This window comes from Nyctereutes procyonoides, unplaced genomic scaffold (assembly GCF_905146905.1).
Source record: "Nyctereutes procyonoides isolate TBG_1078 unplaced genomic scaffold, NYPRO_anot_genome, whole genome shotgun sequence".
Lineage (NCBI taxonomy): Eukaryota > Metazoa > Chordata > Mammalia > Carnivora > Canidae > Nyctereutes > Nyctereutes procyonoides.
The window spans coordinates 29,874,699-29,943,149 of record NW_026575046.1 but is presented as its reverse complement, the minus strand read 5'-3'; the positions used below and the strand labels follow the sequence as shown (position 1 = coordinate 29,943,149).

At 41.0% G+C, this 68,451-nt stretch overlaps 2 protein-coding genes across 3 annotated transcripts; both read left to right on the top strand.

Moving 5' to 3' along the window:
• Positions 1-12,857: 12,857 nt before the first annotated feature.
• LOC129509383 (G2/mitotic-specific cyclin-B1-like) lies at positions 12,858-30,144 on the top strand. The gene is given in 5 exon segments (XM_055324845.1): positions 12,858-13,126; positions 13,128-13,919; positions 14,019-14,117; positions 29,573-29,682; positions 29,840-30,144. Coding segments are annotated over 5 exon segments (1,575 nt in total).
• A 17,767-nt stretch (positions 30,145-47,911) lies between these two features.
• LOC129509623 (zinc finger protein 300-like) lies at positions 47,912-64,648 on the top strand. 2 transcript variants are annotated; one of them, XM_055325401.1, is made up of 4 exons: positions 47,912-48,005; positions 49,285-49,411; positions 49,784-49,879; positions 62,158-64,648. In XM_055325401.1, exons 1-4 carry the CDS (start codon positions 47,916-47,918, stop codon positions 63,699-63,701), a joined length of 1,857 nt encoding a protein of 618 aa, XP_055181376.1. In that variant the 5' UTR covers positions 47,912-47,915; the 3' UTR covers positions 63,702-64,648. The 2 variants fall into 2 exon arrangements, with proteins under 2 accessions (XP_055181376.1, XP_055181377.1); XM_055325402.1 differs by lacking the exons at positions 47,912-48,005; positions 49,285-49,411; positions 49,784-49,879 and adding an exon at positions 61,470-61,680.
• Positions 64,649-68,451: the final 3,803 nt, after the last annotated feature.

The following is a 68,451-nucleotide window of genomic DNA, read 5'->3' as shown; positions in this document are numbered from 1 at the left end:
TCCTAGGAGGGCTTGCTCCGTGCAGCTTTAGCAAGGAGAAGCAGAGTGGGGGGCGCCTGAGTGGCTCAGTCCGTTGAGCACCCCACTCTTGGTTTCGGCTCAGGTCATGATCTTCGGTAGTGGGATCAAGCCCCACATCAGGCTCAGAGCTCAGGGAGGAGTATGCTTTGGATTCTCTCTCTCTCTCTCAAATAAATAAATAAAATTCTAAATAATAATAATAAGAGTAAAGATTTGGTGCCCATGGATTTTGAATGCAGCCCTTTCCTGGGAAGAACAGTGAGAGACCTTAGCTGATCTAGGAGCAGAAAATACATCTCCAAAAAAAAAAAAGAAGAAAGAAAGAAAGAAAGAAAGAAAGAAAGAAAGAAAGAAAGAAAGAAAGAAAGAAGAAGAAAGAAAGAAAGAAAGAAAGAAGAAAGAAAGAAAGAAAGAAAGAAAGAAAGAAAGAAAGAGGAAAGGAAAGAAGGAAAGGAAAGGAAAGGAAAAAGAAAAGAAAAGAAAAGAAAAGAGAAAAGAAAAGAAAAGAAAAGAAAAGAAAAGAAAAGAAAAGAAAAGAAAAGAAAAGACATCTCCTCACTACGTAGTCTGGAATGTGTTACTTTCCCCCTCTGGGCCTTGTTTTCTCTGACTGTGTGATGATGGGATTCGTTGATAAACTGAAGCCCTTCTGGTTCTGGCTAGATGACTTGCTTCTAAAATAAGTGACCTAGAACAGAAGTTCCTTGAGAGTAGGGACCATAATCACTACCTAGCACAGGGCCTAGAGCACAAGTGCATAATATTTGTTAAATTAATCAATCAAAGAATCCATTTCTCTACTTGGAGATACTATGGATGAGGTAGGCAGCTGTAGGTCTGGGCTGTCTTGGTATGATCCTATTCATAGATAGGGGAATGTGTTGGGATCAGTGCTTCCCAAATCTGCCCAACTACCAGAGTCACCTCAGAAGCTTTTAATAGATTCCCAGACCCCATTCCAGAATCACTGTATTAGAATCTCGGGGAGCAAAGGTTGCAGCTCAGCCTTCAGGTATGTTCCAGAGGTGATTCTGAGGCAGACGATTCTGTCTTCTGGCAGAGAAGTGCCTTGAGATAGCTAGCTACCATACCATGCCTTTACTCTGATTGACCATATTGTCCCCATGGGAATTTGGAAGTTCCAAATTGGGTCCCAAGTCCCACATTCTCCATAAAGCCTTTCTTACTTCAAACCACAGCCTGTTGAAGGGAAGGGGATCTTGAAACCCAGAAAGTCTTCGAATGGGTTAAAGCGCAGAAGCATTAGAACAGCAGCTGACACAGAGTATGTGCTTAATAATAATTAATAAATGTTATCCAACCACCTCATTTCACTGAGGCCTTGAGACGAAGAACAATCTGCCTGAGTTCCAATAGTAAATCAGTTGCAGAGTGGGGACCAGAATCAAGATCTCTAGACTCCAGTCTCAGCCAGCCTGCATTTTGTTCTGTTGTCTTTTGAGGGTCATATTTACCCAAAGATACAAATATCAGTACACGTATCAGTTTGTCAGCAATCCATTGTTCGTTATCATCAGTAGGCAGCTAGTGACTCTCGAAATATGTGCCTAGCATCATGTAAACACCATGAGAGACATCAGAGAATTTTCTGAAAGTTACAATCTCTGTCCTCTGGGTGTATCCAGATGAGGCCAGGGGGGCACCTTGGGTTTTGCAAGTGTACAGCTGGCACTTGAGAGTGAGTGCCTCCCTAAATTTTGTACCCTGTGTGCCTGACTTGCCTCATCCTAGTCCCAGGCCTGGTGTTCAGTTTCTTTGGGGGAAATAATAAGGAATCAGAGGGCCTGAGGCTTACTGTGGGGCCACACACAAGTTACTTTACTTCTCTGGGCCTCAACTGGTCAACTGTTAGAAAAGAGTCTTTGGCAGTCTCTCAGTGATGGTCTCTGTGGCTCTTCAGGTCCAAGGGTCTAAGGAAAGTATGTGCTGCCAGAAGCTCAGAAGTAGTGGCTTCACAGAAAGTGGGCTGGGGTCCAGGGGCACATGTTGGGTGCTGAGGGCCACCCACTCGCCTCTTCCGAAGGAGGGCTGAGCCTTCACACTAAGAGCATGAAGACAAACGTAGAAATAGCATGCCTCAGTCTTTTCACTGCCCACCTTTTGAGCTCATTTAGTTGATTCGTTCCCTGAACCCTATGTTTTGAAAGATGTTATTCTCTGCCAGGCTGTTTCCTCTTGGCCTCAGGTTGAAGTCCAAATTCCTTAGTGCTTTAGACAATGTCCTCAAATTCCAGCCACACTCCTCTTATTCTATCTCAGCTGTACTGGGCCTTATTTCGGTTCTTCCAACATGCCATTCTCTCTTACCTCCAGGTTTTGTCTCCACTGTCCCCTCTGCCTGGAACACTCTACATTCTCTCCTTGACTGGTTCTCTCCTACTAAGTTTCACATCTCCACTTCTGTTTAGGTCCCCTTGCTTTAGTATTGTTCCTAGAATGTTTGATACTTTCTGTATCAACCCTTTGTTGTCCTTTATCATCATTTCTTGTTTACTTGCTACACGAAGTTGCAAGGTCCACAGAGGCTTCGTTTCAAAAACTTTGCACAGGGCTTAATACATAGTAGAGGCTCATACTAAGTAAATGTCAAATAAAACACTACTTAGCATATAGAATAAGTGGAGCTTCAGGTCAGCAGGTGCTAAGAGTGTAAGCCCACAGGTCATATTTGAGCTGGTAGTAAGATTTGAGACATGTGAGTGAAGCTAAGTGAGCTCATCACAGGAGAGTAAATGATTTGCACTGAATTTCAGGAAAGGAAGGGTGGAGACAGATGCTGTAGAGGAATCAGAAGCCAGTTTTGCTTTCAGCCTGAGAATGTACACTACAGAGTCCCAGACAAGGAGGCACCCAGTGCCTCTTCACCATCTTTTTTGGAGATAGACAGGGAGCTTACTACTTACCTGTTTGGTGGTTAGGTAGGGATGACTACAGGTGACTTAAAGAAGGTTTTTTAAAAGTGCTATGCTTTGTGTCTTTGGGTTGATAAACAAGAAGAGCTGAAAAAAAGCCAGAACAATGGAAACCAGCCCTATCACTGCTGAGTAAACGCTGGATTTGATGGGGTCAGCCAGCCCAACTGATGGTCCAGATGGGGGCAGCAGAAGGGAGGCCCAACCCCCATCACCTTGGTGCCAATTTCAAACAGTGGCCCTGTTTTGCAATCAAGAAGGGATTGCAGAACCCAGGTGTGACCTGTTGCTGCTGGTTTCCCGAATAATTGGCTGATCCAATCTCAGAGTCAGCCAGGAGACAGGGAGTCCGTAAAGAAGAGAGGAAGTTAGAGCCTCTACTTTTGAAACCGGGGTGTTTCAAACTCTGGGCCTTAGTTTCCTCATCTATGGAATGAGGAGTTGGATTAATTGATCTCAAGGGCAAAACTGTTGGATAGTAAGAGTAATAGCCAGCGTTCACTCAACATCCTATATGTACCAGGTATTGCTTTAAATTTATTAACTTTCTGAAAAATCCATGCAACCTCATGAAGTAGCTAACATCGCTATCTCCAATTGCAGTTGAAGAAACTAATACATAAAGAGGTTAAGTAACTTTGTTTAAAGTCATGCAGTTGGTAGATGATAGAATTCTGGTCCAGATATTCTGTCTCCAGATCTCTAAGCCTATGTTGTTCAACATGGCAGCTACCAGCCAGGTGTGGTTACTGAGCACTTGGAATGTGGCTAGCCCAAATTGAGATGTGCCACCAGTGTAAAATGCACACTGGTTTTTGAAGACTTCAAAAGAAAAAAGAGAATGTAAAATATCCCAATAAATGCTTATGTCCTTACATGTTGGAATTTTAATATCTTATATAGTCGGTTAAAGAAAATAGATTCTTTAAAAAAAAAGATTTTAGTTATTTATTTTAAACCAGAAAGAGAGAGAGAAAGGAAGGGAGAGAGAGTCGGTGAGCGGGGAAAGGAACAGAGGGAGAGGGACAGTGGACTCCATGCTGAGCGCAGAGCCTGACATGAGGATTGATCCTATGACCCTGAGATGAAGACCCAAGCCAAAATCAAGAGTCAGATGCTCAACCAACTGAGCCACCCACATGCCCCCAAAATATATTATTGAAATTAATTTCATTTGTTTCTTTTTACATTTTAAAATGTGACTGCTAGAAAATTTAAAATTACATATGCAACTGATGTTATATTTCTACTAGACAGCACTAGTTTAAGCTATATAATCATAAGAGATTGGTAAAGGATTATGGTTGTGAAATCTCAGCTCATCTTCTGTTTAAGGTCCCCAAGACCACCTCCAGGTTCAGTGATTCCACAAAACAAGGAGGATCCACAAAACACAGCATATAGTCATACTCATGCTATGACTTATTACAGTGAAAGCTCACAAAGCCAAGACAGCAAATGGAATAGGTGCATGGGACAAAGTCTGGAGGAAACCAGGAACGAGTTTCCAAGAGTCCTCTCCCAGTTGAATCACACAGGATGTGCTTAGTTCCTCTAGCAATGAACTGTGACAACTCATGTAAAATGTTGTCTGCCAGCGAGGCTCATCAGAGACCCAGTGCCCAGGGCTTTTACCAGGGGATAGCCATGTAGGCATCCTCTGTTTAGCATGTACCAAAACTCCAGACTCCCAGAAGGAAAGCAGGTGTTCAGCATGAACCACATTGTTTTTATCAACAGTTTGGGCATAGTGACCCACTCTTATCAGTTCTGGGAACGGTGGGAATTCTCCTGAAACTAAAGTTTCCAAATGCCAACCAAGGGCCAACTATGCAAGCAGATCTTTTGAAGCATAGCAATCCTACTATGTTTACTCTTTTCTGCAGATATCCCAATTAAACTTCCACCAGGACCTGACCTGGGACAATACCAGGTTTGTTGAGCTTACCTGACATGAAGTTAATGACTCTTACTTGCTCCAAAGTCAGCTTAGTGGGAGGACTTATAAAAAGGGGACGAGCCCCTAGAGACTATCTCATTCAACCCTCCCATCTGAGAGCTAAGGCTCTGAGAGGCTGAGTGATTTCAGGTCTCACAGCAAATATAGACACTATAAGAATCAAATCTAGGCTAAATGCAGTTCCAAACTTTCAGTGAGAAAGGTCCCTTCCATTCTTTTTGATGCCCTTATGTATTACTAGAACCCCAAACTCTTTTTCCCATTTCTTAGTAAGGGAGCCCTACCTATGTCTGTGCTAGCCTCACTCCACCGACCTCCCTTCTTTCTAGGTTATTGTTGGGCTGGGAGATGGTAGTGCTGGAGAAGCAGTAACACCCTTCATAAACAATCACTTAACAGTGAACAACCCACATCCTACTTCCTGTGGGTTAACTAACAACGCACAAAACCAATGAGGATTAAAAGAAACTAGTAAACTCTAGAGCAGAACAACAAGATGGGGTCGGTAGCTTATCAGTGCCCCTCCCTTTCTCTCTTTTCCCAACAGGACCACAGCTTACAAATGGTCAGGTCAGGTCCTTGTCATTCCTACCCTTTCCCCAACTCAGAAGGTTCATGTCAAAGGGGCTTGTGAAGTCTACTTGAGAAGGTTTTGGAGTGATATGATAGTCTGGAGTCCTGATCCTATTTTAGTACGTGCCATAGACCAGTCCCTTCTCTCTGAACTTTGCAGTCCCTCCAATTCAGACATGAGGAAATTAGAATTCTAGGGTTTTGCCCATCCTGGTCAGTCTATAAGGGTGTAGCTTCTCATGAACTGAACCTGGGGGAGGAGTCCATGAGGACAAATGGGGTGGTGCCCCAGAGAATCTGAGTTGGGTTATAGGGTTAGGGTGGACTGTGGATAAATCATACTGTTTCCTCCTTCATGGCTTTTATCACTCTCCAATGGCTATTTTGATTTGAAATGAGCTAGGACACTGATTTCAGAGTCTGCATATCACCATGCCCATCCACATGCCCTGAAAGATGAGGAGGTTGGTTGGGCATTCATCTCTGGAGCCCTAAACTTCTATCCAGACGCACTCTACCACCACCTGCCTGCATAACTTCAGTCAAAACAGAAGGGGCATGATCCTCCTCTGGGAATTGATAAGTGGGGTCAATGCTTTCTGCTCTGCCTGCTCAGTAAGCCTTTTGGGGGAGTGCCAATAGTGTTGGAGCAGAAAGACACTAGAACATGAACTTCAACAAGAACAGAAATTTTTTCCCCTTCCAATTCATTCTTTGTCTCCAGAGTCATGCCTTGTCGATGCCTTTTCCTCATATCACTTAGCTCTTAAACTAAACCAAGTATTCCATAGGCATATTAGTAAACAACAGGTCTTTATTAAGCATTTACCAGGTGCTAGGCACTGTCCCAACTGCTGAGGATTTGGGGATTCACTGTGAATGAGGAGTGATTCCGGCCCTCAAGAGGCTCAGAGTCTGGTAGAGAGGTGACTATAAACGTAGGCTGTGCTGGGTGATGGCTACTCTCCCGGGGAAAAGTCATAGCACAGAGAGGGAAACCTAACTAGCTCAGTGGCCACAGGGCCAGCTTCCAGGTGGAAGTAACTAGTAATCTGAGGAGTAGGAGGTCTCCTTCATGGTGCAACACAGGGGAGAGTGTTTGGGGCCCAAGGAACCACTGGATCAAAGGCTGACTGGCCTCTTCCAGCTTTGATACTCTGTGCTCTTCATGGCTAAAGCAGAGAGCGCAAAGTGAAAAGGGATGAGAGGGAAGACTGGAGGGGTAAACAAGGGCAGATGGAGATGCGCTTTGGCAATGACCTTGGACTTTATCCCAAGGACAGAAGACAGAAGCAGCCTCCTTCCCCAGATCACTCTGTTTCGTTATTCTTTTATTACCTTTTCACAACTTTAAGTGACCTCATTCATTTATTTATCTACCTATCTAAAATCTATCCCATTCTCCCAACTAGAATATAAACCACATGGGTGGGGACCAGGTTTAAGGAGAAGAGATGAGGTGGATGGGGAAAGGGAAAGGCAAACATTTTAAATACCCATTGTCTGTGCTAAACACAGTGCAAGGCACCTTCTCAGATATTCTTGGAGGAGGGCCCCATTATTACCCCCATTTTACAAGGGAGGAAACTGAGACTCAGAGGGATGAATTACCTGCCCAAAGTTATTAAATGTGTCTAATGTGGAAATGGGTCCTCTCTCCATTATGGAAGAGGGGTGATGGAAGGGGATAGGAGAGGAGAAAAGAAAGAGGAGGAGAGCCATGGTGGGGAGAAAGGAGAAGGAAGTCAAGTGTGGGGGCCCTGGCACTCTGCCAGGCAAGGGCAATGGGCCCAGAGTTGTCCTTGCATCCCAGAAGGCTGACAGGGGATGTTTATGAGAAATCTCAATGTTCAGAAGGAGCATGACCTCCTAGCCTGCCTGTTCCTGCCCCGTGACTGCTCCTGGCTATAAACAGCCTGTTTATTAACCCCAGGAAACTGGCTCCTCTGCCACTTAGCTTTATCTCCTGGGATGGGCGGGCTTGGAAAGCGGGGGGGGGGGGGGGGGGGGGGTTGGGGGGGTGTGCCTGGCCCAGAGCGTCCAGACTGGGAGGAACGGCTGCTAGAAACTCAATGATCCTTGAAGAGTGAGGTCAAAGGAAGCCACAGAGAACACACGTTCTGTCTACATCCTCCCTCTTGCAGATTTGTCCAAGGCTGCATGGTGGGCTAATGGGCCCCAAAAACCTTTGACCCAATGGTTGCTACTTTAAGGGAATTAAAGTTTGATTCATCTCATTATTTTTCCTAATGACCACCATCATTAGAGCACTGTGGTGAAATCAAATGAAATAATGGTATAAAGGCACTTGGCAAACTGAAACCCCCTGAGCACTTGATAATTTGTTCCCAGTCCAGTCCCTCATGCCTTCCCAATTATCAACCCCCTTCTTAATCCCTTAGGACAAACTCACACAAGCACACAGACACACACACACACACACACACACACACACACACTGTCACCAACCACATGCTTAATCACACATACCAAGTCTCAGCTGTGAAATGAGGGTTATAATAGTACTCACCTATGAGGTTGTTGGAAGGATTAAATGAGTTACTTCTGTGAGGTTCGGCACCGTGCCTGGCACCTCCATGTGCTCATGTGTTAGCTACAGCTATGCTGGGTGTCTCTTGAGAAATTCCATTAAAAACTTCCCACAGCAAGCGACCTGGAATGGGAATATTTTTGAATGGGGAACAAGAGGCGCGACAGGTATTTACTGGGGTAGGAATGAAAGGAAGTGGGTTTTACAGACAGTCTGAAAGACTGGAATGAGAACCAGAACCCTGTGGGATTTCTGGGAAAGGAGGATATGTCCAAACACAAGAGCTGAATGAAATGTCTTAGGACAGTCACAACTCAGAAAGAACAAAACAAACACCATCTCATTCCAAGGCAAGTGGTGGACATGGTGAACTTTCAAGGACACAGGAGCTGTGGCTATAATTGAAAGGTGTTGAAAACTAGCTGGACTCACAGGGCTCATCCTGCTGGTTGTCGCTGCTGAGTTGGTGAGTGCAGAGGATCCTTGCTCCCTTCACCTGGAACTTCCAGAAACTTCTCCCAGTGTTCCCATTAATATTGCCCTACCTTGAGTCTTGAAATATGTCCCTGTCTCTCCCATTCTCTCTTATTCTCATTGGAACTATGTTGTTTTTCAATAGTTTGGGAATTTTTATTCACTAAGCAATACATGATTACATTCTTCTTGTAAAATTAGAACTTGATAACTAAGGCAAAAATCCATTCCACCCCTTCTGTGTTCCATTTTTGTCACAACTCTTCTCCTCTCACATAATTAGCAGTCTGTTTATCCTTCCAGAATTTTCTCTGTGCACACACATGCATCACTTAAAATATATATGTGACAGTATTTTGTTGTTGTTTGGCTTTTTTTCTCCTTTTTTCCCGTATAAATATTATGACACATTATTATTATTATTATTATTATTATTATTATTATTATTTTTATTTACTTATGATAGTCACACAGAGGGAAAGAGAGAGGCAGAGACACAGGCAGAGGGAGAAGCAGGCTCCATGCACCGGGAGCCCGACGTGGGATTCGATCGGGTCTCCAGGATCGCGCCCTGAGCCAAAGGCAGGCGGCAAACCGCTGCGCCACCCAGGGATCCCATGACACATTATTATTGTGCTACAGTTTGCTTTCCTCATACACTGTATGTGTTAGAAATCTGTCCATGTTAGCATTTTAAATCTACTTAATTATTAACCACTACACAATGTGGATGTTTTATGGTTTATTTGCTCACTTCTCCTCTCACCCATCCTTTCACTGCTACAGACAATGCTTCCTGAACATCCTTCACACATCTTGTGCACATGTGATTTTATATAGCTATGACAGAAATCTGGCAGTGGAATTATAGGTTTTTGGGGTATGAATGTCCTCTGCTGAATCTTAATCATAAATTCTCCATAGCCAGTTCCCTGGGGTCATTTCTTGTGACTCTCAGGTACCATATCGAAAGCACCAGCTTCCTACTGCCAACTCCCTAGTGAGTATCTCCACTCAGGCCCTTTGCTCGGTCTCACAGAAGAAAAGTGACATGTTTTGTCCCCAGGCCAGTCCCTCATGCCTTTCTCCCTCCCCACAGCCTCTCCTCTAGAATATATGCTCACATTCTCCCTGTTGCTCGAACATGGAAACCTTAATCATAGCTTTCCCTTCTCTCTCCCCAACATCTAATGAGATGTCACATCCTATGGATTTTTATCTCAGAAATGTCATTCAGTTCTCATTCCTTCTTTGGTTGTCTTTGGCTGGGATTTTTTTAAACAATCCCCTAACTAGTCTCCTTGTCTCCTTATGCAATGCAGTAACTTAATCTTCATAAAGCACAGGTCATGTCATTCTCTTGGATTGGTTCCTTCCTGAATACAAAATCTAGTAGGACCTCCCTGGCTTGCTATTCCCAGACTTCTAGTTTTGAACTCTTCAGATTCTTCCTTTTTCACCCTCTAGGCACACCGATCCCCTTGCATTTGCAAATGTACTTGTGTTTCTTGACTCCAGGACTTTTTTTCCATGTTTCTCTCCTAGAAGTCTCTTTCCAAGTTCTGCCTGTTGAAGGTCTACCATCCCTATTTGATCCTGTCAAACCGACGTGAAGGATGTGGATTCCAGTGTTCTTCTACAGGTGGCCAGTTTCTTAACTCTCTGACCATTGATTTTCTTTACTGTAAAAAGGATGACACCTTCTAGGTCTATGGGGGAACTTTTTCTTTTTTTTTTTTTTTAAGATTTTATTTATTTGAGAGAGAGGAAGCATGAATGAGTGCATACAAATAGGCAGGAGGGGCAGAGGGAGAGGAAGAAGCAGGCTCCCCATTGAGCAGAGAGCCAGACACAGGGCTTGATCCCCGATCCCCAATCCCCAATCCCTGGATCCCCAGGATCATGATCTAAGCTGAAGGCAGACATTCAATGACTGAGCCACCCAGGTGCCCCATATGGGGAATTTCTAATAAATGCATATAAAGCAATTAGCACAGTGCCTCTTACAAAGTAAATGCTAAATACATCTTAACTCTCACTGTTATCAAGTCTCTTTTATAAAGTGATGCTTAGTCTTGCTGCAAAGTGACTTTCTGCCTTCCTGGGCTTTCTCTATTCTGATGGTCATTTAGTCATTCTGTTATTTATGTACAAGTCTGTCCTCATACCTGATAATGACCCCTGAGGGGCAGGGATCCTCCTATTTATTTCTGCATAGTGTGCCAGCACAGTGCCTAGAACTGAATAGAACGTGGGGAGAAAATTTTACTGTTGTCAGCTTTGGAAGTACTGGGAAATGAAGCAAGCCAACTGTGTTGAAGACAGCTTTGAATCCCACCTTAGCACTCACTGGTTGGTGAGAATCTGTATATGTCACTTATTATCCTCACATCGTTTCCTTACCTAGAAAATGCAGAAAATATTAATATCTACCTCACAAGCTTGGGATGAGCTTATGTTCGCCAAAGAACTTTCTAGGTTTTTTGTTGTTTTTGTTTTTATTTTTGTTTTGTTTTGTTTTGCTTTGCTTTGCTTTGCTTTTAAACATTAGCATGTCTTCTCACAGTGGTCTGCTTCCCTCTTGTGGATAAAATTCAAACTGCATCTTAAACTCCTAACCTAGAAGCCAGGCGCTTATCCCAGCATTTAGATTACTGAAAAACTGAAAGCAAACCAGGCCTCCAAATAGGAGTTTGGCTAAATATATTGTAGCACATCCACGCGGAGAAATATAATCAAGCCATTTTAATATAATGAAATAGATGTTGATGGTGTACTGCTAAGTAAAACTCTAATTATAAACGTATAAACTATGCCCCATTTTTGTAAATACCTATACATATATGAAAGGATAACCCATTAAATGTTAATAGTGTTTACCCTGGCAGTGGAATTATCAGCTGCTTTTCACTTTCTTCTTTACAGTTGTATGTCCGATTTCTCACAATGAGCATGAATTACTGCTCTTAGAACACAGCTCCTTTAATTGTTGGGGAACCTGTCAGTAAAACCAGATACCCACGAGTTACCTGTTGTGACAAGCCAATCTGGGTCGGGGAGTACTCTGAGTCATGTTTTTAAAAAATATTTCATGCTCTGGTACAACGCATGCACAAACACAGTAAGCTAAGGCTGGAGTCAGCCCAAGATATGAGGACCTCAGAGAGTGGCAGTGTCAACAGGCATTTATCTGCTCCTTGGGCCTGCTCCAGGAGCTCAGGGCACAGCAAGAACCGCCTTGGGCAGAGGGGTGGAAATGTCCCTGGAGGAGGTGGCAAATGAGTGAGGTATGCATTTGTTCAGTGTTTACTCAGCATTTCTCAAAGATTCAAACCCTGAGGGCCATTTGACAGACATCCAGGACATATGAGGTCTATACAGTTTAAATTTTTTAAAAATCACTATATAAGACAAACTTTAAATGATAAAAAAGCAATACTCTCATATCAGAAGGAAGGCTGATGATAATGGTTTCAACCTTTAACCAAGGCCTGTATATCTGACTCCATGAGGGAAGGTCAGTTCTGCTTCCAGTTGTTTTTTTTTTTTTCTTTTTCTGTTTGCCATATTAGAAAGTCTGAACTTAAAACTGTACATCAGAAGTCACTCAGAAAACAGTATGGTGGTGCTTCCAAAAATTAAACATAGAATTACCATATGATCAAACAATTCCACTTCTAGGCTAAACAAACTGGAACCAGGGACTCAAACTTGTGCTCTTAATCACTGAGTTATACAACTTCCCTAAGTGTCCAGATAGTTTTTAAAACTTAAATGACAGAAACGGACATTTTAGTTAGTACCAGGGGGCAAGTGAAAATCTAAACGACAGCTACATTTGGTGGCTCTGGCGAGAATAACCGTTTATGGAGCCATGAGTATATGGGGCAGGCTAAAAAAAAGGCTTGGTACCTTTGGTGCAAACATCATTATTTACAAGATTTCCATGGCTTGCAGATATTATCTTGATTCTTCAATGTTTGGACAGAAGAAGGGCAGGAGGAAACTGCAAAATAAACTCTGGAGTATAGGCCAAGTCTGCTGCTTACACAAGTCTGTGACTTAGAATTCTGAGATCGCACTCTGTTTAATGGAAATTAGGTTCCTTGTGCTCCTTCTCAAGTGTTTAGGAAGGGCTCCAGGACTACAGCACCTCCTTGTGCATGGGGAACGGGTGTGCTTTCCTGGGGGGATCCCCAAGCCACTTGGGCACCGGTGTGGAGGAGTTAGAGGGCTGGACTAGGTCAGTACAAAAACCTCTGTTTAGGTGCTGCGGAGGACCTGCTGTTGACCCGCAGGCCTCGGTCGCTCCCACGCTCTCCTCTACCCCAGTGAAGACGTGGCCATGGCGCTCCAGGTCACCAGGAACACAAAAGTTAATGTTGAAAATAAGGCGAAGATAGGTATGGCAGGGGCAAAGCCGGTGCCTCTGGCCTTTGCTGCAGCCTCCAAGCCCCGCCTGAGGCCAAGAACTGCTCTGGGAGACATTGGTAACAAAGTCAGTGAACAACCACAGGCTAAACTGCCTCTGAAAAAGGAAGCAAAAACTTCGGTTCCTGGAAAAGTCATTGCTAAAAAAATACCAAAGCCTTTGGAGAAGGCACCCAAGCCTGTCCCCTATACCTGTGCCAGAACAAGAGCCAGAACTTGAGCCAGTTAAAGAAGAAAAACTTTCACCAGAGCCTATTTTGGTTGATACTCCCTCTCCAAGCTGGATGGAAACATCTAGATGTGCCCCTGCAGAAGAATATCTGTGTCAAGCTTTCTCTGATGTAATTCTTGAGGTGAATGATGTAGATGCAGAAGATGGAGCTCATCCAAACCTTTGTAGTGAATATGTGAAAGATATTTATGCTTATCTGAGACAACTTGAAGAACAAGCAGTCAAACCAAAATACCTACTGGGTTGTGAAGTCACTAGAAACATGAGAGCTATCCTAATTGACTGGCTAGTACAGGTTCAAATGAAATTCAGGTTACTGCAGGAGACCATGTATGTGACTGTTTCCATTATTGACCAGTTCACACAGAATAACTGTGTGCCCAAGAAGATGCTGCAGCTGGTTGGTGTCACTGCCATGTTTATTGCAAGCAAATATGAGGAAACGTACCCTCCATAAATTGGTGACTTTGCCTTTGTGACTGACAACACTTATACTAAACACCAAATCAGACAGATGGAAATGAAGATTCTAAGATCTTTAAATTTTGGTCTGGGCCGCCCTCCACCCCTGCATTTCCTTCGGAGAGCATCTAAGATTGGAGAGGTAGATGTTGAGCAACATATTTTGGCCAAATACCTGATGGAACTATCTATGTTAGACTACGATATGGTGCACTTTCCTCCTTCTCAGATTGCAGCTGGAGCTTTTTGCTTAGCGCTGAAAATTCTCGATAATGGTGAATGGACACCAACTCTACAGCATTATCTGTCATACACTGAAGAATCCCTTCTAAATGTTCTAAAGAATATAGTCATGGTGAATCATGGGCTTACAAAGCACATGACAATCAAGAACAAGTATGCCACCTCTAAGCATGCTAAGATCAGCACTCTGGCACAGCTAAATTCTGCAGTAGTTCAAGATTTAGCCAAGGCTAAGATGTAACTTGTAAACATGCATTGGAATATTGATTCAATACTCCAATTCAAGATTTAGCCAAGGCAAAGGTGTAACTTGTAAACATGCATTGGAGTATTGTAATATCTGCAAATAATATCTGCAAATATTGGCACCATGTGCCATCTATATATATTACCTTTACTTACTTTTAATAAAACTTGTGGTCCTTTTTAAACAAAACAAACAAGCAAAACCTCTGTTTAGGGACACCTGGGTAGCTTAGCAGTTGAGCATCTGGCTTCGGCTCAGGGTGTGATCCTAGGATCTGGGATCAAGTCTCACATCAGGCTCCTTGCAGGGAGTCCACTTCTCCTTCTGCCTATGTCTCTGCCTCTCTCTGTGTGCGTCTCTCATGAATAAATAAATCTTTAAAACAACAACAACAACAACAACAACAACAAACCCCCCTCTGTTTAGACCTGGCTATTGTGCAATTTTCTTCCCTAGCTGACAATCTCCAGATGGGGGCAAAATCTGGGGAAATTCAGTATTTGTTTGGGATCTTCCATTTGGGTTCAGAAAGTGAGTAAAACCCTGTGGAGAAAGTGCATATGGTTTCCCTTCAGCTGTATAGCAGAAAAGTTCTTGGGATAGATAACAAATTGACGACTGGGCCCTCAGAACACTTGTCTGAGGGTACACTGAAGATACCTAGTGGGTATCATTCCAGGCTGTTCCCCCTTCATGCCTCTAAAGCCTGAATTTTCGAACCTGTTAGATGATAATAAAAATGACACAACTTGGGCAGCCTGGGTGGCTCAGCAGTTTAGCGCCGCCTTCAGCCCAGGATGTGATCCTGGAGACACGGGATTGAGTCCCACGTCAGGCTCCCTGCATGGAGTCTGCTTCTCCCTCTGCCTGGGTCTGTCTGTCTGTCTGTCTCTCTCTGTCTCTCATGAATAAATAAATAAAATCTTTTAAAAAAATGACACAACTTGAGATTTCCTTTCAGGGATAAGACATCAAGCCTATCACAGTCCACCTGCCCTCCTTCCATTACATTCTCATGTCACTGCTCTCCTGATTCTCCTATACTCCCTTCACTCTCAACACCAGGAGACCACGTTCCTAGTCCTTTACTGAGAATGTCTTGTGCCCACCTGGTAGAACAGGTGTTTCTCCTATTCTTCAATCTTGTTCCTCTTTTGAACATCAGTCTTAATAGGAGTCAATGGCTCACCAATCTGTTTAGAAGGTACTTGGAGAGTGAGGTGAGGTTACTGTGGAATGGGCCATCAGCTTCTTCTTCTTATATCTAGACACATGTGTTCTATAAAGGCTAAATGTACAGTGAAGATCCCAGATTTCAAGGCCTGGCTCATTCTTGGGTCTGAGAATATCCTTCTTTCTCTCTCCTTTACTTCAGAGGAAGGCTGTGGTTGGGAATGCTGGATCCCCCTATGAGACTTCAGAACACAAAACAGACATTTACGTTGAAAATTGATGAAACAAGGGAAGGAAAACAGAAGAAAGGGAAAGGCATGAGCAGGGTAGTAGAGGACTGGGGAAGCTTTGGAAATATTTTGACAAAGTAAATGAGTTATCTTTGTAAAGTGAATTATGGAATTAAATCAGTAATTTAAAAGCTCTAGAAAACAAAAAGTACTAGGCCCAGATGGCTTTACTGGTGAATAATAGTAAGCATTTAGGGAGTAAATAATACCAATTATTCATGACATATGTATATGCCAGCTTTTATTTATCATTCATCAGTTTGTAGACAGTTAGGCTCTTTCCATTTTTTGGCTACTATGAATAATGCTGCTATGAACATTTGTGCACCAGTCTTTATGTGGGTATATGTCTCCACTTCTCTTAGGGTAAATACCTAGGAGTACAATTAATCTTTTGAGGAGCTGTCAGACTGTTTTCCAAAGCAGCTGCTTTTTTTACATCACTATTAGCAAAGAAGTATATGAGGGTTCCAGTTTCTATATATCCTTTCCAACATTTTCTCTTGTCCATTTTTTCAATTACAGACCTACTAGAGGGTGAGATGGTATCTCATTGTGGCTTTGCTTTGTATTTTCCTCATGGCTAATGGTGTTCAGCCTCTTTTCATGGCTTTATTGGTCAACTGTGTATCTTCTCGGGAAAAGCATTTATTCAGATCCTTTATCTATGGGTTTGTTTGTTTTTTTTTAAGATAGAGAGCATGTATGCAAGTTGAGTGGGGTGGAGGAGCAGAGGGAGACAGAGAGTCTTAAGCAGGCTCCATGCCCAGCATAGAGCCTGATGAAAGGCTCGATCTCATGACCCTGAGATCATGACCTGAGCTGAAACAAGAGTCAGAGGCTTAACTAACTGAACCATCCAGGAGCCCTCCTATATCTACTTTTAAGTTGGATTATTTTTCTTTTCAATGGGAACTCTGTATATTCTAGATACAAGTCCCTTATAATCTATATAATTTTCCAAAATTTTGTCCGATATCTACTTGCTTTCTTTTTTTTCTACTTGCTTTCTTGATAGTGTCCTTTGAAGCACAAAATTTTTATTTATTTTTATTTATTTTTTTTTCACAAAATTTTTAAATTTTTATAATACCCAATTCATCTTTTGTTAAACTTTGTTTATTATGCTTTTGGCGTCATATTTAAGTATCCATTGTCTTATGCAAGGTTATGGAGATATGCCAGATGAGCTGTCACTAGACTGGGGATTATAAGAACTTAATTTCAGAAGTAGCAGCATTTATATCTGTGTTAAAGTTCATACCTTACATGTTAAAACCAAAGGCAGGTGAATGAAAGTCTTAATAATGAAGAAATTTCAAGGGAGTAGATAAAGGAAGTAGTGGTCTTGATCTCCCCACCCCATCTCATGCACCTTACATTTTCTACTTTCATCTCCAAGCTAGTAAATGCTTCTGACTCTCCTGATCAAATAAGCTTCCTTTTCCCTCGTAAGTTCTGGTACATCAGGGTTTTAGGTTTATTTTATGCTTTTGTCAGGCAACCAAGAAGATATTACTATTCTTGGTCTGTGTGTTCAGGTTCAAAAAATAAGCCACATGAGTAAAAAACCTTTCTAATTAGTAAGTGAAAATTCTTTTTATTGTTAAATTGTTGGATTATGTGAGTTCTCTAGTACCACCTGGACAAAATTCTGTTGACTGTTTCCATGGTGCTATGGTTTTAAGATTATAATCCATTGGTGGTTTAGTTGTCAAAGAGGTTACAGGCAGCCTCACCCTCATCTTTGGTCTCCTGTGTCTGGGATTTCAGATGTGGCTGGCTGGTATTTCCAAGCCAAGTGATACCTTCTTAAAGAAAGTAAACACAGCCCACCTGTGGGTCCATATGACCTACTTTGTAAGGAAAAGACAGCCACGAAAACCATCCTTATGCTCAATAAGGTAGGCAAGTTCCCGTGAGGAGAGAGGACATTTAAAAAGTACCTTGGGTCAGTTTTTTTTTAAGAAAGAGAAGCAGTCCATTGGCTACTAGGCTTTGATGCCTGGTGGAAAAAGAGGCAAATATGGAAGGAGTGGTCAATATGTCCCTACAAGGAACCTATCTTAGAATACAAGGTGGTGACTCTTTTCAAGGGTCAATGCTGAATGATAGTATAACTCCCTGGAAGAGAAGAGAACTCAGCAGAATTCTGTCCTGCAGCCAACCAGGGTCGAAAGGAATACTGGGAGAGAAAGGGATATACATCTGGGTCTTTCATCAGGGTTTGTCTTACTCAAGGGAATTTGCTGTTCTATGAAGTGAACAGAGGGTAAGACCCTTGGCTTCAAAATGTTTCTAAAATCACTCTAATCCCAGACTCATGGTATCCACCCTGCTATATTTCCCCTGCACACCCTCCATTAACATGTGCATTCCATCTGCTAAACTAACAGAAATACATTACAGAAAACCTTTCTCATGTGTCTCACCTAAATACATCATTCTATCCTTGGAACATCCCTCCTTCAGAGCGTTACTCAGACTTCATGCCATTCTTCACTCCATCTTCTTCTCCGGGTATATCGTGTTCAAATCTTCATACACTTAAGTCTTCCCAATCCTGCTAATTCTGTCTTTTTCCATCATGCCCTGTGTATAGAGAGGTTTCAGGATGCTTCCCAGATAATTTTTTTGAAAAATAAAAAAATTTAAATTTAAATTCAATTAGCCAAGTAATTCACGTGGCCAAGTAATTTCTATTAAAGAAAAAGGAAGGGGGCCAGAAACCTCTTACCTTGCCTTGTTGGTTCTAAATTTTGTTCCACTTCATGGGGCTTCCTCAAGAACTTCTAGTGGATGATTTCATTTGCAGAGAATACCATTTGTGGATTCTCCAGCATGCAGACTGACAGTCAAGTTTTTATATAGGTTTGATTCCATTATTTGAAGTAGTTTCCCTGTTATTAACATATTATATTCTATGGTACATTTGTTGCAATAAATGAACCAATGTTGATACATTATTATTAATTAACTGAAGTCCATGCTTTATCCAGATTTCTTTGGGTTTTATCTAATGTCTTCTTTCTGTTCCAGGATTCCCTACAGGATACTACATTACATTTAGTCATCATGTCTCCTTATGCTCCTTTTGGCTGAGGCAGTTTCTCTGACTTTCCTTGTTTTTATAACCCTGACAGTTTTGAAAAGGACTGGTCAGGTACTTTGTGGGAAATCCTTCTACTGAGATTTTTCTGATATTTTCCCCATGCTTAGACTGTAGTTATGCATTTTAGGGAGGAAGATGACAGAGGCAAAGTACTACTTCATCATATTATAGCAAGGGTACATGATATCAATATAACTCATCAGTGTTGACATCAACATTGATCATCTGAGGTAGTGTTTGTCATGTTTCTCCACTGTAAAGTTACCATTTTCCCCTCTCTACATCATCCACTTTGGAGGTCATTATTTACAGCAAACACTTAAGGACTGCGAAGCTATGCTCTCCATTCTTGAGGGCAGAGTTTCTACTGGTTTTTAAACTACCTGTTATTTCCTCAGTGGTTGCTCTAGGGCTTAGACAGTATCTCTTAATTTGTCATAATATCCTTCAGACTAATATTAATCTGAAGATATATGGAAAATTTGCTCCACTCCCCCCACTTTATGTTATTGTTGTCATATACATTATGTCGCTATATATTGAAACCCAACAATATAGCGTTAAATTGTTGCCTTACATAATTTTGCCTTTTGAAGAAACCAAGAGAAGAGAGTACACATGCAAATACTTCCCTGTAACTTTTCTTCTCCCCTCTTTTTATTGTAAAATGTGTAATTATCTCTTTATAATACAGACCCAGCAGTTCGATTGTTGGAAGCAGATTTATGGAGATATAGTTCATATATCACACAAGTTGCCCACTCAAAGCATATAATTCAAGGGTTGCAGTGTATGCACAAACACAGGTCACCATCCTCTTCAGAAAGACATTCTATACCCCTGAGCTATCCTCTCCTTCTAACCTCTTGGAATCTGCCTTCCTCTCTAGTTTCCATGGCAGTGGTTTGTTCTGTGACCTCAATTCTCTGCAAGATCCAAGAAGAGTTGTTGATTTCCAGTTTGTTCAGATTGTTTTTCTGCTTGTAGAAATCAGATTGGTAACTCCAAGACTTCCCTGCATCAGACAAAAACCAGAAGCCTGCTCAGTTAATTTTTCTTCATTCTTCTCTCTTGCTGTTCTCAGATTGTATGCTAACAATCTAGCTTCATATTTATTGAGTCTTCTGCCAACCTAAATCTACTGTTGAGCCCCTATAATGAATCTTCATTTCAGGTACTGAAATTCAATGCCAGAATTTCTACTTGGCTCTTTCAAATAATGTTTACCTACTGGTATTCTCTATTTGAAGAATTACTGTCATGATCCTAATCTAATTTCCTTTAGCTTTTTGAAACTATAATGGCCTCTCTGGGGTCTCTGCCATAGAATTTCAAAATTTGGGCCACCTCAAAGTCGTTTCTATTACCATTGTTTTTCCTGTATAAGGGTGATAGTCTGTTTCTCTGCATCTCTAATAGTTTTTGAGATAATACAGTGTGGCAATCTTGGATATGATACATGCCTCTCAGAACTCATTGATGTTGCTCCATTTTGTTAGTTTTGTTAGTTGGCTTAATGGCTTCCCTGGATTAATTTTTGTGGAGTCTATTTTCCCTGACAGTGTGTAGCCTCTGATGTCAGTACTCAGTCTCCCCATGTGCTTTCTAGAGGTCACCCTGGCTCAAAAAACTAAAAAATGTTCAGCCAGTGATGGGTTAAAGGTTGTGCTTAAGCCCCTGGAGCCAGCAAGGCTTTCACTTTCAAGTCTGCCCCACATCTGACAGTGATTAGTGCCTTTCAAGTGCCCTCTCTGGTTGGTCCTTAATAATCCATGTGATACCGAGACATGTGCATAGCCTTCCAGACAGTGAGTATTGAACTGTAATCTTACAGGGCACTTTTTAGCTATCTCCCTGGTTCTTTCTGATAAACTTCTGGATGGCCTGCTGTTTCCCTTGCTGTTGTTTTATAGGCCCATTAGAATTGTAATTGCTTACAACTAAGACCTCTATTTTCAACAATGCCTAAGTCATGCATTCTTCCCACTATGTACCAGATAAAGTCAGCTCCTTCTGTGGAGCTGTGGAGCTTCCAGCTCTCCCGTCTTGCATCTCTCTCTGGATAGATGTCTAATCTATTGCACTGGAGCAATAGAGGAGGTGGAAGGGGCAGCCTATTTTTCCTGGAGTAACACATCTATCCTACAAATGGAGCTGAGGGAACTTCTTGGCTTCTCTTGGCACAGAAACTCCACCCTACAAGTGGGATTTTGGAAGAGGAATGGGAGCCCAAGGTTCACTCCTTCCATGATAGAACTTCTGCTTTGTAAATGGGCTGGGAGAACGATAGCTTGCTGTCCTTTCATCTTGCCCCCTGGCATGAAACATCTGCCCTACAGACTAGAGTATGGGGGCAGGGATCAGGGCCCCAATATTCTTCACCTCCCTTGCCTTAGGTAGGGCATCTGTTGTACAAACAGGAGCTAGGTTGGGCATGGAAGCCCCAGTTTTCTTAGCTGTAGGTGACTAAAATTGAGCTTCTGTAATATGAAGCCAAGGTGGCAGATGAGGTTCTCCTTTGAGGATATCAGGCTTGAATGAGATTTCAGTCCCTTAATAGGATCTTTTTTTCTGAGTCCTTTTACTTCACTGAAAATGTTTATCATGTTGTTGATATTTAAAGTATTTTAGGGGCACCTGGTGGTTCGGTCAGTTAAGTGTCTGACTCTTGGTCTCAGCTCAGGTCTTGATCTCAGGGATATAAAGTTAGGCCCCATGTTGGGCTCCATACTGGGCATGGAGCCTACTTTAAAAAAATAAAAAAATAAAGTCTTTTAAGTTATCTTATTATTTGAAGTCTAGAGTAGTTGGTTTTTCTTTAATTTTGTAAGATTCCAAATGTCAACTCTATTTCCTTTCATTTTGGCTAGTCAATCATTAGTTTTGCCTGAGTTTCTCTTTCTTGTAACAGCTGGCCAAAGGAAGCTAATATCAATCAGCAAATATTACCAATATTCTGTTTTCTAATATCTTCTAGAGGTGCCAGCACAGTAGGCTTATATAGAGGAGACAATTTTACCATGTTTTACCAGTTTGTCACTATCTTTCCAGCCTCTGACATCAGTTTTCTCATTGCCTGAGTACCAGGCCAGTGTTACCTATTTTATTTTTTGTTGCATTAGTATTATGCTTCTAGGTGCAACCACTAAACAAAGTGGCTTAATATGGAAACAATGCAGGGCAGTGGTTCCAGCCCCATACCCTTGTGAGAATGAAACAGAATGATGCATGCAACCCCCACGGTCCTATCTTCTCCATCAAAGCCTTGATGTCTGTCTAATTACAATGGGAACTCCAATTATATCCTTGAAAAATACAAAAATAGCTAACATCTTATGAGCACCACACATATTATATTGTATAATCTTGCAATAGCCCAAGAAATCATGGGATTATTCTAATTCCAGAAGAGAATATGAGGCTCAAAGCAAATCCAGAATCTGGATGTAGCAGGCTCTAGAATAGGAGCTCTCACACCCCCTCTTATACATTTCCTGTCTGTTTTCTTTTTAAAAAAATATTTTACTTATTTATTCATGAGAGACAGAGAGAGGGAGGCAGAGACAGAGGAAGAGGTAGGCTCATGAAGCAGGGAGCCTGACGTGGGACTCAATTAGACTTCTCAGAAAAGGCTTTTTTACACTCATGACATTCATAAGGTTTCTCCCCAGTATGGATTTTCTGATGTGTCATAAGGCATGACACTTCACTGAAAGCTCTTTCACACCTGGTACAAACATAAGGCTTCTCTCCTGTGTGTATTCTCCATGTACAAAAAGATATGACTTCATGCTGAAGGATCTCCCACATTCATCACACCCATAGGGCTTCTCTCCAGTATGAGTTCTCTGATGAATGTTGAGGTGTGATTTTTGGAAAAAGGTCTTCCCACACTCATCACATTCATAGGGTTTTTCCCCAGTATGAATTCTCTGATGTTCAATGAGGTGTGACTTATGGGCAAAAGCTTTTCTACATTCAGTATATTCATAAGGTTTCTCATGAGTATGAATCCTCAGATGTATAACAAGATTGGATTTCTTGCTGAAGGTCTTCCCACACTCCATACATACAAAGGGCCTTTCTCCCGTATGAGTTCTCTTATATATAATGAGGTCTGACTTCTGGAAGAAGGCTTTCCCACATTCACTACATTCATTCTTTCTTGTGTATCTCTGTTATCACTAAATAAGCCTAAATAATTAAAACTCCTACCATAAGAGTCATATTTTTGGAATCTTTGTTTTGAAGAAAAAAAGTCTGTGCTCAGAGGAAATATATTTCTAAGTGCATTACACTTTTGCTCTTTTCCTCAGTCATTGTTGCCTGGTCAGTGAATACAACATGCTTCAAAAGTGTTTCTTGATTTTCTTGGTTTCTTTCCATGTGGTCATCAAGTTGCCAGATTTCTATAAGGAAGCAAAATTAGCTATCTGTTTGTGAGTAATTCTTAGAATGTATTATGGCTCATAACTTTTCACCCTATTGTGAGATTGAATCTTTACTTTCAGGCCTAGTATCCCTATATAAAAGAAATACCAAGGCTAAATGGAAGCTATACCACTGAGCTTTGCAATAAAACCACAATTTTTTAAAAATTGCATTTGTATAACAGAAATAGAGAGTACAAAAAAGAACAAAAATATATCTGGCTATATGCAAATAGGATTTTGCAAACTGGGGAGAAAAATGAAAATAATTATAAGGTGCAATAAAAAAGAACAAAAGAGGACAGCTAGAGCCCATCTAGGAGAATTAAAATGATTGGGTGAAATGGTGACTAGAGGAAATAAAGACTGGATGAGCAACAGAGAAAGCTGGACAGGTCCCTCATCAACTCATTGCTGGACTGCTCTAGTTTAATTATCACTTGTCTCTTTGCTTCCAATGTCTTTGAGTTCTTGTCTATTTATTCATCAACAAAAACTGATTTGACAAAGCCATCAAGTCCACTTAAAAGCAGGAACACCTTTGTAGCCAGTGCTTCAAAAACCATATAACAGTAATTCATTCTTATATGGGAATCTGTATGTCCAGTAAGAGAAATAGGCCACAGGATAAGCCAAATACTACCTGCCTCAGGATTAGATTAATTACTGAATTCTCACTGCTGAATGAACCATCTTATTCTGTAATAGTTTACAGATACTCCATTAATCCTGACTTTTAAATACTCTCTCCATCTTCCTGTCTACCTACCATATATGGAAGAGGAATCACAGTTAAGGATGTAGACAGTAAATCAAGATTACCAGAGTTTCAATCCTAGCTCTATCACTAATTAGACATGTGGCACAGGTCAAGTTCCTTGATTTCTTTGGGCCTCAATTTCCCTTTCTATAAGAATGGATAATAATAGCACCCACCTTGTAAGTGTTGTCATGAGGATTAAAGAAGTCAACAGATGTAAAGTACTCAGATAGCTGCCTCACAGATAATATGTTTTATCAGTTAGATATCATTATTATATGTGTTATTGCTGATCCTCAGTCAACTATGTGCTTGCCATTTCCTGCTTTATATCATGCTTTCCAAATTTCTGGATAGTATTACTGTGGAGACACTAAGCAGCAGATTTTTCACTCTGGATCTAAAATCCTATCTTTCTTCATTTTCATCTATTTTATAAACCTCTGACAGTACTTGACTACTGTTGAGTTTATGCTACTTACATCCAGAGCAATAAAGGCATTCCTTGGCTCAGAATTCAACAATTCCACTGAGGTTCCTAACCCAGTTCCTGACATATAAGCCATCAATTTTTAAATAAAGTGAGATTTCCATTCTTTATCCAACACTGGTTCCCCAGAGGCTAGACTGGACACCTCTCCAGGGAAGATATACATGTGGCCAAAAATCACATGAAAAATTGCTCAATATCACTAGTCATTCAATGCAAAAAGTAAAATACCACTTATACCTATTAGGATTGCTACCAGAAAAACAAAACAAAGCAAAACAAAAAATAACAGGCATTGTTGAGAATGGAAAAACTGGAACCTTTGTGCATTGCCAGTGAGAATGTAAAATTGTGTGGTAGCTGTGGAAAACATCACAGAAATTCCTTAAAAATGTAAACACAGTTTCCACATGACCCGGAAAATTCACTTCTGAGTATATACCTAAAAAATCAAAAGCAGGGGCCCAAACAGATATTTTTACACAAATGTTCTTAGAAGCATTATTCACAGTACCCCAAAGATGGGAACAACTCCAATGTTCACTGCAAATGAATGGATAAAGAAAATGATGTGGTATATACATACAATAGAATGGATAAAGAAAATGATGTGGTATATACATACAACAGAGTACTATTCAGCCCTAAAAAAAGAATCAAATTCTATCACATGCTACAACATGGAGGAATTTTTTAAAGATTTTATTTATTTATTTATTTATTTATTTATTTGAGACACACACACAGAGAGGCAGAGACATAGGCAGAGGGAGAAGCAGGCTCCCTGTGAGGAGTACGATGTGGGACTCGATCCCAGGACCCTGGGATCACGACCTGAGCCAAAGGCAGATGCTCAACCACTGAGCCATCCATGTGCCCTAACAAGGATGAATTTTGAAGATATTCTGCTAAATAAAATAAATTAGACATGAAAGGACAAATACTGTTTGATGCCACTTATGTGAGGTATCCAGAATAGACAGATTCATAGCAAAAAAGTAGAATAGTGGTTACCAGTAGCTAGCAGGGGAGGTAGAATGGGGAGTTATAGAGTTTAATGGGTACAGAGTTTTTTGGCTGGTGATGATGAAGGAGTTCTGAGGATGGATGGTGATGATGGTGGCAAATCAATATGAATGTACCTAATGCCATTGAACTGTACACTTAAAAATAATAAACTCTATGTTATGTATATTTTGATAAAATTTAAAAGAGGAAAAAATCTTCTCAAAGTCTTAAATGAAGTTGGTAAGAATCGTAGGCAGAATATACCTCTAAGGGAAAACATTCTTTAATAGCCATGCAAAGAAGAGCATTAATATGGGAAAGTGATATATGCAAATGGCATTCAGGTAAATAAGGAACTTATGTTGACCATCCCAGTTATATATATCTTTAAATATTATTTATTTATTTATTTATTTATTTATTTATTTATTTGAGAGAGACAGAGGTAGTGACAGAGAGCAGGAATGGGGAGGAGAGGGAAAAGCAGGCTTTCTAGGAGAAAGGAGCCTGACACAGGGTTTGATCCCAGGACCATGACCTGAGCCGAAGGCAGACACTTAAAGGATTGAGCCACCCAGGAACCCCATTCCAGTTATTTTCAAAGGTCCAAGGCATTTAAGAAGATAATCTTGAAGCATATTTTTCAAAGATGTCAATTCTTATCGATCAACTGTAATCCTTTTAAAAAATTTCTTTTGAATTCCAGTATAGTTAACATATAGTATATTAGTTTTAGGAGTACATTACAATGATTTGACTGTTTTGTATATGATTCAGTGCTCATCATGACCAGTATAGTTTTAATACCCTTCACCTATTTCACCTATCCTACCACCACCACCCCTCTGGTAACCATTAGATCAACTGTGATCTTAATTACATTCACTTCCATCCACAGAGCCCTTTACCTAACTCACCTGCATAGCTCCCACATGGGATTTCTCTTTCCACCATCCATGGTTCTTCACCTTGTTCCAACTTGTGGGTCACAGATGGCTTAGTGGTTTGATATCCTGTCAATGGGAAATGATAAGGGAGTTGGACCTAGCTACTGGGCATCAGGTCCTCTGAACTCTGAACTTCATCAGAGACTGCCTGATGAAGATGCCAATTTATACCTGAAAAAGGTCTTTAAACAAACTTGTAGCCGTACCTCTCAAATATGATCAATCTTAAATCTACTAAGACTCAGGGCTACACTTGTAAAAGTACTTCAAAGGGCTGACTATTTAGAGTAACTGAGAAAGGAAAAGCAGTTAACTAGCCACATGCCAATCAACACTGGGAAATGGTCCTCACCCACTGAGATGAGGTTGATATAATTCTCTAGCATCACATCCCTGAATAGATCCCTCTGGTGAAGGTCCAGGTACTGCCACTCCTCCTGGGTGAAATCCACAGCCACATCCTTGAATGATACTGATACTGGTCCCTGTAACAACACAATCCTATTCCAACTACAGTCATCATATTGCACAAAATGGAAAAAAAAAGAATGGCAACTTGTTTAAAGGATATTCGTTATTTGATAATGTTTCCTGCATTTTAGCCCTATTTCATCTTAGTCACCTAAAATATTATACTGATTTGGTCTCATTCTGTTTCTCTAGCTCTATGTTTTGATGCCCATTTGTCTAGTTTTATGTTCCATTTTGTGAGTAACACAAAAATTGTATCTGAAATACTTTACACTGTATGTTCATTATTCATTATGCCATTCATTTATTAAGCCATTAAGCAAACATTTACTGAACACCCCATACATGTCTAGAACTGACTGTTCTAGATGCAAAGGATCAAATATTGGAATGTGGTCCAATCTGCCAAGGCTCAGAAAAGATGCTCACTTGGTATCTAGTTATACAAAGGGAAGAAGGCACTGTTCAAAATACTCTTGATAAGTTTTTTCAACACAGAAATTATTTTAATTTTCAATGTTTCAAATTAACAATGTATAAATGTTTTACTATTTTTTATTTTCCTATATGTGTATGGCCAATAGTAAGAGGATTTAATGTTTTAACCAAAATTTTTGAAGGTCACAGAACAACTATAACCAATGTAAAAAAATCCCCTTGATTATTAAGATTGTTTTGCATGATTTTAAATTCCATGGTCATTTTTACGATCTTTCACTACTGTTCCTATATAATGGAACAAACTAACTCACCTGGGATTTGGTCATTTTCTGCAGCCTCTGGGTGAAGACAGAAATCTTTGAAGGCAGAGGTAGGGGAAGAGATGGAGCCATGAAAGACCAGGTATGATTTGAAGATCCCAGAATCACTGGTGTAACAAACCCATACATGGGTGCCTCAACAGTTTGGTTGAGGAAGTCACTCTGTGGGAGAATGTCCCCCTGGGCCCTCCAGAATTCATTGTGAGAAAAACCAGACATTTGCACTAAGATTTAGCTGCAAGAATATCTGTTGCAGCACTTTTTAACATACTGAAAAGGTGGAACAGATTAAGGAACAGATAAAACAGATACATACTCAAAGATAAAGTAATTTATAGTCACCAAAAACTATGTTGCCAAGTATTGTAATGTAATGGCAGTTGGTGCACATCCTTCTCTGGCCAATTAGTTGGACCTTCTGTGTAGGAACACAGACAGATTGGAGTCTGAAGTTAGAATGTACCACCAACGGCTTCTCAGTGGGACCCAGGAACTGCAGAAGAGATACCAATAGACTCTGTAAATATAATGTCCACATGGTGAGATTCATGCAACAGTCTTTCTGGAATCTTTCCCAGGGGAGTTGAGGTGCTCTGTGCTTGAAGCTAAGGGGAAGGAGAGGTTAAATGCTATATTTTAGTTTGGGAGACATAAAGAGTAGGAGATTTGGAGGTAAATATTTGAGCTTGAATTTACCGGCTGGCTATTTGACTTTGGACAAGTCATCAATTTCAACTCTGCAGCCTTGGTAAAATTAGAAATAAAATCTGTGAATCTGTGTTATCAGTGATGAAGGTAAGAAACATATTTTACAAAACCGCCTAATATTAATATGTTAATGTGTATGTGTGTATGCGTGTGCATCCATGATGGCTGTTATCTCTACCTACCACACTCCTCTATTTTTTTTTTTAAGATTTCTTCTTCTTCTTCTTCTTCTTTTTTTTTTTTTGAGAGAGAGAGAGAGAGGGACGGAGGGGGACAGAGAAAGTGAGAGAGGAAGGGGCAGAGGGAGATGAAGACAATCTCAAGCAGACTCCCAGTTGAACTTGGACCCAGACTTCGGACTCCATCTCATGACCCAGAGATAATGACCTGAATGGAAACCAGGAATCAGATGCTGAACAAACTGAGCCACCCAGGCACCCTTAGACTTCTATCTCTTCAAGTCTCTGCTCCAAAATCACCAAGGAGGCCTCTGCTGTCTACCTAATTTAAACTTAATCCCCCCATCTCCCTTTACCTGATCTACTTTCTAATTTATAATTTACTATCTAATATACAGTATGATAATGCTTATTGTTAGCTGACTACCTCTACTTCAACTAAATTTCAAGAAGGCAGCGTTTTTTTGTCGGCTTGATTCAGTACTGTGTCCCCAGCACTAGAAAGAGTGTGCGGTTCACGGATGCTCAGTAAAGAGTCTTTTAAAAAAGTTATATGTAGTAAATTTCATAAAACAATCCTTATCACAAGGGAATATATATGGTATTCTACAGTATTTTACCTGTTTTTAAATAATGCCCCCATACAAGAGTACATACTGCAGGATTCCATTTCTATGATGTACTACAAATGCGGAATTAACCCACAGAGATAAAATTGTAAAACCGATTGATCCTTAAGCGGGTGTCGGGGGGTGCGGGTTGACTGAAAAGGGGCAGCACTCTCTGGGGAAGTAAACTGTTCTGTATTTTCACGGGGCGGGGGGTTGTTACACAGGTTCATCGGCAATTTTTGCATTTTTGTTCTCTGTAAATGATGTGCAAATCATTCTATGTAAATTACGTCCGACCTAAAAATACTGGCAAATAAAACTACTAGTGCCAGCTCCCTAAACAGATTTCACCGCCCATACTCACCACGGGGTTGCAGCCCATGACTTAAAAAGCGGACTTGGAGCGCTGCTGTAAGGGTGAAAGGTGAGATGCCATTGGAAAAGCAGGTAGCACTCCACCTGGAACATTTCAGACCTTCAGGAAAGCTTGGTTCTCTTTCCACAGCCCGGAGGGCGCTCCTCGCCTTGGTGTCCACCCCTTGCGCGCCCCGGCACCGCTGGATGCGCTCCAGGCACGACACCTGCAGCCGGCGCCAGGGCACCAGCCAGAGCGCAGTGCGGGGACCCCGCCCGCCCCGGGCTCACGGACCCAGGTCGGGGAGGCTCACTGCAGCTTTCCACACACCCCGATCCACGCCTACCCCCAGAGGCCTGCTGGACCCTATTGTTCTTCCCCCACCTGTCAAGCCCGCCCCACATCAACCACGTGTAGGGCTTCGGGCCTCAGACTCGCCCGCGCCCCGGGGCACCGCCGCCAGGCCTTGGAGGGCACACGTGCGCAGAAGAGGGCGCCGGGTCCCTTCGCCCCGAAATACATCTCCCGGAATGAATGCGCGGCTGCGGCGCGGCACCTGCGCAGCGAGAGGCCGAGAGGCCGAGAGGCCCGGCCCGGGGGCGGCGGGGCGCCTCGCGTCGGATTGCAGCGCTGCGCTCGCTCGCACGGACCCCAGCCCCTCCGTCCCCAAACCGGTCCTGCAGAAAGACCCAGTTGGAGGACCAGCGGGCGCACGAGCCTAGCGGTGGCGGCAGGACCTACAACGTGGCGAGAATTCTCTCTCCCGGGCCCGAGCACGTTTCACTAATGGTTGGAGGACTTAACTCAGGCATTGGAGTCGGAGCCCAAGCCTTTGCAGTGTTTGCAGTCCGCTCTTCTGCCTCCCTGAGTGGACCTGAGAGCACAACCTTGTGACAAGAGGGGAAACACGGCTCAGAGCTTTCGGTAAAGTGCCTGTAAGTCAAAGCTAACAGCGGCATCTTTTCTAGGAACACACACCAATTAATTTTGATGACACAAACATAAAGACCAATAGCCAACTCCTTCGAGTAAGAGTAAAAAGAACAACCTGAAAAAACCTGGAGATAGTTTTCCTCCACAGGGCAGGTGGACGTTCTGAAAATGCTGTTGCTTCACATTGATCTCGTGCAACATTAATCAGTGCCCTGATAGGTATCCAGAGTTCTGGGGAAACTGGTTACTTGGGGAAAAAGGTTTTTTTTGGATGATCACCTTCCATGCTGTGCCAGTTTCCATATGGCTTAAAAGTTACAATGAAAAGAAATACCTACAGAGCTGTTTGCTTGGAATAAAGAATGTGGCCGGCAAGATGAAGATTTTTGTCTTTGGTTTCTAAAAGGTGGCCTCTAGATTCTTGGCATTTCCCTAGTAATTAATATCCCCGGTAGGCCCTGATCGTTCATCCTTCCTAGATGATTCATGAAGAGCCCCTGGGGAGCTGACACCAAGAAGATGACTCCGGGTAGAGGCTGGCCACTCCACAAAGACCATGTGCCTGGAGAGTTGGGGTTTTGAACTGCAAGATATCATTTGGAGGACTTCTTGACGTCTGGAGACCAAAGCAGGGTTGGAGACTGAGTTCAGCTTGAAGGCCAATGACTCAGTCATTTGTGCCTAGGTCGTGAAACCTTAATGAAACCTCTGGACATCGAACTCAAGTGAACTTCCCTGGATGGCAACATTCTATATATCGTCACCCACTGATGTGCTTGGAGGCTATGACATCCTGACAACACAGAGAGGAAAACAAGTTTCACTTTTGTAGCCCTTTCAGATCGTCCACTCTGAGTCTCACCCTTTGGCTACTTCTCATTCATATCCTAATGCTATAATAAAACTGGAATCACAAGCACAGTGCTTTCGTGAGTTCTGTGAGTCATGGGAGTGAATTATCAAAGTATCAGAAGGGGTACTGGGAAGCCCTGAATCTTTAGCCCACGAGCCAGAGGTGAGGGTGACCTGCGGATTCCTGGGCATGTGGCTGGTGACTGAAGTGAGGGCAATCTTATGGAGGACTGTGCCCTCAATCTGGGAAGTTTGGCCCAACGCTAGCCGTTAGTGTGAGAAATCACCGAGGCTATGCACTATGTACTATGCATGATTCTAGGTGCTTTAAATGTATTAACTAACTTAACACTCCCATAGGAACTGTAGGAAGTAGATTCTATTATGAACCTCGTTGTACACATGTTGAATGGAGACACACAGATTCACCCACTCGCTGGGGAACACACAGCTAGTTAGTGGGAGAGCAAGGCAGAAGGGCTGTAGACCATGGATTGGTAAACTGCTACTCACAGGCCACATCATCAGACAACTGCCTGTTTTTCTACCATCTGTGACCATAGGATGTTTTTCACATTTGGAAATGGCTGGAAAAAATTCAGAGAGCTGTGTTTGTGTTTATTGTATAAGAGTGACTGCGTGATGACGGGCCAGTGTCTTTGAAAGAAAAGTTTAGTGTTGCTTGAAGTTCCCCTAGAGATGGGAGGCAGGGTAGAAGTCTCCAGGTCCCAATTCCACTGAGGGGGTTCCCCATACCAATGATAGGCAATTCTTGGACATCAGCCAGCTGTCCCACAACTTAACTCAATTGTGACACACGTCCTGGGACATAGCATCAGACCCCACAGCGTCACACTTCAGTCCTACGAGATTGACACCCCTCCCCACTTCAGACCCTAGCCACAAGCCCAGGTTATTATATGGTTATGACCCACCAGCTATTGCTTGGAGGTTCCCAGGCCAACTCCTTAAACTCCGTTCACAAGTTTAGGTTGTTACTGACTGACCGGCTATAGGTCAGAGCCACAAGCCACAAGCCCTTCCCTTGGGTTCAATTAATTTGAACTCACAGAACCCAAATATTTTACTTATTCGATTACTGATTTATTGTGAAATGTAGGATTCAGAAACAGCTAAACGGAAGACACATGTAGGGCAGGTGTGGGAAAAAGGTGTCGAGCTTCCATGCTGTCTAAACAAGCCACTCTCCCCATTATCTCCACATGTTCACCAACCTGGAAGCTCTTCAAACTCTGTCATTTTGTGTTTTTAGGGAGACTTCATCATATAGGCTTGCTATCTATTAAGGACTGGCCATTGGTTCCTGATGCAACGTCCAGCCCCTAGCCCATCCCTGAAGATCAGGAAGTGGGACTAAAAGTTTCACCCCTGTATGCATCGTTGGTTACCCTGGCAACCAGCCACCGTCTTTAGGTGTTTTCCACAAGTCACATCAGTAATGTCAACCCAGTTGTGGTGGAAAGGGTCTACTATGAATAATAAGACACCCGTTTCACTTTTATGACTCCAAAGCAATTTCAGAAACTGAGGGCAGCAGACCAATAGGATGACAAAAGATGCTCCCGTTGCTCTTCTCACTCAGGAAATTCCAAGGGTTTTGGAAGCCGTGAGCCAGGAACCATCGACAATGACCAATGTGAGACATATGTTTTGGTCATTGAGTTGACTAAACATGTCTTTCTAATAAATTACAGTATCACATAGGGTCCCGGGGACACGAAGCACCAGTGTCAAGAGGCAGGAGTAAAGATCACAGTTTTTGTGTTTGTTTTTTAAAGATAAGAGTGTTTTTATTTTCTTTAATTCCAGTACAGTTAACATACAGTATAAAATTAGTTTTGGGTACATATATAATATAATACAGCGAGGCAACGATTCCATGTAACACCAAGTGCGTCATGGCAAATGCCCTACAGACTGTAGCGTTTTCTGGAATTTCCATGGGCAAGGAAAGGCAGAGCAGGTCAAACAGTTTAGAATTGGCTGGTTTGAATAATTGTGGAGGGTTTTGGGACATAGGGATTGACTTTGTCTGTTCCCTGGCCCTGGATTGATTTAGGGCAGGGGGATATTGGCTCGGTTTGTGATTATTAGATAAAGGAGGTGGTTGGGGGTATGGGGCGGGGCTGGTTTACCTGTGAGAGGAGTGCTGTCAGGCAAGTTGTTTATCGCAATAGGAATTAACCACCACCACCCCCCCCAGGAGGTCAACACATCCTAATGAGGAGGAGATAAAAAATATGGTTAATATAGCGTCTCAAAATACACGAACATTTTGTGAAATTCTAATTTTAGTGCATATAAGTAAAGTTTCATTGAAACATAGCAATATTGACTTATTTATTATTGTCTATGGCTGCTGTCACTCTACAACAGCGAGTTGACTTGTGATAGAGGCCATATGGCCTAGGAAACCTAAATTGTTGACTATTCGGCCCTTTTCCTAAACTAAATTTTGTCAACCTCTGCTCTACAGTAAAAGCCCTTCGTCTGTATGAAACACTGCATAAAAATGAAGATGTAAAATTATGAACATTTTTAAAATACAAGGCTATATGCAGTAAATCTTTAGGTGGAGAGACTCTCACTTTTACCATAAGGGAAAAATTAGATTATGTTATGGAAGATATGAAAACTTTCTATGGTAAAAAACCATCATAAAGGTACTTCCACCTGTAGGAAGATGGAGGAGATCTAGTTTTCCCTGTTCCTTCTGCCAAGAAAGAGCTCGCGGTCCTAATACATCTTCTGGGACTGCATCGTTTTCTGGCTTTCACAGTTTGTATTGAAAAGTCAGTTGAGCGGGGATCATGCCAGGGACCCTCCCTGAGGGCCCTGGAGCCCTGCCGAGGGACAAGGACCCCTGACTGCCAGGCGATTCCTGTGCCTCAGCTCAAGCATCAGCGCAGGAGATCTGGCAAAAGCTGAGGGTGGTGGTCGCGGGGTGGCCACACCTTGGCCGGATCATTGCCATCGCGGTGCCAGGGCTCAGGTGCCCGCCTGCACCATCCCTGCGCGTCCCCGGGCCTCGCGGGCCTCGTGCCCGCGCGCGCGCGCGCTCTGAGGCGCCCTGGGTTCCGAAGCCGTGTCCTGGCAACGGGCCAAACACTGCTCCGGGCCTTCGCCGCCACGTTGGCAACCGAAGGAGAGCGCTGGGAGCCCAGCTCTGTATGCACGGCCTCCGCCCGGAGCCAAGGGCTCGAAGGGCACCTACCTGGGCAGGCTGCGCCCCTCAGGCACGGCCCGGGCCCCGCGGGGTCGGCCCCGGCAGCAGGCCTCGGCCGCCTGCAGCCCGCTCACTGCAGCGCCCGACCAGCCTTGGCCCGCAGGGGTGGCCCAGCGGTCCAAACGGCAGGGTCCGCTCCTAGGCCATTCTGCAAGCGTGCCGCGACCTGGGATCGGCGCTGGTTCCTTGCATCGGCCACAAGGTACTCTGTGATCCCGCGGGCCCTGCGCTCTGTTCTGGGGCTCATCACCTAGACCTGCAGGCGAGGCGGCCTGCACAGGACGATGCTGTCAGACCCCCAAGCACAGGCGTCCCTCACCTGCGCGTCCACCCTGGGCAGACTCCCTGCCTCCGTGCCGCAGCTGCGGCTTGTCACCCCGGGGCCAATGGCAGCACCCAGCTGTGCCCAAGATGTCTCCGCAGTGAAGAGGGCGTGGAGGGCCCGGGAGGAGGAGGACCCTGCCCTCACAGGGCCCCAGATGCTCGGAGAAGGTGCGCTAGAGGTGCCGGGGCAGCACGGTCGGCATTCAGGCCCTTCGGGGCGGACAGAAGCCTGTGTTCCTTCGTGCCCAGGCCTGGGCCTCTGCACAGAAGCCTGCCCGCAGAGAGAGCAGCCGACGCAGCAGACAAGAAGTCCCACACGTCCAGCAGGAGCTCGAGCCGCACTCGAAATGCCATCAGCAGCTCCTACAGCTCCACCAGGGAGTTCCCGTCCGTGCAGAGGAGGAGGGGTCCAGCCAGAAGACAGGGCCGGCTGCCCCCGAGGCCCCCAGAGAAAGTGAGCCGAGACAGCCCCTCGAGTCCCGCTGCGCCTGCTGTGCCTTGCCAGATGAAGGACCAGCGCCAGGAGGAGGCGGGTGCCACCACGGGGCAGAAAGAACCCTGCAAGGACCGCTCACCCACATCTGACTGCTCCAGGCCCCGAAGACGCAAGATCCCTCTGCTGCCACACAGGCCAGGGGGTCCTGTGCGGCTGCCGCCAGCCCCTGAGCTCGGCTTTCGAGTCACCGCTGAGGACCTAGACGGGGAGAAGAAAGCCGCCCTCCAGCGCATCGACCGTGCTCTGCGAGGGGAGATGGAGGGCGTCTCGAGGTGCGGCTCCGGGTGCCCTCCCGGTGCCTTGCCCTGGCCTGCTGCACGGGCCGTTGTACTGCCAGCTGTCCCTCCAGCCCCTGGCCTGAGTGCACAGCGGGCGGAGCAGGACTCCCCGGGTCCCCTGGCTGTCCTGTCGCCTGGTGGAGGGGCTGTCTCTGTGCCGCCTCTGTCTCAGGGGGAGCCCAGCTCCCCTGGCGCCGCCTCCTCCCTGTCACAGCCCCTCCCAGGCACCTGTGCACGATCCCCACCCCCAGCCCCATGCACCTTGCTGGCCTCTGCCTCCTGCCCGGGATGGGGATCGGGCAGGGCTGACCCGTCTGCCGAGGGCCCAGACCCGTCCAGGCCTGCTCCCTGCTCTGCATCAGGCCTGGCGTGTGCACTGAGCAGCCCAGCTCCTGGCTGTTCCATTCCCTCAGCTGCTGCAGAGTCCCTGCGCCCCTCCAGGGTGAAGCGCGGCAGGCACTGCCCTCGGATGGGAGGCGAGGGAGGGGGCTCTCTGCCAACCAAGGACTGGGTCAGCGGTTTACCGGATGCCAGCTGTGCCTTCCCCACTGTTACCAGCACCTCCAGAACGCAGTGCCCTAGCCCCATGTGTGTTGACTGTCCCGTGTTCAGCTCCCGGAGCTCCCCTCCCGCCGTGGGGCCTCGTGCCCCCACTTCCAGGAGCCTGCCGGTCACTTGTGCTGTCCCTTCCAGCCCCTCAAGCGGCACATCCGCAGGCTTGGCTCCCCAGCCAGCCTCTGACAGCCAGGTCACCCCCATGGACTGCACTCCCCCTTGCCAACCTCTGCTCTTGGGGTCTCCCCCTGGCTCTAGTGGGAGCTTCTTTCCATCTGCCCGGGCCTTTCCGATGCCCTCCAGAGACAGCATGGGCTCAGGCAGAGCCACCACTGGCCTGCACACGCTGGGGCTGTGGAGCCCCAGCCCACCTGGGAACCGTCCCCGTGGGAACCCAGGAACCCCAGCTCAGCCCACATTCGGGGCCACTGACGGGCAGTGTCAGGGAGCCACCAGCCTTGGCAGCGCTGCCCCCTATGGACAACGGGCAGCTCCAGCCTCAACCGCAGCCCCGGCCCTGACCTTGGCTCTAGGCCAGCTCTCCTTGGGCAGCGCCACACAGGTGGCTTTCGGGGGTTCCTGGCCCACATCCTGCAGCTCGGGGACCCATGCTGGCACCCAGCCAGGCGTGGCTGCCACCCCAGCTGTCGTGCCCCCCGGCACGGCCACCGCCCCTAGCTCCATGACCAATGCTGGGCCCAACAGCCGGCAGCCCTGCCCAATAGCTGGCGGCTCAAGCCTAGCCCCCTTGAGCTTGGGGGTTGCCGCAGCCCCCGCAGGCTTGGGGAGGCGACAGGCTGCCCCAGGTCGGAAGCGCAGCTTTGGAGCTCTCAGCGTTACACCACAAACGAGCGGGGCCCCGAGCGGCACACACCGCTCTGGGGACAGCTTGGGCCCGAACGCCCGGGGCCACCCTTGCGGGAGCACCCCCATCACCACCGCCCGAGCCAGCACTCAACACAACCCTGTGTCTGGAGGCCCGAAAGCCCCTCGTGTAAGTCCCAGCCCGAGGCACCTAGCGGCTCAGAGGCCCCCGAGGCCCAGCCCGGAGCCCAGCAGCACTGCCAGCGAGGCCACCTGCAGGGCCGCGTGGGTCCCGGGCCCTACTCCTCCCGGCGCTGCCTCTGTGCTGAGCACAGCCAGGAGCAGCCCTGCCAGGACGAGCCCCTCGTCAGCTGCCCAGGGCTGGGGGAGTCGCAAAAGAGCTGCGCCGGGCCACAAGTCATTTGCCTCCGCCTCGCAATCCACTCTTTTGGGGTCTAGGAGGAAAATGCGGGCCTGAGTCCACAGCTTCCTTCCTTCCTTCCAAGTCACCCGCCTGCCCCTTCCCTCTAGGCTACACGTGTATGGACCTCATGCCCATGGGAAACCCTAGTCTAGCCCTGACCTCTGTGCACCTGGAGCGACCCTGGGCATCCCGAAAGCCACCATCCAGAATATTCCCAAGCCTTGCCCCGCACTTTTGCCCAAAGGTGGGTGGCTCGAGGCTGTGTCAGATCCCAGTGGCTTCAGGCCCCAGGACAGTGCGCACAGGCCCGTGTCCCATCTGCCTCCAGTCCTGCAGCACACACGACTCCTCCTCCACCCACACTTGACTCTTGCCCTCCCCATGTTCCTTCTATGTTCTACCACTTTCCCCAGGGCTTAAAATAAAGCCTTGCTCCACTTATTTGCATTAAACAAAAATGTCAGTTGACATTCTTAGTTCTTAAAGGGAATATGTTTTCTCTGACTACTTTTAAGACTTTCCGTTGTTGTTTTTTTTTTTTTGTTTCAATAAAGAACATCTTTATTGAGATATAATTCACCCGTTTAAAGTGTCTTATTTGGTGGCTTTTAGTATACAATCCACTGCTCATTACACCACGTGCCCTTCTTAATGTCCATCACCTAGCCCCACTCCCCTCCCCTCCAGCAAACCTCAGTTTATTTCCTGTGATTAAGAGTCTCTTATGGTTTGTCTCCCTGTCTGGTTTCCTTTTGTTTTATTTTTTCCCTCCCTTCCCATATGATCCTGTTTTGTTTCTTAAAATTCCACCTATGCGTCAGATCATATGATAATTGTCTTCCTCTCATTGACTTTTTTCACTTAGTGTAATAGCCTTTAGTTCCATCCACATCATTGCAATTGGCAAAATTTCTTTTTTTTTCTTTGATGGCTGAGTAGTACTAATCATATGTGAATGATTAGTTATCTATCTATCTATCTATCTATCTATCTATCTATCTATCTATATCTCTGTCCATCCTCTTTATCCATTCATCTGTCAATGGACATCGGGACTCTTTCCATAGTTTGGCTGTTGTGGACATTGCTGCTATAAGTTGGGATGCAGGTGCCCCTTCAGAACACTACATTTGTATCTTTGGGGTGAATATCTGGTAGTGCAATTGCTGGGTCATAGGCTAGCTCTGTTTTCTACTTTTTGAGGAACCTCCATACTCTTTTCTTGCATTCCCAGCAACAGTGTAAAAGGGTTCCCCTTTCTCTGCATCCTTGCCAATGTCTGTTCTTTCCTGCCTTGTTAATTTTAGCCATTCTCACTGGTGTGAGGTGGTATCTCATTGTGGTTTTTATTTGTATTTCCCTGATGCCAAGTGATATTGAGCATATTTTCATGTGTGTGTTGGCCATTTGTATGTCTTCTGTGGAGAAATGTCAGTTCATGTCTGCTGCCCATTTCCTGATTGGATTATTTGTTCTTTGGGTGTTGAATTTAGGAAGTTCTTTATGGATTTTGGATATTAGCCCTTTACCTGATATGTCATTTGCAAATATCTTCTCCCATGCTGTCAGTTTTCTTTCGATTTCGTTGACTCTTCTTTGCTGTGCAAAAGCTTTTTACCTTGATCAAGTCCCAATAGTTCATTTTTGCCTTTGTTTTCCTTACCTTTGGAGATGTGTCTAGTGAGGAGTTGCTGCAGCCAAGGTCACAAAGGTTGCTGCCTGTGTTCTCCTCTAGGATTTTGATGGACTCCTGTCTCACATTTAGGTCTTTCTTCCATTCTGAGTCTATTTCTGTGCATGGTGTAAGAAAAACGATCCAGTTTCATTCTTCAGCATGTGGCTGTCCAGCTTTCCCAACACCATTTGTTGAAGGGACTTTTTTTCCATCGGATATTCTTTCCTGCTTGATTGAAGATTAGTTCACCATAGAGTTGAGGGTCCATTTATGGGTTCTCTATTCTGTTCCATTGATCTGCGTATCTGTTTCTGTGCCACCATAGTCTCTTGATGATTCCAGCTTTGGAATAGAGCTTGAGGTCTGGAATTGTGATGCCACCCTTTTGGTTTTCTTTTCCGACATTCCGTTGGCTATTTGGGGTCTTTTTCTGGTTCCATACAAATTTTAGGATTCTTTGTTTCAACGCCGAAATAAGTTGATAGTATTTTGATAGGGATTGCATTGAATTTTTAGATTGCGCTAGGTATCATAGGCATTTTAACAATATTTGTTCTTCCAATCCACGAGCATGAGCATGGAGTGTTGTTTTTCCATTCCTTCGTGCTTTCTTCAGTTTCTTTCATGAGTGTTCTATAGTTTTCAAGAGTACAGATCCTTTGCCCCTTTGGTTAGGTTTATTCCTAGGTATCTTATGGTTTTTGTATACCACGTTTTCTTGATTCACTCACCATTTGATGGACATTTGGCTTGTTTGTACTTAAAAAAGAATTATTTATTAGAGAGAGAGAGAGAGAGAGCACAAGGTGAAGGGGAAGAGGGAGAGGGAGAGAGAAATTCCAGCAGACCCCACACCCTGTGCTGAGCCGAAGGCTGGGCTTGATCTCATGACCCGGAGACCACTGTACCTAAGCTGAACCTGAGAGTTGGATGCTCAACTGACTGCATCACCCTGGCGCCTGTTTCTACCTTTTGATTTATATGATTGTGTCAACAGTGTATACATTTTGGTGCACACACCACTTTCAATTCTTTTGGGTAGATTCCTGGCCGTGGAATTGCTGGGTCCAAAGTAGGTCTATGTTTAACCATTTGAGGAACTGCCAAGTTTTTTTTCCAAAGTGCTACACCATTTTACATTCCCACCAGCAGTGTTTAACGGTTCTAGTTTCAGGGCATCATCACTACCATTTGTTATTATCTGACTTTTTGATATTAGCCGTGTAGTGGCTGTGAAGTGGTATCTCACTGCGGTTTTGATCTGCCTTTTCCTGCTGACTAATAACATCAAGCATTCTTCATGTGTTTGTTGGCTATTTACATACGGTGTAAGGATCCAGGTTCATTCTTTGTCATGTGCCTAGCAAATGTTCCCAGGACCACTTGTTGGAAGAACAGTCCTCTCCTTGTTGAATGCTCTTGCCACTCATGTCAAAAACCACTTGAACATAGGTATATGGGTTGATTTCTAGAGTCTCCATTTATTCTCTCGATCTATACGTCTCCCCATATGGTAGCACCACATCATTACACCATAATTTTGTAGTAATTTTCAAAATCAGGAAGTGTAAGCCCTCCAACTTTGTTCTTTTCAAGATTGTTTCGGCGCTTCCACGTCTCTTGCAGTTCCATATGCATTTAAGGCTCATCTTTTCCATTTCTGCAAAAGAAGCTACTGAGTTTTGATAGGGATTTCATTGAAACTGTAGATGCCTTTGGGCAATACCGCATCTTAGAAATATCAAGTTTCCCAATCAAGGGTCGCATACTACCTTTCCTTTTGCTTAGGCCTTTAACTTTTCTCAGCAGTGTTTTCGTAATTTTCAGTGTAGAGGTGTAGTTGCTTGGTTTAATTTATTCCTTGGTATTTTATTCCTTTGGAAACTATTATCAAGTTGTTTGCTTAATGTCTTTTTTGAATTGTTCATTGATATTGTATGGAAATACCACTTACTTTGTATGCTGATCTTCTGTCCTGCAATTTACTGAATTTATTTATTAGCTATACTAGTTTGCGTGTGAGGCAGGAGGGGGATTTTTTTTTTTAATTTTACGGAGATTATGTTACCTATGAATAGATACAGTTTTATATCTCTCTTACTAATTTGGATGCCCTTCATTTCTTCTTGGCTAATTGCTCTGGCTGTCATTTAACACAATGTTGAATAAAGTGCTGAAAGAAGGCATCTTTGTTCTGTGCTTGATCGTAGAGGGAAAACTCTTAGTCTTTTACCACTGAATATGATGTTATCTGTGAGTTATTCATAAGTTATCTTTATCATGTTTAGGAAGTTTCCTTCTTCTAGTTTGTTGTATTTTCATCATCAAAGGGTATTGAACTTTGTTAAAGACTTTTTCTGCATTAATTGAGATGATGAGATGATCAGGATTGCTCCCCCTCCTCCATTCTATTAATGTATGCTGATGGATTTTTTTTAAATCATGAACCACTCTTTTATTTCTAGGATTAATCCCACTTGTTTATACTAGTAATAATAATAAAAATAATAATCCATTTAACATGCTAGATTTGGTTTGATAACATTGATAACATTTTGCTGAAGATTTTTCTCATATATACTTCTAAGAAATATTGGTTTGGGGATCCCTGGGTGGCGCAGCGGTTTGGCGCCTTCCTTTGGCCCAGGCCGCGATCCTGGAGACCCAGGATCGAATCCCTCGTCAGGCTCCCGGTGCATGGAGCCTGCTTCTCCCTCTGCCTGTGTCTCTGCCTCTCTCTCTGTGTGACTATCATAGAGAAATAAATTTTTAAAAAAATATGGGTTTGTAATTTTCTTGTGATGTTTTTGTCTGGCTTTAGTATCACTTCATACGCACTAGGATAGATAGCATCAAAAAGTCAGACACTGTTGGGAGATTTGAGAGTAATTTCCATTAATTCTTTAAGTGTTTTATAGAATTTTCCAGTTAAGCCATCTGGTTCTGAGCTTTTCTTTGTGGAGAGGTTTTTGCTTACCGATTCAGTCCATTCATTACAGGTCTGATATAGAGCTGTTCTATTTCTTCTTGAATCGGTTTCAGAAGTTTGTATGCTTCTAGGAATTTGTCCATTTTCTAGGTCTTCTAATTTATTGGTATATAATTGTTCCTACTATCCTTATGATATTTTTAGATCATAAGATATAAATACAGATACAGATCTGCAGGTCTGTATTAATGTCCCCATCTCACACAGTTAACCTCTGAACCGCATGGGGTTTAGAGACACCTACTCCCCACCCATGCAGTTTGAAATCCGCATATTAGTTTGGACTCTTCCAATATGTAACTAATAGCCTACTCTTGAATGGAAGCCTTATCAATAACAACACATATTTTGTATGTCATATGTATTATATATTGTATTCTTCAAGTAAGCTAGAGAAAATAAAGTATTACTAGGAAAGTCATAATGAAAATACATTTCCAGGGGTACCCTATGGCTCAGTCCTTTAAGCATCTGACTTCAGCTCAGGTCTTGATTCCAGGACCTCATGATCCCAGGGTCCTGGGATCAAGCCTTGCATCAAGGTCCCTGCTCAGTGGGGAGTCTGCTTCTTCCTCTCCTCCCAGGCTCATGCTTTCTATCACTATCTCTGTCTCTCTCAAATAAATAAAATCTTTAAAAAATAAAATACATTTCCAGTAGCATACTGTATTTATTGAAAAAAGAATCTGCACATAAGTGGACTCATGCAGTTCAAACCCATTTTGTTCGAGGGTCAACTGTGTATGATTTTGGTAATTTGGGTCTTTGTTAGTCTAGTTAAAGGTGTGTGAATGTTGTTGATCTTTCAAAAAATCAACTTTTGTTTTTGTTGATGATTCCCATTGTTCTTCTCTATTTTGTTTATTTCTACTGAAATCTTTATTACATCCTTCCTTCTGCTGGCTCTGGGTTTAGTTTTCATATCATTCTAGTTACTTAAGGTATAAAGTTATGTAATTGCTTGCAATATTGCTTTTTTTTAAACAGAGACATTTATAGATCTAAATTTCTATCCATACACTGCCACTGCTGTATCCCATATGTTTTAGTATAGTGTGTTTATTTCATGTGTCTCCAAGTATTTTTAAATTTCCCTTGTGATTTCTTCTTTTACACATTGGTTGTTTAATAGTGCCCCATTTAATTTCTACATATTTGTGGGCCTTCCAGTTTTTTCTCTCATTAAATTCTGATTTCATTTCCTTGTGGTTGGAGAAAATAGTATACATGATTTCAGTGTTTTAAGATTTAATTCTTGGGATTCCTGGGTGGCTCAGCAGTTTGGCACCTGCCTTTGGCCCTGGGCGCGATCCTGGAGACCCGGGATCGAATCCCACATCGGGCTCCCGGTGCATGGAGCCTACTTCTCTCTCTGCCTGTGTCTCTGCCTCTCTCTCTCTCTCTCTTTCTCTGTGTGACTATCATAAATAAAAAACAAAACAAAAAAAGATTTAATACTTCTTTTGTAGCCTAAAATATGGCATGTCCTGAAGACTGTTCCATGTGAACTTGAAAAAATGAGTAATTTGCCATTATTGAGTGTAGCGGTCTATATATCTCTTAGGCCCAGTTTAAGTGTTAATAATGTTCTTTATTTCTGTATTGATTTTATGTCTCTATGTTCAACCATTTTATAAAGTGGAATGTTGACATCTTCCAGTATTATAGAACTGTGCATTCTCCCTTTAATAACATCAATATTTGCCTCAATAATTTTGGTCTTTGTTGTTTAGCACATAAATGGTTGTAATTATCAATCTTTTTGATGAATTGACCCTTTTATAAATTATAAAGACCTTTTTTCTCTTGTAACAATTTTTGACCTTATGTCAATTTTGTCTGCAATAACATCATGAGGGTGAGGTAAGGGGAGGACAGAATTATAAAGGATCAGAGTTTTGTGTGCTGTTAAAAGTACTCTGGTAATGATTCAAAGTAGTTTGTTGTACATTTAGGATGTTAATTGTAATTTCCTTTTTTTTTTTAAGATTTATTTATTTTTTCATGAAAGACAGGTTGAGAGAGAGGGAGGCAGAGACATAGGCAAGAGAGAGAAGAAGCAGGCTCTTCGCAGGGAGCCCGATGGGACTGGATCCCGGATTTTTTTTTTTTTCTTGTCAGGTTTGCTGTATCATCTTACATACTGCTGAAAGCAAGATTGTCCTTACACTGTAAGGGGCCAAGTCAGCAGTTATCAAAATTTCTTTTTGTGCACAGGAGATTTTAGTTACAACATTTGAGTTTGGAATTGTAACTTTAATCAGTTTTATATATCAGTAAATAGAACTATATACAATAATGCATGTTTATGCTGTCCCTCTAATATAATTGGGAGATCAAAGATCACTATTTTCAACTCAGTATCTATGTGTTTTTGGGAGACAAAACCCCTTTTATTTATTGAAGTACTTGCCTGTCATCCTAGATTTGTTTCCGCCTCCATATGTACTTACACATCCCCTTCACCACCATTCCCGACCCCGAATTCTCTTTTGCATATTGTGCAATTTGCCCTGTTGTATTTACCTCCCTAATCCAGGTGTGAATTCTCTTTTGCATATTGTGCAATTTGCTCTGTTGTATTTACCTCCCTAATCCAGGTGTCGCTGTGTCTTTACATCTGCCCTTATTTTGGTGATGTATGTATGGGTCATGCTGTCGTTGGTATTATAGTTTTCTGAACTCTCAGAACACAGGGTCACCATATGTACAATATTAAAAGTTAAACTAGCACTATGTCCGCACAGAGCAGAACCGTTAATCCACAAAACCAAAGACTGTTAATGATTATGACTGCCGTGATTTAAATGACACACTTGAAACGCATCTCTCCTGAGGGATGCAAGGATGGGTAAACCCTCAGAAGCCAGGGGAGAAAACAGCAACGGTGACTGGGGAAGGCACAAAATCTATGCCTCATCATCCAGTTGGGTCTAAAAAGCGACGCTGCTCACCGCCTTACTTTCTGAGTCGCCCTATAGGTTTCGCACTTTGCCTCAACTTTTCCCACCCATCTCCTCACACCCAGACCTTCGCGGTCCAGACGAGGATTTCCGGGGGCCTTCCTCAGTCTCCCCCCACCCACCCCCTTTGTCCCTTAGCCTCTATTCTGTTCCCCAGGTTCTCCTTTATTTTGTGCCTCGGTCTCTTTTCCCTGTCTCAGTTTTCCTTTTTCCATCACTCGGTCCCTGCAACACATCACTGTGGTCGTCCCTTCCCTTAGGCGGATTCTTATTGTTTTTAGCATCATTAGAAGTTCACGACACGTCTCTGCTCCCCTGCACCGCCCCCTAACTCGGCCTCCACTTTGGTCCCTCGGTGGAATTCTGGGCTGTCCCATCATCAGCACTTTTAAGTAGAATCCCCTACAAAAGGATTGCACTACTCCAAATTCCTTTTTCCCCAGTAAAGGACTGTACTACTGCAACTTCGCCCCCAGTCCTCCTGTAAGAGCTCTCTGCAAAACTTCGCACCTCACTGGTTTGTAGCATCCTCCTTTCAGTTCTTGCCCCCCTCCCCTCGCTGCCGCGGTGGCACCGTCCAAACGCAGGCCTACACCGAATTCCTCCGCCTGCACGGACCCGCCGGGTCCCCCAAGATGGCGGCTCCCACCACGAGCCCCCGCGCCTGGGAGCCGCCATCTTGCCTCCTGAACAAAGCCGCCGAGGATGCCGAGGGGGCGAAAGCGCTCTGTACGGCACGGCGCATGCTCGGGAGCCCCGCGCTGGGCTCTTCCAGACAGGAAGCGGGAGAGTTCATCAATCCACGTTAATCTGTGGCAGATGACGAGGGTTAGGCCGGGACTGACGTTTCGGGGCCTGATAATCGAGCTGGGGGTCAGAAGGGGGATTTATGGGTTGGGTCAGGAGGAAGTCTGGGGTTAGTACTGGGGCGGGGGTCTGCGGGAGTCAGTAATTGGAGGCCTATGCGTTCTGATGGGATGTCTGTGGGGTGAGTGTTGGGTACGTATAGGGGTCAGTAATAGGGAGAGCTGTATGATCTCTGTGTCAGGGGTTCCGCGCGGCCAGTGTTCTGTGGACCTGTGGTCGGGATTCAGTGCAGGTGCTCTTTGGGATTTGGGATTTCTGCGCCTGGGTAATTCGTTGATTTGTAGGGGTCATTAAAGCAGCCCCGGGCTGATGAAGGTCAGCTCTGGTTTGGTGGGAAAGGCCTCACTTTACCATTTCTGCAGGTCCGAGGCCGCCCCCAAGGTGAAGCCCCACCTCGGATGTTTTCTCAAACCTCCCATCGCCCTGGATCCCTCGCGTCCTCAAGGAAGAAAACGTCCTTCCAACGTGAGAGCAAACAAATCTAAAGGTCTACCGTGGTTAATTCTCTCTAGCCGAAGACCCCCAGAACACCCTGTAGTTGAATTAGTTGAGTTTATGGCTCTAGCATCTAGTTGGGAACGCGCGCACCGTGAGGAAAGTGGGGGCTTCTCCGTAAGAGGGTCTTAGAACTTCTTCTAGGATTTCTCCTTGTTAGGTGATTTTGGGGAGGGCCTAAGGGGGTGGGCCTTGCTCTGACTTGGATGTTGTGAGGAAGTGGAGGAATTCAGTGTTGGGCAATGTCCATGAATCTAGAGAGAGGAAAGACTGCCCTGAAGCTGAAGCTGTAATAGGTAAGGAGGTAGCAGTAGCTCCTGTTAACTCGGAGACGGGGTTGGACCCTGCTGGTGCTTTGGGTCTATGTTCAGACATGATTTTGGAGAGGTCTTGTTTCTGTCTTGTTCCGTCATGGTCACAGAGTGGCCTTGTCTGATGCTGATGTTCTGGGTAATGATGTTAAATAAGAGAATTTGAGTGCCAGTTTTTTTTATTTTTCATATATGAGGTGCGATTTCAGCCCTGCATCTTTCTGTCTATTGAAATTGTTCTATATTCTGTTCAGCAAACATTTATTAAAACACCTGCTTTTTACTTATTCCACAGTTTGATGTCCAGAGAGGAGGATTGATGGTTTTCCTTCGAGGTTGATTTTGAACAAGCCTGGGATAACCCTATAGGAAACTATCTACCTTTCATGGGAATACTCACTTCTTGTGAATGAGTTCAGTCTTCTCTGTGTGACCCATCCTGGGACTGAGAAGAATTTACCAGGTAAGTATCTTTCTGGATTGTAGTATATTCCTGTTTCAAAGGTTCTAACCTGACACTATTTTCTTACGTAGGCAACCGCACTACTGAATATCAGCCATACAAACTTAAACAAAAAACATGCTAAAATCAAGGTTTATTTATTTATTTATTTATTTATTTATTTATTTATTTATTTATTTATTATTTATCTATCTATTTATTTAAGATTTTAAAAATTTATTCATAAGAGACACAGAGAGAAGGGCAGAGACATAGAGGGAGAAGCAGGCTCCCTCCGAGGAGCCTGAATGTAGGACTGGATCCCAGAACCCTGGGATCACCACCTGAGCCAAAGGCAGCCACTCAACCACTGAGCCACCCAGGTGTCCCAAAATCAACAGTTTTAATCTGTGAATTTTGATTTGGCAAGAGAATTTGCTGGGTTAGGGGAAAATATAAAAGAGTTCTTAGGATTTTGCCAGCTGCTTGTGACTAGGGAATATGGGTGCATTCCTTGGTTTTCTACTTGGTTATTATCAGGGAACTGCTCTGTCTTCAGTTAACTCTTACGTATATATGTATACATGACTATTGTCTTATTTAGAGTCTTACAGATAGAATTACAAAGAGAATTGCTAGTTCAAAGGGGAACAATAAGGTGTTTGTATATCAACAGAAATATCTGCATTCAACCAATTAAAAATATACCTTCTACAAGTTCTCTGTGATCATATGATCACAAGAGAACTTTTTTTTTTCACATGGTGCTTACAGACCCTTCTACAGCATGGCCTGTTTCCCATCTGACTTCTATTGGTGGTTGTTTCTAGACTGGTAAATGGCTCCTGGAGATATAGTCTGTCTTTCAGTCCTGATTCCTCACACCTCTGCTCTTTTGGAAGAAAAACAGAAAATGACCAAGTCTCATGTGAGTTGCTTGCTTATTTTGTAGTTAGTTTCCATATAATCAAATGGAAAAGTGCAGAAAACTAAAAATTAGAATTAGGGAAAACGTAGAACAAAGACTTGGAACGAGTTGCTGTATAATATGTAGATTATGTGCTTTTAAGCCACATAAAATAACTATTTAGTTCATGTATGTATATATAAGTCTTATATAGATATAATATACATTATATTTACATTGTGTTTATTTTATATAAGTATGTAATAAAGTGCAAATTTGAAAAAAATAAAGTGCAGATTTGTTCCATCTTTTCTAGCAGCCACAGTGGAGAGATAGAGGACATCCTATACATGATTTGGCATTCTCCACAAATAGAAATCAGCTCAATTTTCAATGAAAGTATTTCTTGCCTTTAGGACAAAAGAAATTTCTTTTGGGAGGGTCTTCTTTAGATGATGTCCTGATGTTCTGCATAAATGGGTCAGTAGATTTTTTTTGTGATTGTGTCTTTAAATATTTTTTTTAGAGGGCAGTTGTCATAATCTTAGAGCTGAACTCCATAAACATTATTCTTTGAGGAACTAAGGTACATTTTATCCAGAGATAAAACCTAGATAAAATGGAATGATGAGTATCTATTTGTCTCTAAAGTAATTATTTCTTCCAAATAGGCAGTTCTTTACCTAAAATTCACTGGCAAACACTTGGAGCACAGGGGTCTCTGATTCTCCATAGCCTTGCTATGGTCTCAGGGTTTGTGAGGATGCTCCTCAACTGAATGCCAGTTTTTGGTCCCCCCCCCCTTTTTTTTTTTAGTTTATAAAATCATTTTACTATTTTTTGTCCTGGACTGAATTATCCCTACTTGGTAAAAACATTTTAAAAAATACAAAAAATAAAAATTATAAAGTGAAAGGGACCCTAGCATTTTCTTCCTCCTAGGATAACCAGTATTAATATGATGCTTAGATTTTTTTTCTCCATCTGAAAATTATTGATTCTATTGTTTTTAAAATGTGAAGTTTCAACTTCATTATTTAACTGATTGACTATCCAGTTTTCCCAATATCATTTGCCGAATAACTCATTTATTCAAAATGCTACCTTTATTGAATTCCCATTTGTGATTAAGTCTCTTTTGCTCTTCTGTTCCTCTGATGTGTTTGACTCTTTTTGCTAAATACAGAATTTTACATCATTTTTCTAAATAGGCATGATGTAGAACTGGGCATATGGTTTGGCATGCTATGGTAAAAATGAGAATGATCACTTCAGATTGAAATGGAGCATGCTGTTATAGGGTCCATTGTCGTTTGAGGATGTGGCTGTAGCTTTCACCAAGGAGGAGTGGCAGCAACTGGATCCTGCTCAGAGGACCCTATACAGAGATGTGATGCTGGAGAACTTCAGCCACCTAGTCTCATTGGGTAAGGATGGCTTCCCCAGATATCTCAACATCTTCTAATCCCATGCCTCTCTCTTCTCACTTGATCAAGTTGACAAGGTGGATGGGTTCCTGACATAGGTAATGACTAAATTTGTGTTCTTTTCTCTCTCCAGCAGAAGGTCAATGTTTTGCTGAGCCAGCTGGACAGCTTCACTGTGGGGCTTTTTAAATAGCAGCCTTTTTTTTTTTTTTTTTTTTTTTTAAGTAGATCTTGACTCACAACTCTGAGATCAAGACCTGAACTGAGATTAAGAGTCAGACACTTGACCAGCTGAACAATCCGGGTGCCTATCACCCTTTCTGTTTTCTTCAGTATAGTCAACCCAATTCCTCTCTGATTTCCCTGTAATAGGACATCCAGTTTCCAAACCAGATGTCATCTCAAAGTTGGAACAAGGAGAAGAGCCATGGATCATAAAGAGAGACATACCAAATTGGATCTATCCAGGTAAAAATCTGGCAGGTGGGAGTCAATGGAAGTGAAATCTCAGTTCCCTTGGTTTTGTTTTTAATTGGCTGGTGGCTGAGACTTATGCTTCCACTCAGGTTGGCAGCTCCTATTCTTTCTTGCTCCTCTGCTGAACATGTAAGTATTCAACAACTTGTTAATTAATCATGAAGAAAAGAAAAATTTCTCACCGAATCACTCAACAATCATATCTGTAGTGCCTTTCTAGAAGAAATTCAAAGGCAATAGAAGTCAGATGCTTTTCAGGACCATAGGTTATACACGGAAAGACAAGACATCAAAGTTCATGGCTGTATAAAATTGTATAACCAGTATAGTTAATGTTTTAGGAGTTCACTGAAAATTATAGTCTAAAGAGATGTGGCATAACTTAAGAAGGCATTTTTTCCAAGCATGAACCAGCTACTCTCAAGTATATTTGAAGGGTGGGTTAGGCAGGAGGAGGGTGAAGGTAAGCTCTAGCAGTGGATGTGTACAAATTCTTGGAGTTAGGAATCGTTATGGCTTTTCTGCAGGAATTTGCTAGGCTTAACTTCAATAAAAAATATTTATTGGGGAGTAATGGAATATAAACATGGATACAGAGTGTGAATACAGACAGTTAAAAGTCCATACTTGTAGCTATACCCTGAAATTTTGTTATTGTTTTATTTAAATGACTTTAAGAGGGGATCCCTGGGTGCCGCAGGTTTGGCGCCTGTCTTTGGCCCGGGGCGCGATCCTGGAGACCCGGGATCGAGTCCCACGTCGGGCTCCTGGTGCATGGAGCCTGCTTCTCCCTCTGCCTGTGTCTCTGCCTCTCTCTCTCTCTCTCTCTCTCTCTCTCTCTGTGACTGTCATAAATAAATAAAAAATTTAAAAAAAATAAATGAGTTTAAGATATAACTTACATGCCTTACAATTCACTCATTCAAAGTTAACAACTCTGTTTTTTTTTAACTCAGTGGTTTATAGTGTATTCACAGATATGTATAACGATTGCCACAGTCAATTTTAAAGTATTTTTATCACTTGCAAAAGAAATTATGTCACATTCCTGAGCTATCACACTCCTGCTCCCCATCTCCCAGACCTAAGCAACTACTACTGTCTGCTTTCACTCTCTGTTGATTTGCCTACTCTTGGTATTTTATTTAAATGAAATCATATTTAAAAAAATGAAATCATATAACATGTGGCGTTTTGTGACTGGCTTCTTTTGGTTACCACACCATTTTTGAGGGTTGTCAACATTATAGCATATATCAGTACTTCATTTCTTTTTGGCTGAATAATACTCCATTGTATGGATATACTACATTTGGTTGTACAATTATTAGTTAATGGATATTTGGCTTATTTCCACCTTTTGGTAACATGAATAATGCTACTATAAGCATTCATGTATGAGTTTTTGTGTAGACATACACTTAACTTTTTCTTTGGTATATACCTAGGCGTGGAATTGCTGGGTCATATAGGAACTTTGTGTTTAAGTAAAATGGTCTGTAATGACTAATTATATTGAATATATTTTCATCTGCTTGTTGGCCATTCTGCATCTTCTTTGGAAAATAGTCTGTTGAGATCCTTTGTCTATTTGGAATTGTCTTTTTATTGTTGAGTTGTAAGAATTCCTTATAGAGATAAAATTCTTATATAGAACTTATATGGAGCTTTTATGTAAAGGTTCTTTGTATGGATAAAGTGAATTTTATAGAGTTCTTTTTTGTTATTTTCTTCTGGTATTAATTTTATTATTAATTAGGACAGGCTAGATATTACTGTATTACAAATTAATCTCTAAGTGCCAATGCTTTAACACAACAGTGTTTGTTTCCTTTACATGCTACGTTTCCAACACAGTTCAGCAGGGGGCATGCTCTATATGCCTCAGGAATCCAAATTGAGTGAAGTTAACACCATCTGCAGTCCACTTTGTCACTGATACAGGGGAAGAGAAATCTGGAGGACTCTCATAGCTCTTCTTTGCTTTATGTAGATTGCCAGTTTACCATAAAAGGATGTAACCCAGAAACATCCAGATGCGGGGATTCATAGGGCAGGGTACGGGGAAAGGCCGCAGAACTTACTACATACCCTTCTCCTGGTGTATCACTCTCCCAGCACCTCCATGTGTTCACCAACCTGGAAGCTTCTAGAGTTCTCATTTGACTTAAGTCTCTTAACCAGACATATGATTTGCAAATACTTCCATCTTGTGGGTTGTCTCTCCACTCTCTTGATAGTATTCTTTCAAGCACAAGATTTTTTAATTTTGATGAAGTCCAGTTTCTCTATTTTTCTTTTGTTGTTTGTGCTGTTGGTGTCATGTCCAAGAATCTATTGCCGAATCCAAGGTCATGAAGATTTACCCCAAGTTTTTTCTAAAAGTTTTATACTTTTAGTGCTCTTACATCTAGGTCTTTGATCCATTTTGAGTTAATTTTTGCATGTGGTGTGAAGTAAGGGTCCAACTTCATTCTTTGCATGTGGCAATCCATGTGTTCCAGCACCATTTATTTAATTTATTTTGATTTTTATTATGTGTTTTTATTTATTATTTTTATTTTTTAAAAAGATTTATTTATTTATGTATTTATTTATTTATTTATTTATTTATTTATTTATGATAGACACACAGACAGAGAGAGAGAGAGTCAGAGACACAGGCAGAGGGAGAAGCAGGCTCCATGCCAGGAGCCTGACGCGGGACTCAATCCCGGGACTCCAGGATCGTGCCCTGGGCCAAAGGCAGGCACCAAACCACTGAACCACCCAGGGATCCCCCTATTTATATATTTTTTAAATACTAGTGTAGTTAAATACAGTGTTGTATTAGTTTCGGGTGTACAACCTAGCAATTCAGCAATTCCTTATATTATTTAGTGCTCATCAAGGTAAGTGTACCTTTAATCCCCTTCACCTATTTCACCCATCCCCTCACCCACCTTCCCTCTGCTCGACCTCTGTTTGTTCTCTATAGTTGAGTCTCTTTTTTGGTTTCTTTTTTTGTTTAGTTTTTTTTTTTTTTTTTTGTTCATTTGTTTGTTTCTTAAATTCTACATGGGAGTAAAATCAAATATTTCTCTGGCTTATTTCATTTAGTATTATACTCTCGAGATCCATATATGTTGCAAATGGCAAGATTTCATTCTTTCTTATGGCTGAATAATATTCCATTGATATACACAATATACCACATCTTTTTTATCCATTCATCTGTTGATGGACACTTAGCCTGCTTCCATAAATTAACTATTGTAAATAGTGCTGCAATAAACATAGGGATGCATATATCCCTTTGAATTAGGATTTTTGTATTCTTTGGGTAAATACCCAGTAATGTGATTACCGATCATAGGGTAGTTCTGTTTTTAATTTTTTGAGGAACCTCCATACTGTCTTGCATACTGGCTGCACTGGTTTGCATTCACACCAGCAGTGCACAAGTGTTCCTTTGCCTCCACATCCTCCCCAACTCTTGTTTTTTGAGCTTTTGAGTTTAGACATTCTGACAGGTATGAGGGGATAACTCATTGTGGTTTTGATTTGCATTTCCCTGATGATGAATGATGTTGAGCATATTTTCCTGTCTGTTGGCCATCTGGATGTTGTCTTTGGAGATATGGCTGTTCATATCTACTGCCCATTTTTAATTGGATTATTTGGATTTTGAGTATTGAGTTGTATAAGTTCTTTATATATTTTGGATACTAGCCCTTTATCAGATATATCATTTGAAAATATCTTCTCCCATTCTGTAAGTTGTCTTTTAGTTTTACTGGTTATTTTCTTTGCTGTGCAGAAGCTTTTTATTTTGATGCAGTCCTAATAATTTATTTTTCCTTTTTGTTTCCTTTGCCTCAGGAGACATATCTAAAAAGATGTTGTTATGGCAGATGTCAGAGAAATTATTGTCTGTACTCTTCTAGGATTTTTATGGTTTCAGATCTCACAATTAGGTCCTTAGTGCATTTGGGTATATTTTTGTGTAAGGTGTAAGAAAGTGGTCCATTTTCATTCTTTTGCATGTAGCTGTCCAATTTTCTCAACACTACTTGTTGAAGAGACTATCTTTCCATTGCATATGCTTGCCTTCTTTGTTGCAGATTAATTGACCACAGAATTGTGGGTTTATATCTGGGCTATCTATCCTGTTCTTTTGATCCATGTGTCTATTTTTGTACCAGTACCATACTGTTTTGATTACTGCAGTTTTGTAATATAATGTGAAGTCTAGAATTGTGATGCCTCCAGTTTTGTTTTTCTTTTCTTAATTGCTTTGGCTATGCTGGATCTTTTGAAGTTCCATACAAATTTTAGGATTTTTTTCTTCTAGTTTTGTGAATAATGCGTTGGTATTTTGATAGGGATTGCCTTAAATGTGTGGATTGCTTTGGGTAGTATAGAAATTTTAACAATATTTGTTCTTACAATCATTGAGCATGGAATGTCTTTTTGTTTGTGTTATCTTAATTTCTTTTATCAATGTTTTATAGTTTTCAGAATACAAATCTTTCATCTCTTTGGTTAAGTTTATTCCTAGGTATTTTATTATTTTTGGTACAGCTGTAAATGAGATTGTTTTCTTAATTTTTCTATTAGCGCCTTCATTATTTAATATGAATTATATATATTATATATAATATATATTATTATACATTTAATAGGAATGCAATGAATTTCTGTACATTGACAGTGTATCCTGTGAGTTTACTAAATCCATTTATCATTTCCAGAAGCTTTTTGGTGGAGTCTTTAAGATTTTCTGTATATAGTATTATGTCATCTACAAATACTGAAGGTTTTACTTCTTCCTTACTAATTTGGATGCCTTTTATTGCTGTGGCTAGTACTTCCAGTACCATGTTGAATAAAAATGGACATCCTTTATTCCTGACCTTAGAGGAAAAGCTCTCAGTTTTCCCACATTGAGTATGATGTTAGCTGTAGGTTTTTCATATATGGTCTTTATGTTGAGGCATGTTCCCTCTAAATCTACTTTGTTGAGGAAACATTTATCACGAATATATGTTATACCTTGTCAAATGCTTTTTCTGTATCTATTGAAATGATCACTTGGCTTTATCCTTTTTCTTATTGATGTGACATATCAGTTGATTCTTTTGGGAATATTGAACCACTCTTGCAAGCCAGGAATAAATCCCACTTGATCATGGCGAATGATTTTTTTAGATGTATTATTGGATTTGTTTGCTGATATTTTGTTGAGGATTTTCGCATGTATGTTCATCAGAGATATTGACCTGTAGTTCTCTTTTTCTGTGTGATGTCTTTATCTGGTTTTGGAATCAGGGTAATGATGGCATCATAGAATGAATTTGTTCCAGCACTATTTATTGAAGTGATTATTCTTTTCCTATTGAATGATCTTGGAGCCTTAGCCAAAGATCAATTAGCCTTAAATGAACGGGTTTATTTCTGACTATACTATTCTATCTGCCTATAGATCTGTCTTTATGCCAATCTCTGGACTATTGTTGCTTGTAGTAAGTTTTGAAATTGGGAAATGCCATTCTTCTAACATTGTTTTTCTTTTCCAAGACTGGAAACCTTGGCTCTTGAGGGTTCATATGAATTTTGGAATAAGTGTATCCATTTCTACAAATAACTATCTTTAGATTCTGACAAAGATTAGTTGAATTTATAGATCAATTTGAGGAGTACTGTTGTCTTAACAATATTAAATCTTCCAATCTGCAGAACATGTAATTTTCCTCTTTCATTTAGATTAATGTTTTTGACAATAGTTCTCAAAGTATAAATTCTATAATTGTTAAATTTATTACTTAGTATTTTATTCTGTCTGATGCTATTGTATATACAGTTGTTTCATTAATTTAATTTTTGTATTGTCCATTGTAGGTATATGGAAATAGAATTGATTTTGTATATTGGTCTGTTACTCTGCAGACTTAATAATAAATTCATTTATTCTAATTGTTCTTTAGTTGATTTCCTAGGATTTTCTGTATAAATGGTTTTGTCATCTACAAATTGAGACATTCCTTCACACATTGGATTCCTTTTATTTCATTTTCTTGCCTAAGTACCCTGGCTAGAACTTCCAGTGCAATATTGAATAGGATGGTGAATGGACCTCCTTGTCTTATTCCTGATCTTAGGGGGGAAAAACCAGTCTTTCACTGTTAAGTATATTAGCTGTAAGTTGTCATGCCTTTTGTCAGGTTGAAGAATTTCTTTTTTATTCCAATTTTGTTGATGTTTTTATCCTGAAAATGTGTTAGATTTTGACAAATGCATTTTCTGCATTTACTGAGATGGTCTGTTTTTATGCTGTTCAATTAACCTGTTATTGGATAGTAAACCAACATTACATTCTGGGACAAGTTCCACTTGGTGATGGTGTATAATTCTTTTTATATATTGCTGGATTTGGTTTGCTACATGTACTGGGGGTCTGGAAGACCACCCTTAGGTTTGATGATTTACTAGAGGAGCCCACAGACCTAGAGAAGGTATCACACTCATGGTTATGGTTTATTACAGTAATGGAAATTACCAGTCTAGGTCTGAACATTTTTTTGTGGGAAGATTTTAATTTACTAAGTTTCTTTCCTTGATGTGAATCTATTCAAGTTACCTTTTTTTCTTGAGCCAGTTCTGGTAATTCATGTCCTTTAAAAGAATGTTTTTTATTTTATTCAAATTGTCAAATTCATTGGTATAAAATCTTTCATAATTCTTTATTTTTTCTTATGTCTGTAGGATTTAGTCTAGAGATGTTCTGTCTTTCTTTGCTGATGTTGCTACTTTATGCCTGCTTTTTTTTTCTCATTGCTAGCTAAAACATGTTAATTTTATTAGTTTTTTCAGATCAGTTTATTTCATTGATATTTTTTCTATTTGTCCATTTTCTGTTTCATTGACTTCCACTCTGGTCTTTATTTTTCCTTTCTTCTACTTATTTTGGGTTTAATTTGTTCTTTTTCTAGCTTTTTAAGGTGGAAACTTAGATTATTAATTGAGACTCATATTGTTTTCTAATATGAGCATTTAAATACAGGTAATTCTCACCTTGTATGGTAGTGAGGGACCATAAAAGTTACCATAGAAGTTAAAACTTTGCAAAGTAATCTTCATAATCAAGGGAAAAAACTACAATTGTTTTGTGACATTTAAACGTTTTTGTGAAAACATTCAAAACAGTCTATTTGTTATAACTGTATAGAGAAATGAAAATACAGTAAAATAAATAGTTACTACCTTGCAATTTAAAACACTGACAGCATTGAAAATGTTTTTTCAACAATCTTATATAGAGTAGTTTGAACAGTGTCTACCTTCTTATCATTATATAACTTATGATAGGAAGTGAACTTGTTTTTTATGCCTTACCAAATTATCAAACTCTTTTCTAGATTGGATTAGCTACCAGCATTTTACCCTTTGTGTTTTCAGTGTTGTGATATATATCCAAGATAATGTAAAGATTTTCTCCAGGTTCATTTTCTGTGTAATATATTTATTCTTTTCATCATAACCCAAGAATTTATGTCGGTAAGTTTTGCCTTCACTAAGTTCTGGCTACATACCTAAAATCTCATCAATAGTGGCAGTGCTACCATTTCTGTGATCAGTTATTTTCTAAACACATCCAGTGTTGTTAGTGTTGTTTCTTTGCTGCATTTTCAGCTTTGTAGGCCACTTTCCCTTTTTAATTATTCACATTTGTAAAATACCGTTTGTGGGAGACAAGGAGGAAACACACCTATACATTTTGCATTCTGTATATATATTGGATAACAGATGTGCAGTTAAAAATCAATAGACTTTGAAATAAGTGAAATGATTAGGTACAGATCATGAAGCGTATCTGTTATTTACACAGGGATTTTGGATGGAAGTGCTAGCAGTGAAGTTTGTACTTTATGCCATTAGTCATAAATAGTATACTGTGGTAATTAAAATGTTAACTGTAATGTTGCCAGACTGGTGTTATGTAACTAAACTGTGCTAACTGAAATTCATGCATATTGGAATCATTCAAGGTGAGGACTACCTGCATACAACTTGCCTTCTTAAGTATTCCTTTTTTAACTTTGTTTCAGAACATGTGATAGATTGTTTTCATTTTCAGTCACTTCAAGTTATTTTCTATTTCTTACTAGACTGTTTAACATACAGGTTATTTATATGTATATTGTTTTCCAAATGTTTGCTGGAATTTTCAAGATCCCTTTCATTATTTATTTCTAATTTAATTATGGTTGGAGAATATACTCTGTATAATTTCTATCCTCATAAAATTGCAGCTTGTTTTGAAGCCCAATATATAGTCTATTCTGATGTCTGATTCATGTATTCTTGAAATGAATGTGTGTTCTGTTATTGGATGGGATATCTACAGATGTTAGGTCAGGTTCATTGATGCTTAATGATTTTTTTGTATACTTGTTTTAGAAATCTTTGTGAGAGGGATGTTGAAATCTCTGGACATAATTACTAATTTGTTTTTCCTTTTATTTTTGTTGTGGTTTGTGTGTTGTGGGCATTTGTGGTAGGTAGAGATACATTTATAATTTTTCTATCTTTTTGCAGATCTCACAATTTTGAAATATACTTCTTTGTTCCTAATAATATTTATTGTCTTGAAGTCTATATTATCTAATATTAATATAGTTACTTTACCTCTCTTGTGCTTATAGTTTGCATGATGTTTTCCCTCCCATTCTTTTACTTTTAGCCTGTCTTTGAATTTAAAATTAATTTCTTGGGCAACCCTGTTGGGACCCCTCTCACTCCTGAGAGCTTTCTTTGTATCCTAATAAACCTCTGTCCTTTAACTCAAAAAAAAATAAAATAAAATAAAATAAAATTCTTATAATGTACAGTTGATTCTTACCATTTAATCCAGTCTGATGGTTTCTGATTAGAATATTATTCCATTCCCAGTTAATGTAATTGTTGATTTGTTTTGATTTATATTTGCCATTTTGCTATTTGTTTTCTATTTCTTTAATCTCTCTTTAGGTTCTTTTTCTTTTCCTGTCTTTTATGTTTAAAGAACATTTTTTGGCATACCATCTTAATTGCCCGGTTGAATTTTTCTTCATAGTTCTATGTGTGTGATATAGCAGTGGGGATTACAATGTGATATTTAACTTCTTATAACCTACTGCATGTTAATACCTCTTTATTTTTCTGGCAAAACATAGAAACTTTGCAGTAGCACAGTTCCGTTTTCTACTCTCCCTGACCATCCTGTGCTGCTTTGGTATTGTTTTTTGTTTTTTGTTTTTTTAAGATTTTGTTTATTCATGAGAGTCACACAGAGAGAGGCAGAGACATAGGCAGAGGGAGTAGCAAGCTCACTGCAGGGAGCCTGATTCAAGACTTGATCCCAGTACCCTGGGATCATGACCTGAGCCAAAGGCAGACATTCAGCTACTGAGCCACCCAGGTGTCCCTGCTTTGTTCTTTTAATCATGTATGTTACACTTAAGTTTGTCATAGGTTTGACAATGTTGTTATTTTTTCTTTAAAAAGTTTTTTAAACAAAAGAAAAGGAAAAAACAGACATCTAAATTCCTTATATTTACCTACACACTTAAAAAAACCCTAGTGTCCTGTGGATTTAACTTATCATCTGGTATTATGTTGTCAGAGAGATTTTCTTTAGTATATTTTGTAAATCAGTTCTGCTAGCAGATATTTTTGTTTATCTGCAAATGCCTTTATTTTGCCATGTTTAAAGGAAAGTTTCACTTGATATAGAATTCTTGGTTGACAAGTTGCTTTCTTTTAGTATTTTGAATGTGTCACTCCAGTGTTTCAGTTTTTTTTAGTGTGTTGAAACTCAACTTGCACTACTATTACTCTCCTAAGCATGATGTGTCATTTTTTTCTTACTACTTTCAAGATTTTTCTTTCTCTTCATTTTTTGACAATTTGATTTTGTTTTGTTTTGTTTTTAAAGATTTTATTTATTCATGAAAGACACAGAGATAGAGAGAGAGGCAGAGACATAGGCAGAGGGAGAAGCAGGCTCCATGCAGGGAGCCTGACTGGGACATGAACCTGGGTCTCCAGGATCAGGCCCTGGGCTGAAGGCAGGCACTAAACCATTGAGCCACCCGGGCTGCCCCAGCAATTTGATTTTGATGTGACTAGTTACCTAGGTATCCTGCCTGTAGTTTATGGAGCTTCTTAGATATGTAAATTAATGTTTGTCACCAACTGGGTGATTTTAAAGGCATGTTTCTAATTTTTAAAAAAAATTTTTTTTAAATTTTTTATTTATTTATGATAGTCACAAACAGAGAGAGAGAGAAAGATGCAGAGACATAGGCAGAGGGAGAAGCAGGCTCCATGCACCGGGAGCCCGACGTGGGATTCGATCCCGGGTCTCCAGGATCGTGCCCTGGGCCAAAGGCAGGCGCTAAACCACTGCGCCACCCAGGGATCCCTAATTTTTTAAAATTTTATTTATTTATGAGAGAGAGAGAGGGGCAGAGACACAGGCAGAGGGAGAAGGAGGCTCCATGCAGGGAACCCGATGTGGGACTTGATCCTGGATCTCCAGGATCAGGCCCTGGGCTGAAGGGTGTGCTAAACCACTGAGCCACCCAGCGGCCCTCTAATTTTTTTCTTGACTTTTTTTCTTTCCCTTTGAAACACTCCAACTATACACATACTGGATAGAATGCCTAATATTACACCACATATATCTGAAGGTTTGTTTATTTTTTTTATAATCTCTTTTTGTTCTTTGGCTTACTTAATTTTTAGTGATTTATTTAAATTTACTTATTCTGATTTTGCTTTCTGCTTTCTCAAATCTAGTAAGCCCATCTGGTGAAATTTTAATTTCAGTCTTAGAATTTTCATTTGGTTCTTTTATGTTTTGACTTACACAAAGTAAAGATTAGGCATAGAGTAAGTAAATTAACTACCACTACAATCATGGTACAAAAGAGTCAAATTAGTTCCTTTGTATACTTTTTTCTCTTTTAAAATTACATATTCATTCACTTATTCTCTAACAGTGTTTTCCTTGAAGTTCTTTAATATGTTTATAATACCTTCTTTGGGATCTTTATTTACAAAATACAGCATTTGTACCTATGTAGAATCACCTTCTATTGACTGGTTTTATTCCTTAGTTTAGGCCACAGTTTTCTGTTTCTTTATATGTCTGGTAATTTTTGGTTGAAAACTCTACATTGTAGATGATGATCTACTGTAGTCTGGATTTTTCTGGTCCTTCTGAGGGTTTTTGTTTTGTCTTAGAGGCATCTAACTTGCTTGGGCTTAAACTGTGACATCTGTCTCTCCCACAGAGTGTCATTGCTGATGCCTCTGTTTAGTTTTTATTTGTGTGTTGAAGTCTGGCTCTCTAAGAGACTCCTCTTCACCTGGATAAAGTAGAGGTGAGCTAATGATTTGGACAGAGGTGGTATTAGACATCAAAAGGCAGTTGTGGCTTTCACTCTTTGCTGCCTGAGTTGCACATATGTCAGAACACTTTAAAGGTATAAAAAATTTGCAAGACTTTCTAAACTTCCAATCACTGCTGGACTCTATAGGATATCTTTGCACAAATATTTTAGTGGTCAGGTGGGGTATAGGAAGAGTTTATTATCTCAACCTTTCAATGACTTTTTTGTTTTCAAATTCCTGTTAAGTTTCTAGCTGCTCTACTAAATAGCATTAAGCTGTAACCTGTGGATTAGGTTACAGGATGGGAGATGAGAAAACCCTAGGAAAGAATGCCACAAGCGCCCCATTCTTACCTAATCAAGTAGAAATGTTTGGTGAGTAAGCACTTTTCAGCTTATTACCTCTCGTTGGTAGTTTTTCAGTGCCCTAAATTAGTTGTGTGGTTTTTTTAAAAAAAGATTTTATTTATTTATTCATGAGATAGGCAGACGGAGAAGCAGGCTCCCCAAAAGGAGCCCGATGTGGGACTTGATCCTGGACCCCAGGATCACACCTTAAGCCAAAGGCAGATGCTCAACCGCTGGGACACCCAGGTGTCCCTGTTTTGTTTTTTAATCTTTTTTTGTTTTGTTTTTTGGGGAGGAAAATTCCTCAACTACTTCATGCCACCACTATCAGAAGTAATGTCCATCTTTAATTACTCATGTGATGGGTTTACATGTTTCAAATGGCCTTTTGGCCTCCCAATTCTGTCTGTTGGACCATCATGTATCATCCATTTGGTTTACCTCTTTTGCCCTCTACTAGGTCTTTTTATCTGTTTGGTCTTATTTATTTTTTTATTCTTTCAGAGAGTGAGAATAGACTCGAAAATCCTCAATTGGATATGCTTGGAGGTGTTTCCTTCCATAAGGAGATATTGGAAAGTGTAACAAGAGATCGTTCATTGTACTCCATTTTTAAAGTCTGGCAGGATGATGACCAGGTGGAGAGAGATCAGGAAAATCAAAACAGACTTCTCAGGCAAGTCATGGCCATCAAAAATAAAACAGTTGTTGAAGAGTCTGGCTATTCATTTAAGGCATTAGGAAAACGATTTCATGACTACACAGACCTAGATGCTTCAAAACAAAGACTGTGTAAATGTAACTCATTTGAAAAGAGCTTGGAACCTAATATAAAGTTATTCCATTGTACTAGGGGTTATGCAAGAAAAAACACTGATGAGAATTTTGGATGTGGGAGCACACTTATTTCTTCCTATTCTAAACATGAAAAAAATCAGAATGGGGTGAAACACTGTGAAGGTAGTCAATGTGGAAAGATTATCAGCAATAAACAATCTCTTATTCAATATGTGAATGATGAAACTGGAGAGAAGACCTGTGAATGCATTGAATGTGGAAAATCTTTTCTAAAAAAGTCACAACTCCTAATACATCAACGAACTCATACTGGAGAGAAACCATATGATTGTGGTGCATGTGGGAAAGCCTTCAGTGAGAAGTCACATCTCATTGTACATCAGAGAACTCATACTGGGGAGAAACCTTATGAATGTTCTGAATGTGGAAAAGCTTTCTCTCAGAAATCATCCCTCATTATACATCAGAGAGTTCATTCTGGAGAAAAACCATATGAATGTAGTGACTGTGGGAAAGCTTTCTCCCAGAAATCACCCCTCATTATACATCAGAGAATTCACACTGGAGAGAAACCTTATGAATGTAATCAATGTGGGAAGGCCTTCTCCCAGAAGTCACAGCTGGTTATACATCATAGAGCTCATACTGGAGAGAAACCATATGAATGTACTGAATGTGGGAAAGCCTTCTGTGAGAAGTCCCACCTCATTATACATAAAAGAATTCACACTGGGGAGAAACCTTACAAATGTGCTCAGTGTGAGGAAGCCTTCAGCAGAAAGTCAGAACTCATTATACATCAGATAATTCATACTGGGGAGAAACCTTATGAATGTACTGAATGTGGGAAGACCTTCTCCCGGAAGTCACAGCTCATCATACATCAGAGAACGCATACTGGAGAGAAACCTTATAAATGCAGTGAATGTGGAAAAGCCTTCTGTCAGCAGTCACACCTCATTGGACATCAGAGAATTCACACAGGAGAAAAACCTTATGTATGTAGTGAATGTGGAAAAGCCTTCTCTCAGAAGTCCCACCTCCCAGGGCATCAGCGCATTCATACAGGAGAGAAACCATATGTATGTGCTGAATGTGGAAAGGCCTTTTCCCAGAAGTCAGACCTTGTTGTACATCGGAGAATTCATACTGGGGAAAGACCCTATCGGTGTGCTGTATGTGGGAAAGCATTCATTCAGAAGTCACAACTCACTGTACATCAGAGAATTCATACAGTGGTAAAATCATAAGAATGGGCTAAGCCCAGAAAAGTCTAAGGTATCTGCACAAGCCTTAATAAATAATACAAAGCTCATGGATTTCATTAGTTTGATGGCATCTTTACTGATAAAATTTCACAAGCAAAATAAAGTTCCTAATGTGTTTAATTTTTTTATCAGAGATAATACAGACATCTCAGTTATATAAAGAATGGGCATTTTCATTATGGGATGGATGTAAGACTTTTGAGATTTGAACTGAATGATAAATATAAAAAGTTACAAATATAGCTTATTTTGAAATTAGATATTTATGATTATGTTACATAACAGGAATTGGACATGCGGTAATATTATTAACATTAACTTAGCATAATTATGACTGTGTAGTAATTCCCCATAGAGGACATGAAGAAAGCTTGAGTCAAAAGATGCTACAACCTAGTAACTGTGCTTGGGGGAAGGATTTGTTTCTCCTAAAGGTACCTGTGAAATTATTCTTTTAGATAGATGGAAAGCTGGATTGATAAGGTTCAATAAATGTCTTTTTGTTTGCTTGTGTGTTTCATTTCAAGAGTATAAGTTGGTCTGTGTCAGTGGATGGACCCAGGATCTTGGAATTGACATTTCTTGCTATTTCTCTCTTTTACTGTTCCCCTCTAGGAGCTTGGTATGATGGAAGGACATAGCTGGTCAGGGATTTTAATGCTTATTCCATTACTCACAGGTTGTGTGACTTCAGGGAAACCCTTTTCCATCCACAATATCTGTCCCCTCATCTGTATATAAAATTCTGGCAGAAAATATGTGTTTAGCTCATATTTATCCCTTTTTTTCCCTCCCTGTTCTTTTGCAGGAGGTTGCTAATACCCAGTTGTATTCCTTTAAGCTTGATTTGCATTCTAGATGCTGTGTTTCTGATTCCCAGTTTCCTTTCCTGTCTTTTCTTGTCAGTTACACTGCCCTTGTTTCTGGTGGCCTAACTCATACTGTTATGGAGACCTCAATTTTTATTACATTTTGAAAACACAAGTTATGATTTATACACCTAAAGACCCTGTGTGATACCACCACAGATCATGTGTTACCTTTTCCCAAAAGCACCAGTTATTATAATTGAGTAGCCTTCAGAGAATAACCCATAGGGGATGCCAAAGACATGACTGGGATAACTTACACAGACAGGTATGAATCAGGACATAAAAGTCCTACCTGCTGTCTCTAAAATGTTTCTGTATTCTTCATTGTGGGCCCAACTCTTCTCCCATAAGAATCTTTAGGAAAACATCTCAATGGGGAAAAATCATATGTAGGAGGGATGTAGTGACCTGTGTGGCTAAATATGATTTCTGTAGTAAAGTTCCTGCTTGATTCCTTCTTATGTCTTGGTTAGCTGACCCTTCCTCTGCAGGGCCTTGTTTACTCTGAGATATAAGACTCTGTGTGGTAATCTCTGGAGAGGACATGGCATACCTCAAAAAGATGTGCAAATGTGTATGAGAAAATTCTTTGTGTTGTTGTGAACAATGATTGATACTGGATATAATTGGCCATTTGGACCTGGGAAATAAAACCTTCTGGCATGTACCATTGAGTGATCTGCTTTGAGAGGTCTTGATGAAAGTTGGCTCCACCTAACCCTTATGGAAGCATAGGAAAATCAGGGTCTCAGGAACATACAGAAATGTTGTGAAAAGGAAATGATAATATACTAACAGGAAATTATGTAAAGAAAATAAAGACTTGAGAGTTCTTATATTCTTATGGGCCTCCCATTTTGCATTTTCCCCTTCTGATCATGACATAATATGTACTATAAAATATAGCAAAATTTAATACTGGTGTATAGAAAAATTTCCACCTAAAATCTAGAAAAAAGACAATGTCCATTCTCACCAGTTTTATTCAACATTGGGTTGAAAGATCTAGTCAGAGAAATCAGGTAAGAAAAAAATTAGTATGATCGGAAAGCAATAAAACATTATTTGTTGATCAAATGATCTGCATAGAAGATGAAAATGTATAGGTTAATTATTAGAAATAAATAGCAATGTTTCTGTACATAAAGTTTTTAAAAATAAAGTTTATGCAATGGATGTAAAGTGAAAATGTAAAGATATCAGTTACAATGGCATGAAAAATACATCATGTCTAGAAATACACGTCTCATATTTCCAGTACTATGTTGAATAGAAGTGGCAAGGATGGGCATCCTTGTATTGTTCCTGATCTTAGAGAAAACTCTTCATCACTGATTATGACATTAGCTGTGAGCATGTCATATCTTGGCCTTCATTATGTGGAGGTACGTTTTTTCTGTGACTAATTTCTTGAGTTTTTATCGTGAAAAGATGTTGAATTTTTGTCAAATAATTTTTCTGCATATGTTGAGATGATTTTTTATCCTTTATTCTGTTAATGTGGTGAATCACTTCTATTAATTTTCATATGTTGTAACATCTTTGCATCCCAGGTATAAATCCCAGTTGATCATGGTGTATAACCCTGTAAATGTACTGTTGAATTCTGTGTGCCCATATTTTGTTGAGAATTTTGCATATATATTCATCAGAAATATTGGACTTTCTTTTTTTGTAGTGCCCTTATCTGGCTTTGGTGTCAAAGTAATGCTTGCCTTGGGGCACCTAGGTGGCTCAGTTAAGTGTCTGCCTTTGGGTCAGGTCATGATCCCAGGGTCCTGGGATCAAGTCCTGCATTTAGCTCCCTGCTCAGCAGGGATTCCTGCTTCTCCCTCTATCCCTCGCCCTCGCTTGTGATTTCCCTCATGGTCTCAAATAAAGAAAATCTTAAAAAAAAAAAAAAAGTAATGCTGGCCTGGTAAAATTTGGGAGTGTTGCCTTCTTCCTTTTTTTTTTTTTTTTTAAGAGTTTAAGTAAGATTATTGTTAATTCCATAAATATTTGGTAGAATTCTCCAGTTAAACTATCTGGTCCTGAGCTTTTCTTGAGATGTTTTTGATTACTGATTCAGTCTCTTACTTGTTATTGGTCTGTTAAGATTTTTTATGAATGATTCAGTCTCATGTTGTATGTTTCTAGGAATTTATTTCTCAGTTATTCAGTTTGTTGGCATAATTGTTCTAAGTGATATTATGATCTGTTGTATTTCTGTGGTATCAATTTTAATGTCTCCTATTTTGGGTTTTTTTTTTTTTAAGATTTTATTTATTGATGAGACAGAGAGAGAGAGAGAGAGGCATAGACCCAGGCAGAGGGCGAAGCAGGCTCCATGCAGGGAGCCCAACGTGGGACTCGATCCTGGGTCTCCAGGATCACGCCCTGGGCTGAAGGCAGCGCTGGGCCACCCACGCTGCACACCTATTTTGTTTCTAATTTTACTTGAGTCTTCTCTCCTTTTTTAGTCTGAATGATGGTGTGTTAATTTTGCTTATCTTTAAAAAAAAAAAAACAGCTTTTAGTTTCATTCATCTTTTCTGTTGTATCTGTGGTCTCTATTTTCATTTCTTTCTGCTCTGATCTTCAGTATTTCCTTCTGCTAACTTTTGGCTTAATTTTTTCTTCTTTTTCTATCTCTGAGGTGTAAAGTTGGTTGTTTATTTGATATCATTTCTTAATGTAAGCATTTATTGCTATAAACTACCTGCTTAGAACTGCTTTTGCTACGTCCAATAGGTTTTGGTAATTTGTGTTTCTATTTTCATTTGTTTCGAGATACTTATTAAATATATTGGTTGTTCAGGTATGTTATTTAATTTCCACATATTTGTGAGTTTCCAGTTTTCTTAATTATTTTCTAGTTTCATACTATTGTGGTCAGAAAACATACTTGGTACAATTTCAGTCTTCTTAAATTTGTTAAGACTTGTTTGTGACCTATCATATGATCTATTCTGGAGAATGTTCTGTGTGCCTGTAAGACGAGTGTGTATTTTGCTGGTGTTGGATGCAATGTTTTGTATATATTTGCTAAATTCAGTGGATCTAAAGTATAGTTTAATGTTTCCTTATTGATTTTCTGTTTGCTTTATCAATCCATTGTTGAAAATGGGGTCAGAAAACCAAAGTCTTCTGTTATGATTGTACTTTGGACTTGTTAGTATTTGCATAATATATTTAAGTGCTCTGGTGCTGGGTGTATAAATATTTATAATTGTTATATTATCTTTAAGACTTAACCCCTTTATCAATACATAATGATCTTTTTTGTTTCTGTTATAGTTTTTAACTTAAAACTGTATTTTGTCTGATACAAGTAAAGCTACCTTTGATCACTTTTGGTTTCCATCTGCTTGGAATATCTTTTTTCATCATGTCTCTTTGATCCTATCCATGTTCCTAAAGCTGAAGTGAGTCTCTTCTAGGCAGCATATAATTGGGTCTTCAAAAAAAAAAAAAATCTATTCAGCCTCTGTATGCCTTTTAATTTGATAATTTAATATATTTACATTTAATGTAAGTATCAATAGGTACAGACTTACTGATATCATTAATTGTTTTTTTTTTGGCTATTTTGTATTTCTTGTGTTTTTTTCTTTTTCTTTTGCTGTCTTCCTTTGTCAGTTGATTATTTTTTCATAATGGTATTTTTTTTATTCTCTTCTTTATCTTTTGTGTACCTACTGTAGGTTTTTGCTCTGCTTATCATGAGGCTTACATAAAACATAGTTATAGGGGCATCTGGGTGGCTCAGTTGGTTAAGCATCTGACTTTTAAAAAAAATATATTTTATTAGAGTGAGAGCTGGTGGGGTGAGGGGGGAGAGAGAGAATCTGAAACAGACTGTGCACTGAGTGCTTGAT

Coding starts and splice junctions, on each gene's coding strand:
- LOC129509623 (XM_055325401.1), top strand. CDS start 47,916: ATGGCTCCTGGAGATATAGTCTGTCTTTCAGTCCTGATTCCTCACACC. Junction 49,412..49,783: donor CAGCCACCTAGTCTCATTGG/GTAAGGATGGCT, acceptor TCCCTGTAATAG/GACATCCAGTTTCCAAACCA. Junction 49,880..62,157: donor ACCAAATTGGATCTATCCAG/GTAAAAATCTGG, acceptor TTATTCTTTCAG/AGAGTGAGAATAGACTCGAA.